This window comes from Crinia signifera, chromosome 2 (assembly GCF_055691185.1).
Source record: "Crinia signifera chromosome 2, ASM5569118v1, whole genome shotgun sequence".
In the NCBI taxonomy this organism is placed as follows: Eukaryota; Metazoa; Chordata; class Amphibia; order Anura; family Myobatrachidae; genus Crinia; species Crinia signifera.
The window spans coordinates 140,613,199-140,685,287 of NC_139218.1; the positions used below are offsets into that span (position 1 = coordinate 140,613,199).

The following is a 72,089-nucleotide window of genomic DNA, read 5'->3' on the forward strand; positions in this document are numbered from 1 at the left end:
GCTTTTTTGGCTTCCAAACTGTTAGTATTGTACCGGTTGGGCCAAAATAAGCGATTCTGAGCCCTGGATTTGACTTTACGTTTAAGTGTTTTGGATCGGGGAATGGCAAGTACTTTTTGTTTGGTGTTTAACAATTCTGCGGACACGGAGTAATTGTGAATATGGAAGCCCCTTCACTACCGCTGCAGGATGAAAACTGGTGGGGCTAAGCAACATATTACGGTCCGTGGGTTTGACAAAAAGAGAGGTGTGCAGCACACCATCAACCAATTTGATGCGAACATCGAGAAAATCGATGGTGGAAAAAGAAACTGTACTGGTTAATTTAATGGGGCTGTCACTCTCATTATGACAGGTGATAACCTGTGCTAACGCCTCAGGTGTGCCGCTCCACAACAGAAACATATCGTCTATGTAGCGTGCGTAGTAAAATACGCTACACGCAATGTTGGCATTGGCAAAAAATATGTCATACTCCACCCCCATCATGTAAGCATTAGCGCACGATGGGGCCACTGAGGACCCCATCGCACAGCCCACTAGCTGGAGGTAGTAGTGACCATCATAGAAAAAATAGTTCCTTGTGAGAACCATCTCTAACAATTGACAAAAAAATTCAACCGGCGGCCCTTTGTACAATGGGTTAGAGGAGATCAATCTGCGTGTTGCGGCAATACCTTCGACGTGTGGGATACAGGTGTACAATGAACTGACATCAATGCTACTAAGTACACAATCTTTGGGGACACTGGGCAATTTTTTGAAAGCCAATAAAAAAGAGGTGGTATCCTGCAAACTGAATGCCGACTTTTGGACAAGTGGCTGCAGGTAAGTGTCTAAGTAGGCAGAAATAACCTGAAAGATTGACCCCCTGATGCCGATCCGACTGTCACTTTTAAACGTGAGTTGGATCTGTATCTCAGCAACGCCTGCTCTGCTGGCATTATTACTGCCAAGGTGCTTAAATTGTTGACATGTGATTTTCCTAGGAAACCATTGCTATATACTTTACCTAAAGTACACAAAAATCTTGCTTGTCCCCCTGGCAGACCGATTATATCGGCCAGGGGGTCAATCTTTCAGGTTATTTCTGCCTACTTAGACACTTACCTGCAGCCACTTGTCCAAAAGTCGGCATTCAGTTTGCAGGATACCACCGCTTTTTTATTGGCTCTCAAAAAATTGCCCAGTGTCCCCAAAGATTGTGTACTTAGTAGCATTGATGTCAGTTCATTGTACACCTGCATCCCACACGTCGAAGGTATTGCCGCAACACGCAGATTGATCTCCTCTAGCCCATTGTACAAAGGGCCGCCGGTTGAATTTTTTGTCATTTGTTAGAGATGGTTCTCACAAGGAACTATTTTTTCTATGATGGTCACTACTACCTCCAGCTAGTGGGCTGTGCGATGGGGTCCTCAGTGGCCCCATCGTACGCTAATGCCTACATGATGGGGGTGGAGTATGACATATTTTTTGCCAATGCCAACATTGCGTGTAGCGTATTTTACTACGCACGCTACATAGACGATATGTTTCTGTTGTGGAGCGGCACACCTGAGGCGTTAGCACAGGTTATCACCTGTCATAATGAGAGTGACAGCCCCATTAAATTAACCAGTACAGTTTCTTTTTCCACCATCGATTTTCTCGATGTTCGCATCAAATTGGTTGATGGTGTGCTGCACACCTCTCTTTTTGTCAAACCCACGGACCGTAATATGTTGCTTAGCCCCACCAGTTTTCATCCTGCAGCGGTAGTGAAGGGGCTTCCATATTCACAATTACTCCGTGTCCGCAGAATTGTTAAACACCAAACAAAAAGTACTTGCCATTCCCCGATCCAAAACACTTAAACGTAAAGTCAAATCCAGGGCTCAGAATCGCTTATTTTGGCCCAACCGGTACAATACTAACAGTTTGGAAGCCAAAAAAGCAGTTAACCAATATTGGCCCATTGTGTCCGAGGATGCCGACCTGCCTGGTTTATTTAAGAAAAAACTAGTAACCAGTTATTCCCGTGGACGGAACCTACGTGACCATTTAGTCCACAGCGATGTCACCGGGTTTGACAAGAAACAGGCTGTGCAATTCTTTGGGGCTCCAAAGAAGGGTTGTGTGAAGTGTATTGGGTGTACCACCTGTGGCTATATGTCGACAGGTGATACTATTAAACATCCCACCAGCAACAAGCTCTTTAAGATCAATTTTAGGCTCACTTGCACGTCCACGTTCGTCATCTATGTTTTAATATGTCCCTGCGGCAAATACTATGTCGGCAAAACCGACTGCCAATTTAAAATCAGAATGGCGCAACATCGCCAAGCCATCAGAGCAGCCATATTAAAAGGTGACAGCGAACAGCCTGTTGCTCGCCATTATGCGCAGATGGGGCATTCCCCCACTGCGTTTAAGCATAAAATCATAGATCATGTCCCACCGCTACTACATGGTGGTAACAGATCTAAAATCCTGCTTCAGAGAGAATCAAGGTGGATTTTTCTGCTGAATACCCTGAGTCCGCACGGTCTCAATGAGACGCTAGGGGCGAAATGTAGTAGGGTGTGATTTTTTAGACATGTGCGATTTTTGGTCAAAAACGGCCGAAATCGCACATTTTCCGAAAATCGCACATTTAATAGGTTGAAAATCGCGGTAAAAAATCGCACTTTTTACCGCGAAATCGCACTTTTAGAAGTGCGATTTTTAGTCACATTTCAATTCGCATCCAGATGTTTTCCCATTATAAAGTATACAACTCGCAAATGTAATAGGGTGCGATTTTTGGTCAATGTTACCAAAAATCGCAAAAAAAATAGACCAGGTTCTGACAGGCGAATTTGACAGAACCATGCACAGATCATTGAGATCTGTGCATGGTTCTGTTAATAAAAATGTGTAAAAGTGTTTTTATAAAAAAAAAAACGGCGTGGGGTCCCCCCTCCTAAGCATAACCAGCCCCGGGCTCATTGAGCCGGACCTGGTTCCAAAAATACGGGGGGACAAAAAGCATAGGGGTCCCCCGTATTTCTGAAACCAGCCCCGGACTCTTGGACCGGTCCTGGTTCCAAAAATACGGGGGACAAAAAATCTGGGGGTCCCCCGTATTTTGAAACCAGCACCGGGCTCCAACAGCCCGCGGTGTCATGCCACAGCCGGGGGACACTTTTTATACAAGGTCCCCCGGCCAAAACATGAGCACCGTGGCTGGTCAGCCTTGGACGGGGTACCTGGAGGAGTGGGGACCCCCCCAATAAAGGGGTCCCCCCCCCCAGGCTTCACCCGTCCAGGGCTGAAGCCCGGGGCTGTCACCGGCGTCCGTGGCCAGTGGACGCCGGCCTGATAGGGTTAAATCCATCATACATATCATTACATTGCTTTTTACCGGCGAACTACAAGTGCCAGCAGACCTCCCCCGCATGCTGGGACTTGGAGAACCACAAGTCCCAGCATGCAGGGCATTAATGGGCCCGCTGGGACTTGTAGTCCACCTGTAAAAAGAATGTTTATAAAAAAAACACACACAGAGAAGTACAAGTTTATTACACACACACACCTCAATTTTACACCAGCATACTTACCATTCCTGGATCCAGCGCTGGTCTGGCTGCTTCACAGCCGGCTCCCCCCGCACTGACAGGCAGCGGGGAGAACCGGCTTTCTCCGTTGCCTGTCACCGGCTTTCTCCGTAGCTTCTGTAGCTCTGTCCGAGTGCTACAGAGGCTGAGAGCGCGATTGGCTGAGCTACAGTATGCGTCTCCATGGAGACGCATAGCTCAGCCAATCAGGACTGAGCTATGCGTCTCCATGGAGACGCATACTGTAGCTCAGCCAATCACGCTCTCAGCCTCTGTAGCACTCGGACAGAGCTACAGAAGCTACGGAGAAAGCCGGTGACAGGCAACGGAGAAAGCCGGTTCTCCCCGCTGCCTGTCAGTGCGGGGGGAGCCGGCTGTGAAGCAGCCAGACCAGCGCTGGATCCAGGAATGGTAAGTATGCTGGTGTAAAATTGAGGTGTGTGTGTGTAATAAACTTGTACTTCTCTGTGTGTGTTTTTTTTATAAACATTCTTTTTACAGGTGGACTACAAGTCCCAGCGGGCCCAATAATGCCCTGCATGCTGGGACTTGTGGTTCTCCAAGTCCCAGCATGCGGGGGAGGTCTGCTGGCACTTGTAGTTCGCCGGTAAAAAGCAATGTAATGATATGTATGATGGATTTAACCCTATCAGGCCGGCGTCCACTGGCCACGGACGCCGGTGACAGCCCCGGGCTTCAGCCCTGGACGGGTGAAGCCTGGGGGGGGGGACCCCTTTATTGGGGGGGTCCCCACTCCTCCAGGTACCCCGTCCAAGGCTGACCAGCCACGGTGCTCATGTTTTGGCCGGGGGACCTTGTATAAAAAGTGTCCCCCGGCTGTGGCATGACACCGCGGGCTGTTGGAGCCCGGTGCTGGTTTCAAAATACGGGGGACCCCCAGATTTTTTGTCCCCCGTATTTTTGGAACCAGGACCGGTCCAAGAGTCCGGGGCTGGTTTCAGAAATACGGGGGACCCCTATGCTTTTTGTCCCCCCGTATTTTTGGAACCAGGTCCGGCTCAATGAGCCCGGGGCTGGTTATGCTTAGGAGGGGGGACCCCACGCCGTTTTTTTTTTTACTTTGTTTTTTTTGCACAAAATCGCATTTATAAAAATGCGCACATTTTCATGACTGAAAATGCGCACATTTTCATGACTAAAAATCGCGGCAAATCGCATTTTTTTCCCGCTAATTCGCATCTCATTACATATGCGAATTCGCGGCAAAAAATGCGATTTTTAAAGGTGCGATTTGGTGCGATTTTTTTTAAGTCTAAAAATCGCACCCTATTACATTTCGCCCAAGGTCTTAATTGTTTTCTTTAAACATATTGTTCCCCCTACTGCAGTTTATTGGCAGTCATGTTTTTCTATGAGATATGCATATACATTGATGCTTTATTTACATTATCATGCAAACGTTGTTTCTGTCTTCTAGTTTGTTGTCTGTTGTAACCTTGGTGATGGGTGCACGTGGGTGACGTCATCATCATGAGCCGCCGCGCTCACGCTGCAGCACGGGCTCTCCAGACGCCGTGGTGATGGGACAAAGCACATAAATGGTGAGTGTGATGTTTTACTTTTGTGTAATGCCCTGAGGAAAATGCAGTAGCATTGAAACGTTGGCAATCAGGCTGAGGTGTCCTGTCGTTATTTCCCGAGTGCCGCCGGTATCTGTTGTCTATTGGGAGACACTGCCTGTGTAGTCCCGTGTCACGGAAGGCAACGGGAGCAGCAGAACCTGTATCAGTGAGTGCCAGAATCAATGGACTGTGTGTGTGTATATATATATATATATATATATATATATATATATATATATATATATATATATATATATATATATATATACATATATATATATACACTTGATTAAATTGCTCTGTAACCGTAAAATATTTACTAGTTCTTTATAAAGCAATTTCCAGGATTGCATTTGGGAGCAGCCCTATATTATATTATTTTATAGTGTCATTTACTTTTATTTTGTTGGAACAAAGTCTATACCTTCGCGCCTGATAGTTTTTGTTTAGTTTTATTTCAGGGCTGCCCACCCTCCCGGAATGGCCAGGAGGGTCCCGGAAATCGGGTCCCCCTCCCGGCCCCCTGGAAAGGGGGGCAACCCTCCTGCATTTCTCTTAATCTCCTGCGAACCTCCCCCCAGCAGGGGGGTCCGCGGGTCAATTGACGCGATCGCAGCATTTTAGCCCCGCCCCCGCAGTGCAATGCCTGATATACGGGCATTGCACTGCGGGGTTAAAATGGCGCAATCATGCTAGACACGCCCCCAACAGTGCAGCCCACCAGTGGCTCTGCCTCCGGACTTCATTTTTCCCCTCCCGGCGATGGCTCCGCCCCCTGCTACAGTGTGCTGGCTGCCCTCTCCCGGAGAGGGCAGCAAAAAAGTCGGCAACTATAATTTTATTTACGAAGAGACAGGTTGTAAAACCGGAAACACTTCTGAGTATGTTTACCAGATATAAAAGGGCCATGCTTTTACTAAAAAAAAAAAAAACTAGTACAATGTGTTTATGCCTTTTAAGTAGTTGGGCATAAACACACTCAGAGGTGTCGGGTTTGACAACGCGACTCTTCGTAGACCCCCTAATCTCAATTTATTCCTGTTGTAATGGTGCACTACAAGTCTATTACTTATGTAGCAGTGCACTACACACTCAGGCCCTTATTCTAGTTCACTCTTTCTGACAAAATCCTTATTAGATGGACAAAACCATGTGCACTGCAGGTGGAGCAGATGTTACTTCTGCAGATATAATTAGATTTGGGTGGGGTTTTACTTTAAAGTGAGATCTATATTGCAGTGTAAAATTAAAACAGCCAGTATTTACCCTGCACAGAAACAAAATAACTCCAACCCAAATCTAATTCTCTCTGCACATTTTACATCTGCCCCCCTGCAGTGCACATGGTTTTGTCCATCTAAGAAGGATTTTGTCAGAAAGAGTGAACTAGAATAACCCCCATAGTCTGCTCCTGTTGTATGCATTACAGATCCCAACCTGTTTCTGCTACCTTGTTAAAGTCGTCTAAACATTATATTCCTGCCTTCCCATTGAGCGCTAAACACAGCATTATCCTATATAAGAAAAAGGCAAACACTGCTCCTCACCTCTATGGGCGGAGAATGATTTAAGTGTTTTGCTTGCCAGTGTTCGGCGCCCAGACGTTAGTTCTGATAAACAACAGCAACTCTTTAACATAGATTTGTGAATGTTATTGCACACAATTTTATATAGGGTACTTCTCTATTTTTAAAATGGTTTAGGGTTCTGTATTTTTCACTTTTGAATATACCTTGCACCTCAATACTATCTGTAGTCAGAGCATGTGTCTGTCCCTGGAAGCCCATCATCACTGTGTCATATTAGTTGACAGCTGCAGGACACAACACCATAGCTAAACTTTCACCTGTCACTGACTTTTTTGAGAGACAGAAGCAGATGAAACCTCTCAGTAAAGGTGCGTACACACGTACAGATTTTCTGTCTGATAGATCTGCTGGGAACAATAACCTGAAATTGTATGGGCGCAACTGACAATCAAAAAATTGTTCCCAAACACTTGAAAACAGACAGTGATCAGTCAGACAAATTGTTTAATCGTTCTGATATAACAAATTTATCAAAGCATATCATTTTTTTTTCTGTTTTCCTGCATTTGGGTGGAAATTTTTGATTGTCATATGCTCCCATACATTTCCAGGTTTATGTTCCCACCAGATAGATCAGACAGAAAATCTGTACGTGTGTACGCACCTTACCTTTTATATTCTGCATTTTTCATTGAATCGGTTACTGCTGGCCAAAGGGCATGCAAACATCGGTACGCTAGTAATTGTCGCTGGTAATACAGAATTGAATATATGGATAGATGATGAGAGATTAATTTCAATATACAGTCCAAATTCAGATTGGTAAGAAATAGGGACTTAATCATATTTGTAATGTAAACCCAATGGTTTGCGTACAAATCTGATGGTTGTGGGGCAGCACAGGTGCAAGGCCCAATCTGCATAAGAGCAGGACGGGTCTTGCAATATTTCTTACAGACCTGTCTGATTTACATGCTGCAGCATTTGGGAGGTGGAGTGTAGTCAGCACCCAGCACCATTTCCCAAAACGGAGCCATGCTGCTCCTGTTTTAAAGGCATGACAGGTCAAGGGTCTGCGTTTGCCAAAGACTTACTGGACTCTTGTGGATCTCATTGACTGACAGCCTGAGTAAGCTTTAGCAGGTGAACAGTTGCGAAAGTTGCTATGATTATCCTGCACAATAAGAGGTGTCTATCTCCTACAGATGCCTCCTGCTGCATTTTAATAAATGTTCGTTTTTTTAAACCTACGGGCTGCAGGACTGCAGCTCCCCAAAGTAAAAGCCACCACTCTACTCAGCCTTAGTGAAGCCATATACAGTCCATGAGACTGCACTGACTGGCAGAGACTTCCTAGTTGAAGTCCTATATGCCAACCATCCACAGTAAGGCTGTCCCATTGAGAGGTGTTCCCTTCCTCTAGAACTGCCAGTATGGGCTGCTACAGGCAGGAGAGCTGGCTTTCTACAGAAAGCCAACCCCTCCCTTTCCAATCAATTTGTCTTCTATGGGCTGAAGCTGATGCGCAGTACCAATGCCGATACTGTGCACGCATTGATCCCGATGTGTGTCATCTGCATTATGCAGGCATTGGGACCATAAATGGCAGAGGGACATGGCAGCAGAGCAGCAGTGAATGGAAGTGGTGGGTGCCGATTCTAATTAGATGGAATTGCACAGCTGCTTTCTTGCAGTTCCATCCACACACAAACTAGGCCTATAGTTCAGATCTGTAAACAGGCCAGGGTCATAATTAAATTGCAACTTAGCAGTTCTAGAAACAAGCAGGTGAAGAAGAGAACATTTTAATACACAAACATCAATAAGTACATGGGGGGGTCTTGAAATGCACACCCTAATAATATTCATGTATCATGAGGTGCCATCAGGCTGGGAACTGTAGTTCTACAAACAAAGACATGTGGTGCCTGGGTGGGTCCCAGAAAATTTGAGGTCACCTTGACGCGGTTGGTGGGTTAGTATTTCTTGGCTAATAAATATTCCAAGAACCTCAATTTATTGCTCTATACGAGATAGCAGAGCTTAATATTATAGAGTGTGCATCAGACAAACCTCAATAAGGCCTGTTGCTTAGCCACCAGATAGACATTATAGACTAAAAATATACAGGCAACTACTACTGCAGACAATGAGACCAACGCTCAATAAAATATTGCAAGCTTTGCTCAGACCCTGAGAAAGCCAGGACAGGTTTAATACCCGCTCTGTTATCACTTGCCACCACAAGGGCGAATAGGTGTCAATGGATGGTTTAACTGAAACTGAAAATGGTCTTTGGTTATGTTTATTTCATTGTCTATTTACTGCTGATACAGGGATTAGCAACATTTTCATAACTAACCATTATGAGTACTGAAAGTTTCTTGGGGTCGCCCCCTTGTTTTAGAATTATTGCATGTTAAGATCCATAAGTCATAATATGTGAAACTTTAAATATACAATGAAATACGATAAATGTTCCAACAATGATGAGTGTGATCTTTTTTTCCCTTTACAAAAAGAAGCCTGCAATTAAATTTTTATAATGAGCCTCCCCCTTATTATACATACCTCCCAACTTCTCCCTCTGTTGAAGAGGGACACTCGCGCGGCGGGGCCGTGACTTATGCAAATTAGGTCACACCGGCCCACGCCCCTGGTTTTTCCCTCTACGTCCCTTAATAGACGCTGTGCGCATCTACTTCATTCAGGTTGGCAGGACTCCCAACTGCCCCCCCCTTGCCGTGGGACACTGGCGGCCCAGGGCGGTATGCAGGACCAGTCCCAAAAAACCGGGACGGTCACGCAAAAAACGGGCAGTTGGGAGGTATGTTATGGGAGCTGCCAAGCAAGAGTTTGATAGCACAGTTGTAGAGATTAATTGCCAGGTGTTCATTATTGTTACTAGAAATTGTATGTATGTACTAAGTAATAAAGCTGGGGAGTTGGAAGCATTTCCAGTGAAGCCTCAAGTAGCAAATATAGGGAAACTATGTTCTATAAGAAAAAGGTGAAGCAAGTGACCCACATGCAATAAGTTGTCCAGCATTCTGTTCCAGGGCAGGACCATGCTTAGGAGGTCAGGAAAAAAAAAAAAAGAATAAAACATGAATAAAATTATGCTAAATTGTAAACTGAATTAAACACAACATAATTGAATCTGCATTCAGAGCAGTTTCCCGGATATGCATGTTACACATACTTGCCTGCTTTTGAAAACTAGTTTCATGGATATTAGTCGTAGGTAGTAACATCTTGCATAGCACCCCATTGAGGTGCTCCACCCAAAGGGGGTTTCTAGTTCCATATATGGAGAGACCTAAACACAAGAGGAATCTTTTAAAATGACATATACAAATGTAGATAAGCCCCAAAGCAGTAGTAGTAAGAGCTAATATTAGGGTTGCCACCTCTCCTGGTTTTCTGGGATTCTCCCATTTTTGGTGGTAACCTTCAAGGTGGCTTTCCAGTCACCCGGAATCCAGGTATCTGAAAAAGCCTCCAGCCCACCATTGCCGCCTCTACCCCGCCACCACGGTAAGCGTACGTGCTTGTGAGATGATGATGTCATCATCTATTGAGTATTGCCCCGCCGCCCGCTGCCCTCCGCCCCTTGCTCCCCCCAGCTGGTACTGGTGAAAAGGGAGACGCTGTATCTGGGTAGCCGGCGCCCATGAACAGGAGATCTGGTAGCCGGTGCCCATGAACAGGAGACCCCGCAGCCAGTGATCTGGCACAGTGAGTGATTCATACCTGCACAATGCATCAGCCTGGGCTGCCCCTTCCACATTGGATGCTGTTTCAGGTCACATACATGCTGCGACAAACTGGGCAGCTAAGGAGGTGAGCCTGGTGGATTGTCACGCTCTTCTCCCTGGTAATGATAAGTGTGATGCCTAGTGTGCTGTGCTCTGCTTGGTTCTGAGTTGTATAGCTATAGTGTCTGCGCTGTACTGCAGGGGCTACTGCCCAGAACATGTATGGGGTGGCATCTCCACACTCCGCTCCTCATTCACCCTCTTACACTTACCCCTCTCCCCACATCCCTCCTTCTCATCCACCCACACCATCTCTCTCGATACGGTTAGTGGCAAATATTAAGTACAACAGGCATGTATCACAGAGGGACCGCAGCAGGAATCTCCCATCCCTGCTGCAATCCCTCCTGTCCTGTTTGCAGCTGTATCCCCCATGCTGCCAGGTTTTCCAATATCTTATTCTGGATATTGGGTCCCTGGGCTACCCCCGGTACTTGTGTAGCTTAGTGGGCTATTCTGCATAGGGAAATCACATCGCATGGGCCATTGTAAGTGTTGTGCGATGCGATTTTCCTATGAAATGTATTCAGTGCTCTTTTATTTATATTGTATAGGGTGTACAATGCCATTAGGTATACAATAATGAGGTTTCAGGCACACCCCCCCCCCCACCCGAAGCGTGGCGGAACGCGTCCTATGACCTTTTCATACCCCTACTATCCACGTAGGCGTTGAGTTGATTTTATATAGTGTGGTGAGCCACCAAGTCCCCAAGCCACCAAATCCGCTGCGCTCGCAAAATCAACTCCACGCCGACGTGGAAAGTAGGGGTATGAAAAGGTCGGAGGACGCGTTCCACTACGCTCGCCACGCGAGGGGGGGGTTGCCTAAAACCTCATTGTGTCATACAATGATATAATTGTATAGGTAATGTAATGGCATTGTACACCCTATATATGCGGGAGGTGCGATGCGATCCCCCGGGGAGAGCAGTGAATAAATTACATAGGAAAATAGGATCACATCACACGCCCGTTACAATGGCCCAGCGATGCGATGCGATTTCCTTATGGTGCCGTGCGACTTGGGCGCCGTGATAATACACAAGTACCCTACCTCCATCTCAGAATAGCCAATGTAGTCTATGGGCTACACACCGCACTGCCGGGTGGAATGGCTGCAGTGTGGTGTGATTAGCAGGTAGCCAGGGGGCTGCGCTGACTGCAAATACGCAGGCCCCCTGCCACCCAACAATTCATCAATGATGACATGAATATAATAAATTTAACAATAGGAATTTTAATACATGTCTGTATTAGACACCACTCCCACTTTTGAATAGGCCACACCCACTTTTCCAGAGCAAGCATGCGCCAAAATCCCAACTATTTCTCCCTCTATGGGTGTCCATGACCTTTATCCCCCCCCCCCCCCCCCCCCCCCAATGTAACAGCTACATTATGTGGCCTACTGTAGGTGAAATGAGGGAGATTGCTAAACTAATCAGGGAGAGAGGGAGATTTCTGCTATTTCAGGGAGTCTTCTGCAGAATGCAGGAGGGTAGACAACTATGATGTTACAGGGTTAGCTTATCAAACTGTTCTAACCTGAGATTACAAAAAGTATCACTGTGTGTACCTACAATATAATTGTGGATAAGTGTTTATGGGTATTAGGGCTTGCTGGGAGATCTATATAATAGTTATGATTAGAACTGAGGATCCCTACTTTGTCAGTCTCTGCAATAATAAAAAAGTGATCTGTGTTTCTACACAAAATGTATTTAGTTGGATACTAAAGAATAAGGGGAAAATGTACTAAGATGGGAGTTCTTCGCGAGGGGTGGCGTTACGCGTCCTCCGACCTTTTCATACCCCCACTATCCACGTCGGCGTGGAGTTGATTTTATATAGTGTGGCTAACGCAGCGAGCCACCGAGCCCGAAGCGTGGCGAGCGGACGCATAATACGTCTAAAGTAATGCGCGTGCGCTCGACACGCTTCGGGCTCGGTGGCTCGCCACACTATATCACATCAACTCCACGCCGACGTGGATAGTGGGGGTATGAAAAGGTCGGAGGACGCGTACCGCCGCCCCTCGTGGGAGCGCTGCGCTCGTCACGCTTCGGGTTCACATTGATTGTGGCGTGGTGTTAACAATTGGGGGGCATACAATGAAAAATGGGGTCTGGGGGGCATTTAACATTGGTTCCAATGTAAAAAAATCGGGTCAATCGCATCGCATGCAATTTGGTTGCATGCGATGGACCCGATTTTGCAACCCGATTACATACAATTAAAATCGGTGGCGCCATGCTAGGAAACAAGTACCCTTACCTGTCCCCCGGCGTCCACTGCAGGCCTCCAGCACTGTTTCCGGCATCTCTAGCGGTCCCAGGAGTGCATTGCGCGCCGCTGACATCACCGGCGCACGCACACACTTGTGCAATGCACTCCTGGGACCACTGGAGACGAGGGAGAGGATGCTGAAGGCCTGTCGTGGACGCCGGGGGACTTGGCAAGTATAAAAAAAGGGTTAGGGGGGGGGTCAAAAAATAAAAAAATTCGAATTATTCCCAAAAAAAAAAAACACGTTTTTTGGAATAATTTTGATAAGGGATGCCTGGATACGGGATACTCAACCTGTATTAACTACTAAATAATGTCCTGTCCTGGCTTTCTCAGGGTCTGAGCAAAGCTTGCAATATTTTATTGAGCGTTGGTCTCAATGCCTGCAGTAGTAGTTGCCAGCGGCGTAACTACATTTTGGGCGCCCCCCCGCCGTGAAAGGGAGGGCGCCCAGCCACTCACCCGCCCCGCCGCACCAACCCCCGCAGTCTTACCTAGGTTCAGTACGCACTGGTCCCGGCTCCCTTCTTATGCTATGAGGACCACCACAAAATGTCCGCCCCCATACAGCAGACAGTTTCAGAGAACTGTGTGCTATATGGGGGTGGCCATTTTGTGGTGGTCCTCAGCAGAAGAAGGGAGCCGGGACCAGCGCGTACTGAACACAGGTAAAGACACGGGATGGGGGGGTTTGCGGGGGTTGGTGCGGCGGGGTTTAACTATAGCACTGCAGCCCCCGGCGCCCGCACATGCATAGCGCCCCCCCGCGGTCGCGGGGGCTGCGGTGCTATAGTTACGCTACTGGTAGTTGCCCATATATTTTTAGCCTATAATGTCTATCTGGTGGCTATAAAACAGAAGAACCTGATAAACCAGATAATTAAATAACCACTTTACTCTTCAAAGTAAATGCTCAACCAAGGCAAATGAAAAAGAAGTATTTTCATTAAGAAGTTCAATGCCTATGATAACTACTGTATATACACACACAGGATATATTAAAGTTCCAAATGTGCCCTGGAGTACTTGTTCAAATTATTTATGGTCAATGTTATAGGCAAAATTCAGTAGTTGTGGCTTCCAATTATACAATATGTGGATAAATGGAAGTGAATCATATTCCTCACCATATTACAGGACCTACGGGTGACAGAAGCACAACCAGTGCTTTTTTTCATCAGGAATTCAGGGGCGTAAATCAGACCTGATCGCACGTCCGTGAATTTGAAGCAGCCAGTGTTCAGATAGACACCGCCCTTTGATATACCCCCTTGCAAATTTTGTTAGTTGTGTGAATAGATGTGCAGGGCTGCAAATCTATTCGCAGCCATGAGAAGATGTTCAAAACCCTTCATAAGCCACTCGCCATCAAATGATTTTTACAATGGGCACCAGTCATTGAAGGCTCAGAGTAACTAGAGATATATTGTATATTTTATTTTTAATTAGCTCCACCCCAGAGGATTTGAACCCAATGTAATTTTTATTTTATGAAAGTCTCTGTAACAAACCTTTGGCCTAAGGGTGCCGTGAAAAAAATAGTCTGATGCTCTAGGGTGCTGTGATTCAATAAAGTTTGGAAACCACTGGCCTAAAGAATTATATACTACAAAAACTATAGGCATAGAGGGTAATAACATCCTCTTTCAATGTGATGAACACACTTGATCTATTGAGGTTCCTGAAATGACTTACAAAGACATACTGTAGGTACAGCATGTTACCTATGTCTTAGTTATAAATAGTTGATGTGGGGGATAATGCATTTTTCAGTATTCATCCATATAGGTTCATAAAACTTTACTTTCCAGCCCTAGCCGTGTCCCTCTTTTTAGGACTATAGCTCATGTTTAGTCCTGTAATCAGTTATTTTGTCACTAACTTGAAAGTAATGACTAGAGACAGGATTATATGCATTTGCATATTTGCATATGCATTTGCATATTTTGCCCATTCTCACTGGTTATTGCATATTTTACCTAAAATCTAGTGATGGTGCATATTTCAGGCCCGCCCCCTTTCCACCCGTGAGTCATAGCACTGCTTTGCCCTGCTGCTGCTGGCCAGGTAGTGGTAGAGTGTGCAGGCTGGGGCAATATGTGCGCAGAGTGGGGAACCTTGGATGGACGCTGTCTGACACTGCTCTAGGCTGCCAATCCATGTTGATAAAAGTCAGTCAGGGCAGATGCCATTACGAAGCTCCTGACCTTTGCCTGCCCCTGGCCTGTGACTTTACACCAAGAGACAGACTTCTGCAGCATAAGAGGAGGGCAGAAGGGTTGTGACATCACGCGGCGCGGAGAAAATGCTGTGTCACAGTGAGTTTGTGGCGCAGGGAGGGAGCCTTCCACTGCACCGCCCTCATACGCTATGCTGACATTTGATCCATCGGCGCTGGAGATGAGGGTCTGTGCAGTTTATGCAAGAAGAGCTTTGGACGCTGCAGTTTGCTGTAGCAGCCAGCATACTGACATCTGCAGATGCTGTGAGCCTATTTTTGAGGTTTATTTACATCTAATTGTAAGTTAAAAATTACTTTTTTTATTATTTAATGTAGCATATTTTAACACTTTTCATGCATATTTTAAGTATTCTTCATGCATATTTGCATGCATATTTCAAGCTTTTTTTGTTGCATATAATCCTGTCTCTAGTAATGACTGTCACGCATCTGTGAGCATTTGTTTCTGATAGGGGCAGACAAATTGCTTTATGTCTGAAGAACCTATTATTATTTTTTTTTAAGTGTATTAAGTGTTGTTTTCTAGTTCTAACCATTTCATCTTATAATGCTGAAATGTGCCACAAATAAGCCATGTTCTCCTTTGTTTCTTAGAAACACCCTTTTGCCAAATAGTAGTTATTCAGTTCTTGGAAGTTTCTTCAACATGTATAGGTTGCCACTCAAAGCTTTTGTTTGTGTCAAGGTCAGCATGCTTCAGGCTACCACTTTACCTTTCCCAATCCGAGTCAACATGGAAGTATGAAAGTCTCCCAACCCCCCCCCCCCCCCCCCAAAAAAACAACAACTCATGTCGACCTTTTGTCAGTGAATACCTAGACCAGTGGTCAGGGAACTCTGTCCTCATTCCCCCACGCAGTGCATGTTTTGAAGGTCTCTTCACAGAATCACAAGTGAAATAATTAACTCCACCTGCAGACGCAAAAATATGTGTCTGAGCAATTGGTACACCTGTGCACCTGCTGGGTTATCAGCAAAACATGCACTGTGTGGAGTAATGAGGACCGAGTTCTCTGACCACTGACCTAGACACTGTATACCAGGTCTTGACAATTTTTTAAATCTAGGAGTCAGGGTGAAAGTGTAGGAGCCAGACTCTAGGAGTCAGGGTGAAAGTGTAGGAGCCAGACAAACAAAATCTCTGTCTGTGCCTCTCGCAGGTTTTCATACATATAAAGCAGGGAAAGCTGCCCCTACACAGTAACATCAGCCATCTTGTGTGCTGCTCCTACACATATTCATCTATATCAAATATCAAACTGAACCAAGGGATTGAAATATATGCATATGAATCCTAATTGCATAATATATGTCACTCACTGCCCACATTATCGCCTTGGCTAACTAGAATTGTATTACTGTTAAGGTGCCCATACAAGATAAAATTAATGTATACAATATATCATTGCATCGCATAGGTTTTGCAATGCAATGAGATGAGATCTAGTGCCAAATATATGTGCAGCACATACTTTTTGAGCTCTGCGATGATATGTGTGATGGGAGCACGCATCTCATCGCACCCAACAATTGTACCATGTATGGGCACCTTCCGTCTACATTACTGATCACTTAAAATTATTTTGAACAGTCACTCACACAGTGACAGACTCAGACTGTGCCAGTGTCACTCACAGTGTGGCAGAGTTTCCTTGATGTCTGCCTTCTTCTGTCAGTCTTTTTCCATCAGAGTCATCATCTGAGACTCAGGTCAGTGGCTTTGCGATAACACAGGTGGAGGTTTGGGCAAATGCTATCTGTTATCTTTCAATGTTGGCAGCACCGGACACTGGGCTGCGGCCGAAGCAGCCAGACCGGTGGGCTACCTTGCAATTCCGGCAGACAGCCTAGTTGCTCTTCGGGCCTGGGTGCTGTGCAGGCTTGCCTGCAGTGCTGTGCTGCTCTGACCTCATTTTAGCAACCTCAGTGGGAAACTGGGTCATGTGGTGCAGGAGGATGGCACATCATGACACATCCCCTCCCAGCATGCATCGTGGCAGAGTCAGGGCCGGCTCTACCACTAGGCAGCTTTAGGCAGCTGCCTAGGGCGCTGGGATCAATACAAATCAATAACTCAAGGATGTCTATGAGGATACTTGTTGTCCTGAATGCAGGGGGTGGCTGTGGAACTTCTGAGACCTTTATACTTTCCCTTGAGTCATACTTCCTACATTGCTGTAGGGGGGGGGGGGGATTGGAGGACCACATGATATAAAAAAAAAAAACATTTGGGGGGGGGGGGGGGGGGGAGGAGAGAGTAAGTTGAAGTTTTGCTTAGGGTGCGGAGAAGCCTTACACCGGCCCTGGGCAGAGTACCAGTCCTGCATCTGATCCGGAAATGGGTCAGACGAGAATGATCTAAAGCTGCCAGCGCAGTATACTCTGACCAGGCCACTAATTTTAGTGAAAGATCTTGGTGTTGGGATCTGGTCGAGCCTTGCTGTATGCTCACTCACTGTATAAATGCATTTCCATGTTCTACTACTGCTCTTCCATTGAAGAATGTCTACCTTTTGTACCTTGCAAAAACTCTTGATATATTTGAAGTTTCTATCACATCTCAGAAGACTGAAGATAAATCAAATGATCAAAATACAGTCAGAGTTTTAGCCTATTTATACTGAAAACCGCATTTTTGCCCCAACCTTCACCTTCCTCACCATCTCTATGCTCTCTGATAAACTACTTCTTACCTACAATCTACTTTACCACCACATGTATGGCAGAAATAATTTTGAAAGTTAAGGCCCATACACACAGGGCAATTTTTGACTGTTTTCTAAGCAATCTGTCTAGATCGCTTAGTAATTGAGCACAAATCGCTCTGTGTGTACACTACTTAGCGATGACAATGCACAGTTATATCTTTAGTACATGCATTCAAAATCTAGATAGATCACCTAGAACGTACTTAAAGAATACTGGTTAGCACAGATCGCTCAGCACACATCCCTGTGTGTGTGTGATCTAGTCCAGGGGTATTTGCCTACCCTCAGGGCCAGCGCCACCACTAGGCAGCTTTAGGCATCTGCCTGGGGCGCCGGCCACTGGAGGGCGGCAGGAGAGAGCAGGATAGACGGAGGTGGGGAACTCCCCCCCCCCCTTTGGAGCCACTCGGCCGCCGCTTCTCCCCCCCTTGGAGTGACAGCGGTTGGAGGGAGGATGGAGATGATCAACTACCCGCTCCCCCCTGCAACTCACCCACCCGTGGAGCCTGGAGTGACGCAGCAGGAGGGAGCCGAATTCAGGTGAGCAAACCCCCCCTGTGGAGCCGCTGCCGCATCTCCCCCCCCCCCCCCCCCTGGAGTGACGCACCCGGGACCCCGGCAACCCCCACCCCCCTTGGAGTGCCCCCCCCCGTGGAGCGGCAGCCGAATCCCCCCCGGGCGTGTGAGCGCTGGAGTGCCCCACCTGCCTGGGGCGCTCCAGTGCCTTGCACCGGCCCTGCCTACCCTAGATCACTCAGCGCACATCGCTAAGCACAAGTCACCGCATGTGTATGGGGCACTATTATACAAGTACAATATATCAGCTGGGTTTCAAATATTTTCACAAAAAAATATTTATTCATTGGGAACATAATGTATACATATTTCTGAGAACATTTGATTTGACTTGAATAAAGTGCACAGTAAAAAAAAAAAAAAAAAAAAAAAAAAAGGTCAACACTATGTTTTGTTCTTGGCAAATATAAAACAATATCACAACTCCGATACTGTAGCATCTCCTAGTTCGCAGAGGCACTACCCCAGTTATAATACCAATTTGTTTCTATGGAACCGCAAGCAATAACAAAACAAGTTTAACTAGATAACCTGCAAAGCATTAGCAAGCACATTTCAATGGAGACTGAATCCCCCCCCACCTCAGACAAAAGAAAGGTTAGAAGTCACCCATACACTGTACGTATTGTACTGCCGATGCGATGTGTGCTCCCGCACACATCACATTGTACAGTCCAAAAAGTATGTACTGCAACTACTTTTTGAACTAGATCTCATCGTATCGACTTCAAAACGCAGGCTGCTTTAGCACATTGGAAGCGTTTTGCACTAGATGCGATTTGATCTAGTTCAAAACCCATGGTCTGCATTGCATAGTGTACGGGCAGCAATACACTTCTGTCTGTCAAGCTAACCAGCCTCTCCAGGTTACTGTAAAAGTAGATTATGCTCCACTTGTTAGTTTCCTACCTTTGTGGTCCAAAGGACACATGTAACATACTCCATTATTATCCCATCAGTATTACAATGTGGATAGGTTTCCTGCTGCTCAAAATTATTCCACGTTCCCATGGCTTCGAGTAACATTTGTGTTTTGTTTGTTAAAATTAAAATGACATTAACAGAGAAGTAAAAAATTGCTAAGAATATATAGGTCACTTATAAAAAAAATATATATGCTCCCGTCTCCATTGACGTTTCTGTTCCGTAGAACCATTATCAAGACTGGTCACTAAAGACAAAGGTTCACAAACCTCAATAGTGCAGGCTGGTAACCAAAACGTCTACAGACAGCACTTTGACTAACTTGCCGATGTGACTATTAAAGGAACTTAAATGGCAAGTACCCTCGTTTCCATGTCTTTAATGGAATATTGTTTCTTTATATATGCGATTCCCTAACAGTACACTGGAGGAGTACCTTGATATTTGATCTTTTGATGCGAGTACAAAATAATACAGAGGAAATACATGCAATATGAAATACTGGTAATATACACTTATTTTTTGATCAATTTAACATGGTAAATACAATAATCTTTCACCTAATTCTAGTATAATGTACATTCATCCAACAGATAAGATGGTACACAGTGATGAATTTTCCCAGTATCATTGCTAAACTAACTATACACACAAACACACCATAATATATACATTGTCTGCTATACCTCCCTTTAGAAAACGCAATGACTAGGTCTGACAAATCACAGCATAGTTTAATCTGCAGGTATATAGTATGCTTATGGAGGAGCTGCCAAATTATGGCATATAAACCCTCTAAGCAAATTATAAAAATTGTTTTTATCTTTAAGGAAAGAGCTTGCACCCAAATATTAATAAAAAAAAAAAATAGCCAGCAAGGAAATCACAAAGATAAAGTGGAAATGGCCCAGTCCAAGGCACAAGTACTTTGATAATAATGTATGAGCGAGTTAACATAGGTCTCCTACATCAGAACCATTGTCCTTAAATATAATGAACATTGTGATCTCATCAGTTTTTTAGGACAACAACTTTTAGCAGCAACCCGATCCAGGCACAGAAATGTCTTTAAGGTTAATGTAATCCCCCTGTGGTGGCACAGAGGAGCGCCCATATTCTCTGGTCTCCATCATCCTCTCGATGATCACTCTGCAAGAAATAAATGTCAGTACTACATTGTAATTTTTATGTAAAACACTGTAAGTAACAGTAGCCACAGCTCAGTGTGTCATGCACAAAGAAATGAACACGAGTGATCTTCTCCTGCGTTCACTGTGAGGAGCACTGAAAAATAACAGTAAACAAGAAGACGATTTCTAATCTAGATCGGTTTAGCTTTTGCAGCTTTGTGTATCTGGTGTTGCTTTTTCATACACGTTACTGTATTTCCCAAACTTTCTCAGTTCCCTGCACCCTTAGGGGCAGATTCAATTAGCTTGAGAAACCACCATAACATGTCCCAGTGGTTTCCACACATTAACTGTAGTAAGTAGGTTTTGCTCACAACCTATGAAGCAGAGAACAGAATCTATCCACTGTAATGTATGGAAAAACAAAACAAAAAAAAAATCAAACCATGAGCTTATGGCAGAACATGGCTAAAAGAATCTGTTCTATAGGGCATGCCTAGCTAAACTGCATCTCTCCATCTTCTGTGACACGGGCATGCCCTGCCACGATATAGCATGCCCTTATAGCCAAATTGTGGCAATGCATGCCAGAGCTTGTAGTTTTACAACAGCTGGAGAGTCACTGGTTGGCCAGGCCTGCCTTAGGATCTTAACTTTTCTAAAGCATTCCTGGGCTTTAGGGATCGTTGATATAGAAAGGGGCACAAGGTGAGGTCTAAGGGCACAGGAGGGTCACATGGGGCATATTAAAAGGCCTGCCTGGAGGTCTGAGGTCATCTCTTGGGATAATGAATTGCGTATAAAAGGCATGTTTTCGCCACTGCTATAGCAATCTACTTTCCCATTTGTTCAACATGTGTCATGTCTTATTATATTGTACACTTGTCTTTAATAAAAATATCTAACTATGTAATAATATCACCAGTGTACACAATTTCACCATGCACCAATGCTAAATATGCAGAGTGCCTACATAAAACAGGTGCCAACATGAAATAGGAATTTTGCTTTAATACCTCACAGAAAACAGTGGATACCTAACGAAGTAAAGTTAGAGGTAAGACACTTAATGGTGACAGAATATCTGACATAAATGTGGGTGAAAATCTGGGATCCAGTGACCATCAAGCAGTATGGTTCAAAATAAAGACAGAGACTGACTCATCGCACACAAAAACAAAGGTGTTAGATTTTAGGAAGGCTGATTTTGTAGAGATGGGAAACTTTGTAAGAGATTCTTTGGCAGAGTGGAGGAACATGGAAGGAATGCAGGATAAGTGGGAAAAAATAAAAAGTGCAATTCTAAAAGCAACAGAACTTTGTGTCAAAAGAGTTAGGAAAAACACAAGAAAAAGAAAGCCATTGTGGTTTGCAAAAGAAGTAGCAAGTATTGTGAAAGCAAAAAAGTTGGCCTTTAAGAAATTTAAGCAGACGCAGAAGAATGAGGACAAAGAGGTGTATCTTGTTAGACAGAAGGAGGCTAAGAAGGTAATCAGATGTGCAAAAGCACAGGCTGAAGAGAAAATGGCCCAGTCAGTGGGTAAAGGGGGGAAAACTTTTTTTAGGTATATAAGTGAAAGGAGAAAAACAAAAAGTGGAATAATTAGACTGAAGACAGAGAGTGGAAGTTTTCTTGAGGGGGACAATGTAATAGCAGATAATATTAATAATTATTTCTGCTCAGTATTCACTGCTGAAAGAGAGGGGAAGGGGCCACAGTTAAGTTGCAAGTATAGTCAGAAAACTGAGGGAGAGACAAGTACATTTACAGAGGAGAAAGTCCTCACAGAACTCTCAAAACTGAAAGTGGATAAATCAATGGGGCCAGATGGGATACATCCAAGGATACTAAAAGAGCTTAAAGGGGAGCTGGTAAAACCAATAACAGAATTATTCAACCAGTCACTAGCTACTGGAGTAATCCCAGAGGACTGGAAAACAGCGAATGTAGTCCCACTGCACAAAAGTGGAAGCAAGGAAGAGGTAAGCAACTATCGACCAGTGAGCCTTACATCAGTAGTAGGGAAATTGATGGAAACACTCTTAAAACAAAGAGTTGTAGAATATCTCAAAACCAGCAATTTACAGGATCCAAAACAGCATGGGTTTACTGGGGGAAGATCATGTCAAACAAATCTTATTGACTTTTTTGACTGGGTGACTAAAGTAATAGATCAAGGTGGGGCTGTAGATGTAGCTTATCTAGACTTTAGTAAAGCTTTTGACACTGTCCCACATCGCAGACTGTTAAATAAACTTGAAAGCTTGGGATTGGATTCTAAGATAGTTGAATGGATAAGAGCGTGGTTGCAGGACAGAAAACAGAGAGTTGTAGTAAACGGAGTACAGTCAAAGGAGGGAAAGGAGTGGAGTACCCCAGGGATCTGTACTTGGACCGGTGCTTTTTAATATCTTTATTGGTGATATTGCAAATGGAATTGAGGGTAAAATGTGCCTTTTTGCAGATGACACAAAGGTAAAACAAATGATTGAGGATCTAGGCAGATTAGAGAAATGGTCAAGAGAATGGCAACTACAGTTTAATGCCCAAAAATGCAAAATCATGCACTTGGGTCTCAGAAATCCAAAGACTCAATATAGTATAAATGGCACTATAATGGAAACTACTGAGGAAGAGAGGGATCTAGGTGTCACTATTTCAGGGGACTTAAAAGCAGGTAGGCAATGTAACAAAGCAATGAAGAAGGCAAGTCAGATGCTTGGTTGCATAGGAAGAGGTATCAGCAGTAGAAAGAAAGAAGTAATAATGCCACTGTATAGGTCATTGGTACGACCTCACCTAGAGTATTGTGTTCAGTTCTGGAGGCCATATCTCCAGAAGGATATAAATACATTAGAGACTGTACAAAGAAGAGCAACTAAAATGGTGCATGGCCTACATCACAAAACGTACCAGGAAAGACTAAAAGATCTTAATATGTATACTTTAGAGCAGAGAAGGGAAAGGGGGGACATGATAGAAACTTTCAAATATATCAAGGGCTTTAACAAGGTACAGGTGGGAGACATTCTTCACAGGAAGAGGAGCAACAGAACACGAGGACATGCACTGAAACTAGAGGGAGGAAGATTCAGGGGAAATGCGAGGAAGAATTTTTTCACAGAAAGAGTAGTAGATAAGTGGAATAGCCTCCCAACAGAGGTGGTAGACGCAAATACAGTAGTACAATTTAAACATGCTTGGGATAAGCATATTGATATCCTTACAAAAAAATAAGGATCAAATATGGTTTGAGGTAACATGTTTAAAAAAAGGGGCAGACTAGATGGGCCAAGTGGTTCTTATCTGCTGTCAAATTCTATGTTTCTATGTTTCATGATACCTATGGAGAACTGATATGGACACTATTTCTCTTGGGATTCTGAAGTTATCAACCACGGCGATGCACCATTTTTAACATGTTTAATTTCCACTAAGCCGATCAGACAGCTAATGTATGGGGGTTACTTTGAACCCTTTTAAGTCCAATGTCTAGTCAGGTTCAACAGCCCTAGCACTTGTAGCAGATCCAAAGGCGAGCCACTTTAAAATAAGAACATTAACATCGTTCAACATTCAATGTAGAAGTTTTTTTTTAATAAAAAATAAAAAAAAATTAAATTTAAAAATCAGACAGTTTGACCTGCAAAAAAAAAAAATTTGGACTGCAAAAGGTGAAGCTATGTAGAATGATGGGCTGCACAGTCATCTTCACAATGGGCCTTATTTTGGTTCATTCTTTCTGACAAAATCCTTCTTAGATGGACAAAACCAAGTGCACTGCAGGGGGGGCAGATGTAACATGTGCAGAGAGAATTAGATTTGGGTGAGTAATTTTGTTTCTGTGCAGGGAAAATACTGACTGCTTTATTTTTACACTGCAATATAGATCTCACTTTGAAGTAAAACCCAACCCAAATCTAATTCTCTCTGCACATTTTACATCTGCCCCACCTGCAGTGCACATGGTTTTGCCCATCTAAGAAGGATTTTGTCAGAAAGAATGAACCAAAATAAGGCCCAATATGTGTAAGCTGCACAATTACCTCCTCTCTAAAAATATTGGCAGTGCACAATCTATCCTTCAAATATGCCACCTGATGGCCTCATCTCTTCATGTGCTCCGCAGTGGAGACGCACTGTTTATGAACTGCTACCTTAAACAATTTACAAATTCATAAATGTCTCCTTATGTATGAGACGGTGACATAGGTTATGTATATCTGGTACACATTAGGTCAGATCTCAGTGGTGTATAGCATCTATGTATTAGTATATGCAAATACTGAAAGCAGTTACAGACAAGGTAGTGCGCCTTATAAGTGTTTTTATTTTCTGAAGTAAATTTGTTTTTGTGCAAAAGTAGCAGGCATACCTCATTGATTCATTGATATTTTTATTTTCCTTAACGGAAGTCTCTGTCCATCCAATAAAGTTATTCTCCTTACTGAACTGATCGATCTGATCCTTGCTCACAGCCCATGGAGACAGATCACACTGAGACACAAAAAAACAGAGAAAGAAAAAAAAAAAAACAATAAATTTTTTTTTTTCATTAAAATTAATATTCTTTTGTTGTTGTTCGAAATGTACATATACTCTAAACTGTGAAACACTCTATAAGTTAAAAAGGCACTAACTCCGGGGCAGAGATTGTGGAGGGGGGGGTTGTGTTTGCTGGCTGTAATGCAAGTTATAAAAGTGTTTTGAAATAATAAATGAACAATAAACTAGTCCAAATATAAAAGTATATAAAAGATATAGGCAAAGTGGGAAATTAAAGAAGAGTGTCAAATGAAGAAACAGTTATCCACATAGCCCAGGCATCGTGCACAATGCCTATACTATATGTTTTCAGGAAAAGTGGTAAGCGTTATTTGCAAGATCTTCCAGTGCCTGATTGGAGAATGGAGGTGCTTCCACAAGAGCAAAGATGTCAAAGTTCTAAAGGTGCCCACTGTACAATTGCTGGGCGCAATGAGCTTGCAAATAGCGCTCCCATCACACATCTCATTGCATAGCTCAAAAAGTATGTGCTGCACATACTTTTTGTACTAGATCTCATCTCATTGCAAAACCTATGTGATGCGATCTAGTCCAAATTGTATACAATAATTGTACAGTGTATGGACACCTTAAGCCACTTCCTCAGCTCTCAGGCTAATATCTTATGAAGTTAGCTATTCTGAAAAATCTAAAACAAAATAGTTCACAGACAAAGTGTTCTATAGGCTATGGCTTGGTGAGCTATTAGAATGAAAAGGGAACATTACACACGTGAGGTAATGTTATTATTATAATTTTATTTATAAGGCGCCACAAGTGTTTTGCAGCGCCGTACAAAGGAACAGTACAGGGAGACAAAACTTGGCATAACATTGAATAAATAACAAAAATAGAGTACAAATGAAGAGCGCCACAGTTCAATACGCATTACAATGTTACTACTTACTGAACCCCCCTCGTAGTAGTATAGGGATTTCCTTTTCCCTGCTGTCGTTAATAGTCGTTCAACTTAAATAACAGGGCATGCATGACCAAATTCAGTGGTTTGTTGCTCTACAAATGAAATACTGCTGAGCCCTGTATTTTAGCATACATAAGTTAGTATATGAAGGGGAAAGGGGAATGAAAGGTCACTGGTGCACTAGTTACACACTAAGGCCCTTATTCTGTTTCGTGCGGTACGGCCCGCGTGCGGCCGTACCGCCGATGTTTTTACTCTGCACATGCGCAGAGGTCAATCTGCGCATGTGCAGCCCCCTTCGCCGCAGACGTATTTCGTCCGCCGCAAAGGGGGCGTATAGGGGCGTGAGAGGCTTCATGCCCTCATTTCCCTATGTGTACGCCCCGCGTTTCATGGGCGTTCCCATGCAAACGCGGGGCGTATGCATGGTAATGAGGGCATGACGCAACTCATGGGGGCGGAAAGCTGACGTCGCCGGATGTCAGCTTTCAGCCCCCATACAAGCTACCACACGGACGATTGTCCGTGTGGTCTCAGCTTGCGGGAGCTGCCGGGGCGTGCGGACCTGCCTTCGATGGTCGACGACCATCGAATGCAGGGGGCAGCTCCCACCATGGTGGAGGCGTACGCCTCCACCATTTTTATGCGGATCGCCAGCCGTCCGTGTACGGACGGCCGTGGCGATCCGTAGGGTGGGCGTGGATTGGTTTGTGCGGCCGGAGCCCCGTGTGCGGCTCTGGCCGCACCAACCAGAATAAGGGCCTAATATATGTGTGAAATTGTAAGGAGATATTATATTCCACAGTAATAGTAATTATGGACAAATCCGTCCCTTAACAATACCTCTTGTGGAGGTGCTCCCCTGAGAGTAAATAAACATGCAAAAGTAGGAAAGAAAAAAGTACTCTCTCTTTGTGGGGGCACAACTTTTTAGTATAATTAAAACTTAACTTTTAATAGTATCTAATTATTGCAGAATAAAATGGACATACATGACAAAAAGATAACACAAACACACAAGGAGCATCTGATGTGCTCAAAAAAGGACCCACCTTGTGGGTAACCTGTAAGGTACACACGATCTTGAAGTAGCGATAATATCTTAGTATGCTTGGAAGAATAGGAGTGTCACACAGTAACAATGATTAATCTAGTCACGATTGCTTGTTAATGTGTACGTAAATCCTAGCAATTCTGTCTACCATACAATCTTGTATAGTGAATGAACGTAAATACCCACTAATATTGATATGTTACCAGTATTGTATTATTTGGAAACAAACACAATTCTGAAATTGATAGTGGTCATTATCATCAGCAGGTCTTATCTTCAACTGTTTACCAGATAGCAGATTCACACAGTAAATTACTTGGTCCGTGTATCAAATGAAAAATAGTTTCAAAAAGATTCAACCAGTAACCATTGCTTTGAACAGAAATCTGTCACGCTATGTCTAGCACAGGTAGACTGAATAATACAAATGATTCAAAACAGTAACCACTGCCTTGTACAGGAATCTCTTGACACACTATATCTAGCACAGGTAGGCTGAATAAAGCAAACTCCTATACTTCAAGGTTATAGCTGGGAAACATTTAAAATTAGAATCAAGATAAACAACCGGAGACCCTCGTGTATCAAAGAGAAAAGTGGTGCTAAAGTAGTAGCTCCCTCTGGGATAGGTCTGTCCTCAACAATTGGATCAGACTTGTTACCGTGACCGTATTTGAATCCCTTGGGAGTGGAGTAGAAGCTGGTAATATCTACTTTCCCGTTTGTGACCTGTTTTCATTACCCTGTTAGTCAGAAGACCATTGCAGGATTCATGCTGGTCCTCCTGGGATGAGTATATACCATATAGAATAAGTGCAAGATAGTCAGTGGTTGTCACTGTCCCCTTATCCGCACTGCTGCTACTCACTTGCCAGTAGCAGAGGTGAGGAGTGAGCGACGGGGCAGGGGGTGCAGTGACGCCCAAGAAGGATTGTACCAATTAGTTGTATAGGTGTGTGCCTATGTAGAGGCTACAATACACTATAGGGGTTTCCTTGTCACGGGTACGCTGCTGTCTCCCACTTACCTAGGCATTGGTGGGAGGTGAGCGATACCACTGTGACATGTGATACCCAGGGTTTAGCGGGAGAAGGTTCTGAAAACACGGCTTTAATAAGCGGTGTTCCAGGAGAGGAAAAAATATATAGTGAGGGCTCGGTTGCTACCTGACCAGAGGCTGTCTATCACGGGATTCCTCCTCCTGTAGCCTCCGTGTGACGGGCGTTCGATGTGCTCGCACTATGGCTCTAGAACCCCAGGGTGTATTCACTGGGTATGTGGTCTCTGGTGGCTCAGCCGGGTAAAGTCAGCGTCTGTCACATTCTCCTCCGGCTCCAGCGTGAGCCGCGTGTCGGGCAGTACCCCGGCTTGCAGTCAGTCAGTTCCTCCTCGTCACTGATCAGCTGTTAGGTGCAGCGGTGACGTGGGAGAGGGGGCGGTACGGGATTCCCCAGCCTGCACAGACGGCCGTTTCGCTATGGCGCTTCGTCAGTGTGACCCTGGGGTTCTAGAGCCATAGAGTCATTCACTATACAAGATTGTATGGTAGACAGAATTGCTAGGATTTACGTACACATTAACAAGCAATCGTGACTAGATTAATCATTGTTACTGTGTGACACTCCTATTCTTCCAAGCATACTAAGATATTATCGCTACTTCAAGATCGTGTGTACCTTACAGGTTACCCACAAGGTGGGTCCTTTTTTGAGCACATCAGATGCTCCTTGTGTGTTTGTGTTATCTTTTTGTCATGTATGTCCATTTTATTCTGCAATAATTAGATACTATTAAAAGTTAAGTTTTAATTATACTAAAAAGTTGTGCCCCCACAAAGAGAGAGTACTTTTTTCTTTCCTACTTTAGCATACATAAGTTGTAAGATGCAAATGAACACTACAATTATTATTGTAGTCTAACCGCAGACAATCTCCAGGTTAGAAAAGTTCACAAACATTGGGGCAGATGTATTAAGCCTGGTGAAGTAATAAAGTGGAGAGTGATAACACAGCAGCCAATCAGCTCCTTAATGAGAACACAGCCTGTAACTTGACAGGAGGTGATCGTCTGGCGCGTTATCACTTCACCAGGCTTAGTACATCTGCTTCATTGTTCCCAAATACCTAAAGGGGTGGACACAGGGTTCGATTACGGCTAATGGGTGATTTTGACTAAGCCGATTTTGGCTACATGCACACAGGGCCGGTGTAAGGCTTCTCAGCACCCTAGGCAAAACTTCAATCGACTTCCCCCACCCCCCAATACCTACTTTCCAGCCCCTTAAGGCATACCTGCCTAACATTCAAGAACAGCAGGGAGGCTCCCAAAAATTGGGTGGTCCTCCAAGCCCCCCAGGAAGGTGGGAAAGTCCCCTGCTTTCTCTGGAGGCCTCCCGCACCCACAACAGATTACAAGGAGGAGGGGGCAGCAAAGTACTGAAGTATGTCTCAAGGTAGAGTATGGAGGTGAGGTCTTAGAAGTTCCACACCCGCCACCTGCATTAAGTACAGTACATCAAGGATCCTTAATTTTTTGATAGGCAGACTAGATGGCGTCCCCCAGATCCTGGCGCCCTAGGCAGTTGCCTAACGGTAGAGACGGCCCTGCATGCACACAAGTGATTTTGACTAAGTGCAATTTGGACGTAGGCCAAATACACTGTGGGGGTGATTTTGATGGTCTTGCTAAGAGGCGAAAAAATTAACTGCTTAGCGAGCCATGTAAACGCCACCCACACGAATGCTCGCCCCCCACCACCGTCTCCCCTCACAGCCAATGCCAGCGCTGCAGCAGTAATCATTCGATAGTCGACGACCAGCGCATGATTTCTCCTGCCTTCTCAAATAAAAGTCAGTCTGAACGCCCGAGTTCCCCAAGGAAGACAGGGCGGGCGGCTGATGTCCGCACCCACCCCGCATACTCATGTGAACGCCCAGCATTTTGATGGCGACGCCCATAAAATGCTGGATGTTCCCATGGCTCAGCGCCGCCACTTACCCTCCGTCCCCTCTGGTGAGTGATCAAATGTCCATGGCCATTTGCAGTCAGGGTTTGCACATGCGCATACCCCGACCATCAGGGCATGGGCTGAATTCGGATCACGAGTGATCCAGAATCTGCCCCTGTGTAGGGCTTAGTCAAATTTGCCTTGTCTGCACAGTCTGTTTTGCCAGTCGTTAGAGATGCTGCAGGGCGGCAAATCGCTATCACGCGCAGGGGAAAAAGGGTTAGACCGCAGCTAACTCGCTAGACAATCTTGACTATATAGTTAAAATTGTCTGCCAAATCTCACCAGGTTTACACAGCTTTTACCCCATTAACACCAGAAGCAAAATTACCAGGTTAAAGATTTCACCCCGGGAATTTGCTGAAAAATCCTGTTTTTTCTTTAGTGTAAAAGGGTCAATCTGGGTCTTAAATCGGGATTTAAATCCTGGATTGACCCTCTCACACCAAAGAAAAACCGGGGTTTTCCAGCAACTTCCCCAGAATTTAGGACAGACTGCACACTAGGGCGGAGTGAAAAAACTGAAATTGAGAAATTCAAAATCGGCTAGTGTGGGAAAGTTGTGACTTGACCTGAATAAGAAACGTGCAAAAGCATTTTGATCTGAGTCAACATCTTCTGTTCTGGCAAGAGGCCTAAAGTTTCAAAGTGACTGACTGGCGGGAGAAAAAATCCCTAATAATTGACCGATTTTCATGGTCACAATTGTGAATATTGTGTGTTTTCTCCTGAACGTGTTTATAATAGAAGAAGCACAAATACTCTAAATGGAATTTCATTGACACTGTGTGAAATATAACACTGCATAATAGCCCTTAATCAGACCTGATCGCAGTACAAATTTGTTCTCAAAATGGGCAAAACAAATGCTGCATTGCAGGTGGGGCAGATGTAACGTGCTGAGAGAGTTCAATTTGGGTGGGGTGTGTTGAAACTGAAATCTAAATTGCAGCAGGTATTTACCCTGCACAGAAACAAAATAACTCAACACAAATCTAAAGGTGGCCATACATCTACAGATCGATTGTCAGATCTGGCTGGTTGGAACAAATACCTGGTAATATCTGAATGACAGTTTTTGGCAGTTTTCCAGCATTTCAAAGCAAAGTGCTCTCATCCATTACCAGTATTTTGTTCCAAACAGACAGATCGGACAATAAATCTGTAGATGTATGGCCACATTAACTCCCTCTGCACATGTTACATCTGCCCCACCTGCAGCTGCATTACAGCATATAATTATGCCAAAGATAAGCCAATATATTAACAGTTAAATACATTATGCTGTAATAAGTATTGCTGATCAATCCTGCCTAGCAGGGCTGTCTTTTTGTATGGGCTTAATGGGCACTTGCCCAGGGGCCCCAGGCGTATAAGGGCTGTATGTTGATAGCTGAGGATCCCCTTTTTCCAGGGATACCAAAATTTTGAAAATCGGCCCTGGGGAACTGCAGATATCCAACTTCAAAGCAGCAGTCCACATCCGACCTGTTAATTACAATTTCCAGTCATATTTCTCAGGTTCTCTCTGACACTAGCGGCTTGTCTCTATCATGCCCAGAACCAGAGATATCAGCCTTCAAGCAGCCGGTCCCTGCTCCAGCTCCAAACGTCTGGTGTAGTTTTATATTTTTGTCAATGGATTGCTCTGGCTCCTGATCTCTGATACCCAAGTTCCCAGCACCTCCTGAAAGTTGGGACTCTAGGTTTTTATACTAGGCTAAGAAATCTATTTCCAGATAATGGCGATATCTGCAGTCAAACAAGCTGCCCTTCCACCGGAAAATGACGAATATTAAGCCCACTCCATTATCCAACCGTCCCCTGTGTATAAAACACCCCCTACCTCCCTGGAAGTCATTTACAAGGGACCCTTCATACAGCTCAGTGCCCCCTTCCACACGTTAGTGTTCACCCTCCCACCACCTGTGCAGTAAAGGAGTAATTAGCAGAAGTTATTGCTCCAGGTCCTACATGTTGAATGGAAGATAGAGCACCCCCTGCCACCCATGGGACATCAAAGCTGCTGCTGATACCACCCCCCACCCCTAGGAGGGGAGAATGGGTAAGGGCCCCAGTGCATTGCTTTGCCCAGGTGCCCACACTGCTGTTAAGACGGCCCTGAACACAGTGATTGGCATATATGTACTGCTGGACACCACTCATAGAATGATTAACCTGTTATTTTTTGAATCAATGTTCTTGTTTTTTTCCCCCTAAACATTAGATGTATTTGTTTATTTACAGTTTCTTATATAGCTCAGCAGATTCCTTTATGCTTTACAATAGTAGACAGTGATAAAACAAACTGGGTAATGACAGACAGACTTGGGGGTTAGAGGGCCCTGCTGCAAGCTTACAATTTATTACATCATAATACACTTCAACGTATTTAACAGTTAATATATTGGCTTATCTTTGGCATAATTATATGCTGTAATGCAGCCCAATCATGTTCCCAGTATAGGGGATGCAACATTGTTTTTCTGTCAATAAACAGAAGTGATATGTAAAATGATACATTAGACAGTTTACACTTACTTGTAATACTTATTGTAACAGTTACTGTTTTTCAATAACAGCCTGCAACAGTTATTTCTTATTTATATACACAGGATTGTCTATCTTTGTATATGCACTGCAAAGAGAGCAGCATAAATCCAATTTCATGTATTTCAGTGACACTGTGTGAAATATAACACTGCATAATGGCCCTTAATCAGACCTGATCGCAGTACAAATTTGTTCTCAAAATGGGCAAAAAAATGCTGGACTGCAGGTGGGGCAGATGTAACATGTGCAGAGAGATTTAAGGTGGCCATACATCTACAGATTTATTGTCCGATCTGTCTGGTTGAAACAAAATCCTGGTAAAAGATGAGAGCAAATGACAGTTGACCATTTGCTTTGAAATGCTGAAAAACTGTCATTCAGATATTACCAGCTGTTTGTTCCAACCGGCCCAATCTGACAATCGATCTGTAGATGTATGGCCACCTTTAGATTTGTGTGAGTTATTTTGTTTCTGTGCAAGGTAAATACCGGCTGCATTATTTTTACACTGTAATTTAGATTTCAGTTTCAACACACCCCACCCAAATTTAACTCTCTCAGCACGTTACATCTGCCCCACCTGCAATGCAGCATTTGTTTTGCCCATTTTGAGAACAAATTTGTACTGGGATCAGGTCTGATTAAGGGCTATTATGCAGTGTTATATTTCACACAGTGTCACTGAAATTCCATTTAGAGTATTTGTGCTTCTTCTATTATAAACACGTTCAGGAGAAAACACACAATATTCACAATTGTGACCATGAAAATGGGTCAATTATTAGGGATTTTTTCTCCCACCAAAGTCATTCACTTTTCACTAGGACAAGCTCGTACTGTTTTTTACTATGCTAAAGTATATTAATGAACCACTTTAAGACATCCTGACATAATTATAACTAGATCGGAGCATCTTCATAGTTTTCGTCATTTACACCAAAAAAGTGAAACTTCAGGCCTCTTGCCAGAACAGAAGATGTTGACTCAGATCAAAATGCTTTTGCACGTTTCTTATTCAAGTCAAGTCACAACTTTTCCACACTAGCTGATTTTGAATTTCTCAATTTCAGTTTTTTCACTCCGCCCTACTGCACACCCACCCGGGTAATTGCCGGGCAGGTGTTATGAAAGGGGTATACATTAACATATAAACAGATCTTAAAGATACTACTAACGCAATAAGTCATTTCACCTTGTTTGCAAGTAGTATACAGGGCACAAGATCACCATTTGGCAATGTCACTTTACTGTCCAAGTCATTTTTCCACATCTGGCAGCTTCTGAAGGAGTCGGAATTGGTGAGATCAAACATTATTACACATGCAGAGGCCTGTTTATAATACAGCCTTGTCATAGAAGTGAATCTCTCCTGACCTGCGGATTACAAATATAGACAAAATGGCCTATGAAAAGCAAAGGTGCATACAAAGTCTTCATGTTGCACAAGCACAATACATTACATATAGCTACAACTATCACCATTATTCATTGCTAGTTTAGCATACCATGATAGAATTTGTACTGCTATCATTAATATAGTCTTCATTATAGCACCCTGCATCTCATTAAACCTGTGCAGTTTCTCTTCCCTGCCTGGGGTGTCGCTCTGCTGTGGAGCTTCTAGCACAGGTCTGGTCTGCATATTAGTACTGATACACAGACCACCCTGTGTAGGAGACCCACAGCAGAGAGTCTGAAACTGGTAGGACCCTGCATTTTTTACCGTTTCCAAAAACCGTTTTTTTTGGAAACGGTAAAATCACTCTGCACCTTTCAGACCCTACATATTACAGTTTTAAACGGTTTAAATAAATAAATAAATAATAATTAAAAAAAAAAAAAAAAACGGCAAAATACCGTTTTTTTTAGTGCGGTCTGAAAGGGGCATCCGTTGTAATGTGAGAGATCCATACATCCCTATTTTGCAGAGACGTCACTATTCTTATCAGAACTGGCAATTAAACATAAGACATTTTTAGTATTTATGCAAGAGCCAATATGAGTTTTAAATTACAGTAGGATTCATACATAATATAACGAAAATTATAATTTCAAAATTCTTCAAAAATAAACAGATTACAAAATAATAATTGTGCACATATATAAAGAAGTGATATGAGTGAATTATGGTGTTAATTCACCCAGCTGCGAATTCATGCGGCGGCTGCCTTTTGATATATTGCACATGTGTGTGGCCCATAGTACGAATGCGCAAGGCTGTCCTGCAATGAAATCCTGCTACTTTTTCTATTGGTTAGCTGTTGGCAAGGTTATGGACAGGAAGTCGGCGTCTCTGCGTAGAAACCGGATGTTTAGTGGAAGTGCTGAGAAAACCGCTAGGCGTGCCTAAGAAAATGTTGGGAATGTCCAGGAAAATGGTAGGGTGCCCAAGCGTTTTAGGGGAGGGTGTGTGACATCAGCTCCATGCGGTATATTACTGTTTTAACCACACTGTCAAGTAAGTCTCTGGCTACTCTGAGCCCACAATGATTTGTGCCCAGTGTAAAAAAAAAATTAAATAAAATCTGTCGATGGTGAGCCTGTTACGATGGGTTTAGGACATTTTCACTTGGATGCGATAAGATTTGTAGCCCTACACATGCGTTCCCACAGCGAGTTCGCACACATTAATACAGAAGGCAGGATTTCACTCTAGCGGGGCAGCGGTTTAACGGAACACAGCAAAGTTGTGGCCTTTCGATGAATTAGGCCCTAGATTCATACAGTGTGTACACACACACACACACAGCAATATAGCATACATCTAGCCTCCTTTTGAGTTAAACAGCCTTTTTAGTGGTGTGACTGGCATTTTTACGGTGACTTCTTCCAGTAAAACACACCTTATTTGCTCAACGAAGCAGGAACAGGACACACAAGCAACTTCTGCTGGTTAGAGTGGCCATTCTTCTGCATAACAGCTTCATGCCCCAAAACAGTTTGTCAAGATTCTAGTGGTAGAAAACTCTGGAATCTTCCATTAAATTGGTTCCTGCTGCCTCCTACAGTATGCAGAATTGTTCTTTACTATGTTACACAGGACTTGTCACTGCATCGACTGTATTTGATGGGCTTGCTTACTGACCACTTATGTCTTTGATGCGGTTCCCAGAGGGCAGAGTTATTCCATGGTTTATGGAAATGTCCTGTGATACGGGGCTTCTAGACTCAGGTGTGGAGATACACCACACAAAATTTGGTATTGCGATGTTACTGACCCCAGAGTGGGCGATATTTGGCATTATGCCTGAAGGTACTAGTTGTGTTCATTGTAGCACCCGCTATCTTTGAAAACCCATGCAGTTCCTGATCCCTGCCTGGGGTGTCGCTGTCTGTTGTGGTGTTTCGAGAACATGTCTGGTCTGCATATCAGTGCTGATATACAGACCACACTGTGCTAGAAGCACTACAACAGACAGCGACACCCCAGGCAGGGAAGAGGAACTGCATGGGTTTTCAAAGATAGCGGGTGCTAGAATGAACACTAGGTACTAGTGTGACACAGGGGGTCCGCAAACTGTTGATTATTGTATCCGCGGTTGCTAAGAAATGTATTTGACTGGTTTGGCTGCATCCCACAGCTCCTCCGTTCTCTTTTTTTCTAAATAAAGGACACCAGATTTTTTAAAATTAAGTGGTTAGGGCAGGGGTTCCCAATCTTTTTTTAATAACGGCACCCTAGAGTATAAGAATTTTTTTTTGCGGCACCCCCAGGGCAAAATTATTTTAATTAGATTGGATTTATATGCGATTCTTAGGGTCAGTTATAGGGAAAAGGTCAGGAATTGCTTCTGTTTGTACACATTTTATGATTGACAGCCACCAGTACTGGCTTTGCTTATAAATAATTAACCATTAATAATTTGAGTTGGTCCTGGACTACCAACCCAGGGCACCCCTGCATGTGTCCCGAGGCACCCCAGGGAGCCACGGCGCACAGTTTGGGAACCCCTGGGTTAGGGGCATCTTTGCTGAAAGATCCAATGAAAACTTCTTTAACATGTGGGAAAGTTACATTGATTCTCAACCCCATGCTATAAAGGCTCAGATATGGTGATGCTTCCAGAATACATTTTGGTATGAGACTTGTATGTGTATGCAAGATGCCCCGATTTCCATTGACACAATTCAGCATTAGTATCTTACGTTTTTATTTGGGAATGGCCATTATGGGAATATTGGTTTGGATGTGGATCTAGACCCGCCATGCTATGATATATGTATTTGTATCTTCTCTCTTTTATTTACTATGTCTTTTTGTTCAAAGACCTTTGCCCTATTATTGCATTGTTAGAATATACTTTGGTATTTTGATAATTATTTGTTCATATATTGTATTCTGTACACAAACTATTTGTATTTAAATTTTATTTTTATGCTTCAATAAAAAGTTTTTTGTTGTTTTGCTTTATAAAAAAATTCCAGTAGAAGAAATTATGACAGTTCAGAACCCTGCTGAGTTTAACTAAGAGGGAACAGCTGTGAGTCCTCTTTTTCTGAAAGTGGTTTTCATTTTAAAGTATTTTTTTCATCACAAATGAAAGTTAGACAACATTGGGTTGTATTCAACTGGATAGAACATTGTGGGATAATACAGTGCATGAGCTCTGTGCAGGGAAATCTTGCATAATGGGCGGAAATGTGCGCAGCTGCAGATCATTCTAGAGGTGCCCACAGACGCATCGATCCCGGCGTGCGTTCTGTGCTTAACTAGCACACATTGCATCGCATCGTATGCCTTGTGCATGCGATGCGATAGAAAGCTAGTACAAAAAGTATGTGCAGCACATACTTTTTGTACTGTGCGATGAGGTGCCGCGGGAGCGCGCACCCCATCGCATAGCATCGCCGGGATCGGTGCGTGTGTGGGCACCTTAGGTTCCAGAAGCACCTAACACTAAATTGAATACACGCTAAAGTTTAGATAAAATGTTGTATTTGTTTGGCAAAGGTCACCTTGCAGGTTTGGTAAAGTGGGTTAGGGTTACAGTAGGTTTGGGATGAGGCTAGGTTTGATCTTACTAAAGCTGAATACATACTGGAGCGATCCACTTGGAAAGGAAATATCCGCAAGATAGTGGGTATCTGCGTGCTACAGTAGTTCTTAGCAATACTGTATCTTCTAGTCAGAAGAGCTGCATGGCCAACCAGACTATAGTGCATTGTTCTATTTTGCACCGCAGTAAGGATATGTCGGACAGGTATCCACTCTAATGTGTACCCAGCTTTTCTCATAGATTATTACGGTACTTATATGTTAGTTGGGCGCCCACTAATCTATTTGCTTAGATTTCCGCTACGCTCACCACTTTTCGGGCTCGGTGCGCTCACCACACTATATAAAATCAACTCCATGCCGACATGGATAGTGGGGGTATGAGCGTACTAACTATAGTGGGCGCCCGACTAAAATATAAGTACCATTATTACTTTTGGAAGTATTTAAAAGCAGGATTGTTTTTTTTTTTATACAAGTAAACCCAGGGCTTCCAGTATGTATGATAATGGGAAGCCCAATACATATCCTAGTGGTGCAGTCTCACTGGATATAAATAAACCAGTGATGCACAGGGGGGAATTTACTAAGATGGGATGTTGCTATGGGCAACCAATCAGATACTTTTATCATTTAGAACAGTGATTTTCAACCTTTTTACCTTGCGGCACACTAAATAAGATTTTAAAATTGCCAAGGCACACCATGAGATCCCCACAGGGCAAAACACATTGGCCCCCACAGGTAAAAAACAAACCTATTGCCCCCCCATATAAAAAACAATCACACTGGTCCCCACAGGTAACACAAATAAAATACATTGGCCCTTTAAATGAAAAGAAGAGACCAGTAAATAACATTTGAACTGGTGTTGGCTGTAAACTGGTTTGGGCATCTCCAGATCTGGGGGAACACTTGAGAACAGCTCAAGGCACACTAGTGTGCCACGGCACAGTGGTTGAAAAACACTGATCTAGAAGGTGCTAAAGGAATAAGAAGTGGATTCTGATTGGTTGCCCATAGCTACATCCCATGTGAAATAGATCTCCTGTCTTCGTAAATTTCCCTCACATTGGCTAGAGATTTGGGCACAGTCTGGAATGCAGTGTCTAAATGCGGGCAGAGCTACAGTAGGGTTAGCTGTGGATGGCGCAGACAGCAGCACTGCAGCCCCCAAGCACGAAAATATGCAGGTAGGATGAGGGAAGCAGTAGGCATCTATTTAAAAGGCAAAAATAAAACGTTTTGTTTATAGCAAAAACAAATATCTTCATTGCAGAAAAGGGAGACTACAAATTTCAGGAACAAAACATGCCAGAATTAGATTGGGCTTTCTTATTGCACTCTGGGGATCTAATTCAGTCAGATACAATGTTCACATCCACAACAGATACAATGTCAATGATCAAATCCCATATAAAATCACCCAACGCATGCATTCCACAGTGTCTGGGTGCAGAGTTGCATCGTACCTGCAACAGAATAGGCATTCCTGGGTGTGTCCAAATGGATGCAACAAAGATTTTCCATCTAATGGGTGTGTTCTGTGGGTGTCCAAGGAATAGTTGCTGCTTCAGACACATACATTATATATATATATATATATATATATATATATATATATATATATATATATATATATATATATATATATATATATATATATATATATACATACATACATACATACATACATACATACATACACACACACACACACACACATACATACACACATTTTTTTTTTTTTTTTTTACTGTAGGACGAGCACAAATAAATAAAGGGTGATAAAAGCAGCTCTTACAAGCATGCATGACATCTCATCTGTCCCCATTCCAGCCACATCAAAGCCATCCAGGAAGAGGTCTCTTCACTGTGCCCGTACCAAGATCAACTAAATAATCGGAGCCAGTGATAGGCCCAAATAGGTCTCAGGATCATGGGATTATATTAAACCATGTCCAAGGAGGACTAAGGCGGTCTTCAGCTATTCTAGACTGGCAATCATGGTTACCCTATGGGTTATTCTGGTGATAACAACTGAAGGCGTGTGTTGTAATGTTCCAAGGTTGTATTGTACAATACATGCTTAGATGTGCCATCTTAGCATCAAAGTACATTATCCAAAGAAACATTTACAATGTTACAAAATATGAGCCGCATCCAGCTGAGTTTGTCCATACCTTATGTTTTACAGGGTTTATCGGTTATCTTAGCTCATAGACATAATCAGGAAACAAGACCATAGGATTTGATCACTATAGTTTCAGCTGCTATACTGTTGGGATAGTGGCACAATAATGGAGCAGCAGAGATGTTCTAACCATGCTACCCACACCCCTGTTATACCTACCCTATCCAGTGTCTAATGGTAGCATAGAGGTCATGATGAGGGAATTTATTCTCCCCTTCTACCTTGGGTAAACCTTGGTCCTGGGGTCAATCACTACTTTGCATGTCAGTTACTTCAGCCAACAACTTAGCAAATTACTCATAGCAATAATCATACACACAATGGTACTATAAAATATGAGATAAAGCAGTAGTCTCCAACCTTAATTGAGCGTGAGTTTTGCAAGACAAAATAAACCTCCCGAAGAGCTAATAAAATTGCCCAATACCCCTGATACTATGCCACACACTATAATGCCCCTGACACATTATGCCACAGACCACAATGCCTATGATACTACGTTGCACAGCATAATGCCCCCAACACACTACGTTGCACACTATAATGGCCCTGACTCAGAGGCGTAATTACTACCTTCTGGGCCCCATAGCAACATTTTTAAAGGGCCCCCCACCACAGGAGGAGAGGGGGACAGGTGTGTGTGTGTGTGTGAGTGTGAGAGGAGGGAGATAGAGAGAGATTATATGGAAGGGGCCGAGGTGTAAAGGGGAGGTTGTAGCAGAATAGAGGGAGAAAAAGAGGAGAGACATGGTGGGGAGGGAGTAAATGAGAGGAGGTGGAGAGAGACAGACAAACAAACAGACAGACAAACAAACAGACAGACAGACAGAGACAGAGAGAGTCAGAGACAGAGAGAGTCAGAGACAGAGAGAGTCAGAGACAGAGAGAGTCAGAGACAGAGAGAGTCAGAGACAGTCAGAGAGAGAGAGACAGAGAGAGAGAGAGAGACAGAGAGAGTCAGAGAGAGAGTCAGAGAGAGAGAGAGTCAGAGAGAGAGTCAGAGAGAGAGACAGACATACAGAGAGAGAGAGACAGAGACAGACAGACAGTCAGAGACAGAGAGAGAGATTAAGAGAGAGAGTCAGAGAGTCAGAGACAGACAGAGAGAGAGAGACAGAGACATACAGACAGACAGACAGAGAGAGAGACAGACAGAGAGAGAGAGAGCAGGGAAGAAAATTAGGAGGGGGCACCTGCATCGCTTTTTTTTTTTCTCCTATTCACATCCTCTCCCCTCCGACCCACAGTTAACCCTGTCCCCCCCTTACCAGTTTAACTCATGCTGTCAGTACCGAGTCTTCCTGCACTGACAGCTCCGTGTCTCCTGTTTCCCAGGGCCAGGCATGCAGCACAGACAGCGTGTTTCACGCCGGGGCTGGTCACTAGATAGTGACGTCAGTCCCCGGCAGCATCAAAGAAGGGAGAGGGGGGAAGGCTGCAACAGCCAGACCACCACATTCCCCTTCATTATGTAGCGTGGGAGGGGGCAGAGGCACCACCAACACTGCCAAGCGAGCGGCACTAATAAGGAAAAAGGGTGCAGGGGCCTGGGCCCCATAGCAGCTGCATCCCCTGCACCCTCCATAGTTACGCCACTGCCCTGACTATTCTGCCACATACCACAATTCCCCTGACACCTAATGCATACCTCCCAACTTTGCCAGCGGACAAAAAGGAACTCCTGAACATGCCCAAAATTTTGGGGGGCACCGTTTTTTGTTGATGAGGGGGCATGGCCAGTGCTGTGCAAGCTGCTGGTCATGTCCCCAGCCCCTCTGCCTTCAACAGTAAGGCTTATAATAAAAATGTAAGTCACCTGCTTATTGCCAGGGGTCAATGATTGTTGTCAAGAGATAATGCTTGCTACCAGGGGTTAATGCTCATTGCCAAGGGGTCACTGCTTGCACACCTCAGTCATATTTCCCTCCACCCAGAAGGACAGATGCTAGAAGTCATATTTGACTTCTAGTGTCTGACAGGGTGCACAGCACTGCACCGTTACCCAGAATTCCCGGGAGTGCTCCGAAGCAAGGAGTGTGGGCCGGCAGGAGAAAGGCAGAAGAGTGCAGGGAAATGTGGCGGCAATGGGCAAACGGACATAGAACATAGAGCATTGGCCGAGCCACTCAGATGGCTCCGACAATCTACCGATAAGCTCACGAGCGAACGCTGCAAACCCTCTTCTTGCAACTATTACAATTGGGTTTGGCATGCCAGATCAATAGTGATGACATGGATCCAAGAATGCATGTGCTGCCATGCCAACAAAGGCAGCATGCTACTAACAGGTTACCCAGATTGGTCATTACAACTGTAAAGATTGCTGGCAAAACATAGATTGGGTGCAACTTACCTGCAATATCCCACAGCTGGAGTCTGACCACCTCTGTATCTGACCACTGCACAACCTTCAAAGCGAAATCCACTGCAGAATGAATTGTACATGTAAATAGACATTGACATAAAGATTGAGACATTACTATAATAACATAATTGAGTTCATCTAAGGCGTCATTAAATAATTTTGAAGTAGAGCAAAGCAGCTTGGAAAGATCACGGCCGCACCGAATGAATTAGAGGGGAAACCTCAGCACATTATACAGAAAAGTCTGAATAACCCACGAGGAAAAATAAAAGGAAGTAACTACTATGACACAAAAAATGGAAAGCATCTCATGATCACATTCATAACTATTGCGGTTTGTGAAATGAACACAATACTGTGCTATATGCATTATGGAATAAAATGTATACTTCTATGAAAGACAGGGGACTATCACTTGTAAATATAATAGTCATACAAATGTTAGTAGAAGGTCTGGCACTTTTGCCACAATACACTTTTGAAAAATCCCATTTGAGTGCCGCCTCTTCCAATATATATATATATATATATATATATATATATATATATATATATATATATATATATATATATATATATATATATATATATATATATATATATATATATATATATACACACACACACACACACACACACATATACATACTTGAAATCAGAAGCCAGCACATTCAAATGAACTCATGTGAAAAAAAGTCTTTTATATTCCAAAAGAATAAACATCTGGACAATCCATGCATTTCAACAGCCAAATGGTGCAATCAAGTGTAGAGCAATATCCATTATACAATACTTGAATCGCACATCATGGATGTCCAAGGTAGCTTATTCATGCCCGACGGCCGTTTCGGTGGTATCTCACCGTCGTCAGGAGCAGCTGAGATTTTTCAAGGAGCTTTATCAGCAAACTTAATCGCTATCAACGATGTTGAGGAGGACAAACAGCTGCTCCAGTCACCATGGGGTTTGTCCTCCTCAACATCGTTGATAACGATTACCTTTGCTGATAAAGCTCCTTGAAAAAGGTCCATGTAGGACCGAAACGTCGGGGCTACCTGTGGTAAAACCTGCTTGACTGACTGAAAAAGGAATGAAAAATAAAAAATTATTATTTGGATTTTTTACATATTTCTCTGGACTTGTTATTAGGCGAGTGCCTGACATTCCACAACCTTATAGGTGTGGATACTCCCTGGACTATAATTGGACGCACGTTCATCATGTGTATCCTTTGTCTAGCACCCCGTGTTATTAAAATTCAGTGTGAGTGTGGTCTACACACGGAACTATATATATATATATATATATATATATATATATATATATATATATATATATATATATATATATATATATATATATATATATATATATATATATATATATATATATATATATATATCTCTCATCTCTAACAATCTTGAAAAAACACTTTATTGACCTGTATAACCCCTAAAACAAGAAAGATATATTTATTATACAGGTTGAGTATCCCTTATCCAAAATGCTCGGGACCAGGAGAATTTTGGATAACTTATTATTCCTTATTTCAGAATATTTTAATATTTCAATGATATATTTTGAAATATCTTGCATTTATGCTGTATAAACAAATAAACCACATGAAATAAACACAAATATATTTTATTTGTTCCTTAAACAAAGGTTTGAAAACATGAAACAAAGTTTGTGTACTATTTCAGGTACTGAATTTGAATGCCAAGCAATCCTTTTCTTGCACATATATAGTGCCAGTTACATATCATATCCTCAGTAATGCTGTTACAAATGTCCCCAGTTATGGGCCCCATACATCAGCAATCACAATTTATGGATTTCCAGATATAGGGATTTTTTGGCCAGATAAATGGATTTTACAATCTATCTGACTTTGCGCACACATTACAGATTTATTTCAGTGATCGGCAGATTTTTCCATCTAAAGATTGCATCTTCATATCTGGAAATTGCCCACTCGATTGCTGTTCATAATGTAAATAGATGAAGACGACGAATTGGGAATGCCCACACATATAAAAAAGATCTGCAGATAATACCAGATTATTAAACATGTTTAAAAACCTGATTAAGCAATCGATTGGCGATTTTGATTGGGATTGCCAAAAGGGGGAGCCCACACATCTAAAATTAATTGTGGCAATCATCTCCATATCTGAAAATTGTCACAATTAATTGCTGATGTATGGGGCCCTTAAGTTTTTAGATTTTTTTTTTTTCACTTTCTGGAATGTATGGTTTTCAGAATAATTCGGAAAACGGATATTCGGATAAGGGATACTCAACCTGTATACATAAATAATGGGCCCCATACATCAGCAATCACAATTTATGGATTTTCAGATATTGGGATATTTTGGCCAGATAAATGGATTTTCAGATCTATCCGACTTTGCCCACACATTACAGATTTTTTCAGTGATCGGCAGATTTTTCCATCTAAAGATTGCATCTTCATATCTGGAAATTGCCCCAATCGATTGTCATTTCAGCTGTTCATAATGTAAATAGATGAAGAAAACGAATTGGGAATGCCCACACATCTAAAAAAGATCTGCAGATAATACCAGATTATTAAACATGTTTAAAAACCTGATTAAGCAATCGATTGGCGATTCTGATTGGGATTGCCAAAAGGGGGAGCCCACACATCTAAAATTAATTGTGGCAATCATCTCTATATCTGAAAATTGTCACAATTAATTGCTGATGTATGGGGCCCTTAAGTTGAAAATACGTATATCAATTATCTTCTGACTCCTCCTCTGGCGAATAAACATTAATATATGAAACTCCATCTATAATCCGTAATCAGTAAGACACAAAGATACCATGTATCTGACAATATAATATTTCACATATTAGACAGTTTTTCTTTTAAGAATACGTAATAAATGTTACATTTCAAAACATAAAAGATTTTCTATTTGACTTCTGTGCACCAGCAAGAAGACAATCTTTCCTCTTTATTTGCATTACTCTGTCTTTGGCTGCACCTCCATAGAGTATAGCAAATCTAATTTGGGACACAGTCTCATTTGGAGCCCATACAGATGCCATAAGCATTAACCAGTGCAGATTTTCCAGTTCCCCTTTCCCCTTCTAAGAAATACAAGAGTAGTTGGCTAATGTCAAACAATGGTTTTCTTATTTTTCCTTCCACTGGATATACAGTTATCAGCAGAGTGCAGTTGTGATGTTTGGATGTGCAGATCACTTATAATAACAGTATTCAAAAAGGCAACCAATTGAAAAAGTCGCCTTCTGATACATACATTTTTCCATTTCTCCTCACAGAGGGCCTGATTTTTCGTGGTTGCATAGGGGAGCGATGTTTTGTGACTGCACATAGTCAGTTATACACATATAACTGTCAGCCGTTGTGTGTGAGTGGCCACAGCAAATCGATTATCCGCCGGGTGCTCGCACACCACAGTGCAGGTGTGGTGTTGTGGGCACCATGGATTCATCCATGGGAACGCCCAGCATTTCATAGGCATTCCCATGAAAACACTGGGCATTCTCATGGCAATTCCCCGATGACGGGCAGCTGACGTCAACTGTCCACACAGGCATTCTCAGATGTAATACACCAAAAACGTTTTTTTAGATTTGCGAGTGCTTGAAGAATCATTCGATGGTCGGCAACCATTGAATGATTTTGTTCCCGCAAGTCATCCATTCGCATGCCTGTGGGTAACTGTGCCGTGTGAGGGGGCGGGTGGCGACTTGTGGACTCGCAAGGCAGCAAATTCCGCAGCCTTGCGCGTCAACCAGAATAAGGGCCAGAATCACAAGTGAAATAATTAGCTCCACCTGTGGAACTTTTAAAAATGTCCAGTTTAGAGAGAAGAAAGACTCTTTTTGTTGGGGCACTCTTAGCTTATAAAATATTTAGTTGGAAATGAGATTATGGTAAGTAGTGTGGTCTGCTGGACTATATACACATAAGGACGGGCATGGATGAAATCAGAAAGTACTGGTAGTTACATATGGTGATAGGAATAGGTCCCTGTATTAGTGGTATTTTTAAGACTTAGCTTTTAATAGTTTCAATAAAAAAATAGCCGGATCAACCCATCAACGTCACTTTCAGTACATGCCAAGCGGTGACTTCCGGTCACACCACGTGCAGGCGGCCGTACAGGAAGTGCTGAACCTTAATTTCCGGAATATAGGTATATAAGCCCTCATAACTCCACACTCACACCACCTCGAAACATGTTGGAGGAGATGAGATAAGAATACCCCTGGCATTCTATAGAGGCAGAGGACTTCCCTTTTTTCAGCAAACAAGAAACACTCGGGTTATTCCATCTGCATTGTATGCTTTAATGACTCCACCACCTCAATATATGGTACGGGGAATTATCCCTTTTTTATGGTTTTCATTTTCAAATAAACTTATGTTATTGCACCATGGAAGTCTTGTGATTTCCCCCTATACGCAGTTTGAAGAATACGAAATGAGTATGATGAGTTTGATCCCACCCACTTTTGTGTAAGCATAATTGTGAGCATCAATTTCATCATTCACCTGGAGTGGTGAAGGCTTCTTTCATTTCTCTGTTGTGACGGATAAAAAGATACCTTTACACGTGCATATAAGCAGAACCACATGTAAGCTTTGTGTAAGCACACCCTGCATAATATCATCACTAGGAGGTGTCTGGATATATAGAGGATAAAAGATACCTTGATAGGTTTACCCACACATTTGTTCATGTAAGATAAATGTGAGTGTCCCTCTCCCCATAAATATTTTCATGTACTTTGGATGGTTCACTAAAGAAACCCCACTGATCACATCTATTTTTTTTATCTTCCTTTCACAAATTTGGAGTTTAACGCCATGATCCAATGAGCCACGGTATGAAGACCCTCTGATAGAAACGGAATTAAAAATTTTGGAACACTCAGCTCGAGACACAATCTTCCTCCTTGTTGTTCTACATTTTATATATTCTATGAACCAAATCTTTACTACCTACACCTGTGCACCTATCTCTACCATTTCCCTCTTTCCCTAAAACTTAAAATACTTTTAAAAATGTGTCAGTGAGTAATGAGTGTGCCTGCTGGGTAACCTACAAAATGTGAACTGTTGGGGGTACTTGAGGACAGAGGTTGAGAACCACTGAGCTAGACCACTGTCAAGAGCCTACACTGGTCATGAGGAACTCTCCTCTGTAGGGAACTGCCAGTGTTGAAACTTCCCCAGCTTCACCCTGCACTGTCAGTCTGACATCGGAGCGCCAGGGAGATACCCATAGCTGCACAGGTTTTTCCTTTATTTTCTTAAAGATACAGGAGTTACGGTACTTATGTAGTATCTGGGCTGCCGATTTTGTGATTGTATGCCTTACCTTAAGGCATACAATCAGATGTGATGCGATGCGATTTTGCATAGGATTCAATGTTAAGAAGGTCCTGTTCATTTCCCCACTATCCAAGTGGGCATAGAGTTGATTTTATATAGCGTGGCGAGCCCCGCGAGGGGACGCATATTTCTTAAAAAGTATTCTGTGTCTGCTCGCCACGCTTCGGGCTCGGTGGCTCACTACAGGTTTATATCCAACTCCATGCCCACTTGGATAGTGGGGAAAGGAAAAGGACCCCTTTTTCCCATTGAATTCTATGTTAAAATGGACTCAGACCATTTTAACATTGAATCCTATGGAAAAATCTTGACCATCGCATCGCATATGATTTGGTCGTATGCGATGCGATGCGATCCGATCTGATTTCTAAATCGGACGCCCAGATACTACATAAGTACCGGAGTTACATCATAGACCACTTGCAAGTCGCCCACATTGTGTATCATACATAATTGGAAACCGCACACGTACACCTTTCCCATATGACTTTTAAAAATGGATCCTCCAAAATGCAAATATGCCCTTCTCACTGATCAGCACCCTGCACCTAGAGTGAACACTTTGTTATGTTTTATATAATAGTATGGGGAGTGCCCCAATAAGACAGTTCTTTCTGTCTTCCCTATACTGGGTATCCAAACACTGCAAATTTTCCTGCAAATTTCTACGGAGTGCAAGGTGAATATCTGTAATGGTAGTTAGTTACTAAGAGCAGGAGAAAAATTAGAAAGCAGCCACCTTGGCCCTCACCAATAATTGAATAACCTCCTTAAAATATATGCATATTCATCTTCGTGGACCAGTGTTGTATTTAAAACTGTTACTATACATATAAGACCTTTTTTGTTTTTAACTTTTTAAAAATTAACAAAATACACTACATAGAATACATACATTTACAAGCCACTAAAGTCACTTTGACAAAACAGTATTATTGAAATCAATGTACTACGAAAATAATATTCAAATGCTAACTTTTTTTATGTAATCTTTAAATTCATAATTAATCAGTGTAGTGCAGGGGTTCCCAAAATTTTTCAAATCATGGTGCCCTAGAGACAATTAGAATTGTTTTCAAGGCAACCTTAATCAAAAGTATTTTTTATTGAGAATTTTTTTATTTTTTATTAAATCAAGTAATTTATTTTTATATATGTCATGCTTAGGTTCACTTACGTGGTGAGGGACAGGATTCACTTCAGCTCTCCACATAAATTGTAACCCACAAGCACTGGTGACAAGGACCATAAATAATTGGAGTTGATCCTGGATCACAGTGGCGTAACTACTGTTAGGCAGCCCCAGCTGCCGCTTGGGGGAGCAAGCCACAGTGGGGTCTGTGTGGGCGCCGGCACCCGCTCGACGCACTGATATGCTGCTGCCTGTCGCTGCCCACTGGCTGAGCAACAGAGGCTAGTCAACCACTGCGCGGTGCGGCCATGGCAGAGATGACAAATCCCTCCACTGATTCAATTGACTGTACACAGAGCTGACTATTGGCTACTGCAGTGGTTCCCAAACTGTTTTGAATCACGGCACCCTAGAGCATCAAAACATTTTCAAGGCACACCTAGGCCAAATGCTTTTCATCGATAAAATTCAGAAAAAAATATTACATTTAGTGCATTGAGTCACAGTGTCACAGTTATGTGGTGAGGGACAGGATTTGCTTCTGTTTGTGCACATATATTATGATTGGCAGCCAGCAGCACTGGTTTTTCCTGTTACATTGACCATTCATAATATGAATTGATCCTGGTTCACCAACCCAAGGCACCCCTGCAAGTGTCCGGAGGCACCCCAGGGTGCCTAGGCACACAGTTTGGGAACCACTGGGCTACTGTGTACAGGATGAGCGGGCGGATGGACGTGCTAGGGCGGCCTGGGATGCGTCGGAGCCAAGGGAAGCAGCAGTGTCTGCTGGTCTCTCTTCCTCTCTCCTGCTTCAGCTTCTCCGTTATGCGTGTTACGTCATCACGCCACACGCTAGGGAAACACGCTGGAGAGGAGTCCGGGGGGGGGGGGGGGGGTCACAATTTTTTTGGGCAGGGGGGAGCAAAATTTATAGTTACGCCACTGCTGGATCACCAACCTAACGCACCCCTGCGTGCCATGGCACAGTTTGGAAACCACTGGTGTAGTGGTACTGGGAATTGGTCTCTGTGGTTTCCTGTTTCTACTTAAAAAGTTGCCCAGATATACATTAGTTATCTATTTTGGCGATGAAAGAATGTAGTACTGGTTGGGAATAAAACAACACAATTGGAGTGTGTACAATGAAATGGAAGTCCTATTCATCCCACTAAGAAAAAAACAAACAAACAAAAAAACACAGAGAGGACATCATGTCCATGAGCCAGTGGGCATGGAAAGACTAGAAATAAGGGTTTCCATTTTCATATCAATTCACAGAATTTTAAAATGTAGTTAGTACCAAGGAATTTGATCTACAGTATGTTGTCAGGTCTGTGGAGATTTCCAGGCAAAAATGTTTACATAACACTTTTTATCTTTTATAAAACACAGAATATAACCATAGTTTTCATACCCAATAAACACATACTGTACTAAATGCTGGTCTAGAATGGTACTGAAGTGCTTTACTCAAGATTGGGAAATTAGATTAAAATACTTATATCACTCCTCACAATAACTGATTTATTCCACTGTAACAATTTGGCAAATACTTTACAAATATTCATAATATTAAATAAACAACATCAACAACATGTTTTTTTTTTTTATTATTACATTCTCTGTGTAGGGAACGCCTTATATGATCGCTTTATAAATAATGTAGTAAATCATTATCACTTAAGCATTATCAGAGCTGCAGGCAGTCCTTGTAACAAAGCAGATGCATCTCCAGACAATTCAGTGGTGCACATCTCATTCACGACTGGGCATAATACGGTGGTAGCACCTTTGCATTAGCCACGGACATTATACCTATCTATACAGGCTTTAACATAATAGCTGAAAAACCGTCAATTTGCAAACAACATATATATATATAGACACACTGTTGGCATGCCCACCTATTGGTGGGATACTCACCTCCCATTGTCATCTTGTACTCCTTGCCAAAGACGTCATTGACATACCTGTTCAACAGAGAACTTTTACCAACAGAGGAGTCACCCACAACAAGCACTTTAAACAAGTGATCAAAGCTCCCCATGGTGATGCAGCAGCAGCAGCCGGTCACTGGGCAGCAGCAGCAGTCAGCATCGCTGCCCCCAGCTGGGAGTCAGTATGTATCCTCCTGCAGCAGGAGGGAGCTCCAACTATTGCTCCAGACCTCCGCCTTACTCCCACCTTCCCCCGTCCTTTAGCCCCACCTATCCTCTCGCCTCCTGTCAGAAAGTTCTCAGTCATGTGAGTGTTATTACATCTCACATTTACTCATCACCTCTCCCTCCCTCCCTATTAGCACACACTCAGCCTACATCTCCCATAGAGCAGCACGGCGCTTCTTCCTGCGCACTGCTGCACTATGGGAGATGTAGTCCCAATAGGGGTGCACTGCAAGTGCAACGTAACGTTTCGAATCCTGAGACCCGCTGCAGCTGGCTGCATACCTCTGCAGCTGCTTTGTGTTGTGGAAGAGCCGGCAGTGTTGAAGAGCCGGCAAGGTTGAAGAGCTGAGGGCTGCAGTGCTGTAGTAAATGCTAATAAAAACGTAGAATGCATACAGTAAATAGTACTGTGCACACATAGCAGTGAAAAAAATCGGGACTATGTAAAAAGCGGACCGGATTAAACTCCGGACCGCCGGACAGGACATCAAAATCTGCAGTCCGGAGCTTGTAGGGTCCGGTCCGGGGGTGTCCTGTCCGGGGGTGTCTTGTCCGGGGGGGATGCCTGTGATAGCTATCACTAGGGACATGGGGGAGTGGAGATTACAGCCTCCCCGTGTGGTCCGGACCGTCCGGTTTTTGCTACATGCCCGGACCATACAGGGAGGCTTTATTCTACCCCTCCTCCTCTACCTGGTAACAGGTGTCACAGGCAGAACCCCCAGACAGGACACCCCCGGACAGGAAACCCCCCCGGACCGGACGATACAAGCTCCAAAATGCAGTTTGATGTCTGGTCCGGCGGTCCGGGGTTTTGTCCTGGTCCGGTTTTTACCCATACCAGATTCATTTTATAGTGATTCACCTAAAAAATATAATATTCCCAAACCATAGCTACAGTTAGTTTTCAGCTACAGTCTGTTCCATGATGGCAACATATTTTGTATAACTGCCTAATGTCCCCCATTGTACATGTATGTCAGGTTTAGAAGACTCTACCCTGAAATTGTCCACATTTGTCAGGATTAGCTGCTGCCTGCAACCGCACAATAAAATGTATATTCTCTGCTTCCTGGCATGTATTGCAGAGGAGTGCTTAAAAGCATCCCTGTCAGTTAACAGCAATAAACACACAAATTATGACTTTTTCTAGTTTTTAAAATAATACTATTAGTTATCCAAAATGTCCTAAAAGGGTTTTGTGTTTCTTTCAAATTGCAAATGCAAGAAAATGAATTAAACGCTTTGACATTAATGATTAATATGATGCATAGGTGCCGATTCTGTGGGTGCTTGAGGGCCTGAGCACCCACGGAAATTGATGAGCACCCACCTGCTAAGAAGCGGCCCTCTCGCCCGTGTCCCACTGCACTCCCCCTCCCTCGTCGCTGGCACAGGTGTGGGCATTTATGTACCTGCACTGTGGGGGCATTTATGTATTTGGCACTGTGGGGGCATTTATGTATTTGGCACTGTGGGAGGGATTTTTGTACCTGCACTGTGCGGGCATTTATGTATTTGGCACTGTGGGGGCATTTATGTATTTGGCACTGTTGCCATAATTTGAATATTGGAGACAACTGTGCTGCGTAATATAAATCAGTATTATTTTTGGCCACGCCCCTTTCCCATAAAGCCACTCCCCTATATTTTTGGCTTGACCACCCACCAGCAAAAACATAAATCGGCACTATATGATGATGTATGGATATTTGGTGCTCAGGAAATCAAGATATGATTGGATGTCATACAAAATGGAATTTAGTGTTAGAAATTAGAACAGTGGGGGACATTTACTAAGATGTATATTCTACTTCACATGTGATGTTGCTATGGGCAACCAATCAGAATCTACTTCTTATATTATTTAGCACCCTCTAGATTCTAGAGGGTGCTAAATAATATAAGAAGTAGATTCTGATTGGTTGCCCATAGCAACATCACATCTGAAGTAGAATACACATCTTAGTAAATTTTCATTGTCTTTATATAGACTATCCAGGTTACAATGAAAAAATTAAAAACCCCATCATTGCAAACTCAACAGCATATATATGACACCATTGAAGAGCACATTGCAAAATAATGACAATACTTTCAACTACTTATTCTCATGACTATTAAGCATAAAGGTATCCATATGCTGTGAAGCAATGTATATAGGGGGTTATTCTAGTTCATTCTTTCTGACAAAATCCTTCTTAGATGGACAAAACCATGTGCACTGCGGGTGGGGCAGATGTAACTTGTGCAGAGAGAATTAGATTTGTGTGGGGTTTTTCTTCAAAGTGAGATCTATATTGCAGTGTAAAATAAAGCAGCCAGTATTTTCCCTGCACAGAAACAAAATAACTCACCCAAATCTAATTCTATCTGCACATGTTACATCTGCCCCCCCTGCAGTGGGCAGATGTAATCACAGACCTGGCCTGTATTCAATTACCCCCGATCGTTGATCAGGAAAATTGTCTCACCAGTGGGTTATTCAATTAGCCCCAATAAGCTGCGGCTTCTAATAGATTTTGTTTGACCTGCCACTGGCGGGCGACGCAAAATGAACTCTGGAGAAATATACAGTTTTTTATACTTCAGAATTCTTATTTTTACTGATCCATTTATATACAATGTATATGTATATGTGTCGAATAAATTGTATTATATTTTATTTAACAAATTGTTTCATATATTGTTTACCAGTCAAACCACAAGCGCTGTATACCATTTATTTCTGGCATTTTTAGCATGTTTTAGCATGTTAATAAGGGCGAAATGTTGCCAAGGCAACAAACCAGGCGCTTGGTGTATTGCAGCAATCCTTCAAATTAAAAGATCAAAGAAGAAAAAGTAGCGCTACTACACCAATTGACATTCACAATTTATAAATTTAATAACACATAACAACAAATTTGTCAGCTCAGGGGTTTGTTGTGTTCCCGGCTGTGACCGTGGTGGACCAGTGGAGGGCGCTGTGTAGCGGAATACAGGGGGTTTGATGATTGACATACACGAGGGGACTGGAGCACAGCGAACCAGAGTGTTGGCGGGGACCAGGAACAGGGGCACGGAGTCTAACCTGCCAGCGGTGTTCACCAGGGAGCCCCGCAAGGAACTTTGGACTTAGCTACGTCTGACAGGCAGGTCACGGCCCCCTGCCCTGGTCCTCTGGACGCAGGCTGGGACTCGGGAGGCTGAACCCTGGAACGGCCTTGGGAGACCAGGGTGACTGGGGGGCAGTCTGGGAACTGCGGGAGTGACGACTTGGGATGTCGACGGGAAGGTAGACAGGTGTATTGGTTGGATAGGACAATGGTGGACTAGTCACTATGGAGCACGATAGCCGGTAGTCAACCCAGGTGTTGACGGGGACTTGTCAACAGGATCAGGACAGGATGGTATAAGTCTCTGATGGTGGTAGCTGGCTTAGGAGCCAGAGAGGTGCTCAGCAGGGCACCTGATACTCGACTGCAGGGAAGGTATTGCAGGAGTCTTCTGGAGATGGAAAGAACCAGGTAAATAATAGCAGCTGGAGAAACGCTGGAGATAAGGACACATGTGAGCCTGGATATCCTGGAGCCTTGGGAACTTCCTCTGAACACAGGAGAACTCTGGAGCAGATAAAGCAATTGTTCAAGGCGAGGAATGAAGGCACAGGGCCTGAGTTATATCCCCCTTGCCGGATTGTGATTGGCTGCCAGGCGCAGCACCAATCAACGCTGGGGAAAGACAGACACACCTGCTCACTGTGCAGGTGTGTGTGGGTCAGGGGTCAGACTGCTGGTCAGCTGGATTGGTCAACCTGGTCAGGTGAGCAGAGGTGTCATGGCGGCGTCCATGCCGTCCGGAGCCGGCATGTCAACATGTCGGCGACAAGGGACATCGCCGGTCACCCGCGGCCCACAGGGGACATCGCGCCAAGCTCTAGTACCGACCAAGGACCTTAACCGCATCGCAGACCATCGGGAAGGTAACGAACGTGGTCTCAGATAGGGGTGTTTACTGGGGTTTGTGACAAAATTAAAATGACACCTCAAAATTGATAAAGCAAGGATCCGTTCCTATGCCTGACGCCAATAAATATCCACATTTAGCTCCAATGAATCAATTTTTCTGAATGAGTGAAATAATGGATGAGTTTGCCAGGAGATATTATTCCATTTAGGATGCATTTATAAAAATAAAAAAAACCTTCCATGCACCTCTCTGGTGCAATGCATACCTTCCTTCAGCTGCATCACACTGAGTGACTCATTGAAGTCTGGGCATGCTCACTGCAGAGGATTTGCTTCTGCTGGGCTGCACAGGCAGCAGCCCATGGAAGCACTGTAGCTCTGTGATGTGCACAGAATGGCTTCCTGCTGGAAAGCTATTGCTGTCATCGCTCCATGTACTGGCAGCCCAACTGGGGGAGGAGTTTTCAGTCCTCTGTATGATGGGCAGTAGCAGCTTCCAATAGGAATACTACATACTGAATTTCTCCCCACATGAGAGGAAGTCACACATGGAGCCTGATGTTGTGACTCCTGACAGGAAAGACATGTGATCATGTGACACATTAGTACTGGGAGATACACAGACAGCCATCAGAGAGCTCCAGAAGTAGATCCCTTACTCCACCTCCCGCCCGCGGGTAGAATGCACACCTCCCTCTTGCACGACCGCGTGCACCCATGAATCCGCACACCCAATAATGCACACACACCGGAGCTCTGATGCTGGCTGTCTGTTTTTCACTGGAAACCACCTGGTTTTCACTGGACTGCAGCCCAAGCAGGAACCGCCACTGATGTCAGCAGAAGTCTCTCCAGAGATTGGTGAAAGTGATAAAGTCCAGAGGTGGTGGTCCAGGGTGATTGAGTGAGTGGAAAGGTGGTCGATTTGGGTGGCTGGTCCAGATCTAAGATAAGGTGTAATGAAGTGCTGGAAACAAATGTCCAAAGACAGCTTCTGACGCGTTTCCCTGCATCCAAGTGCAGCTTTGTCTATTTTGCTATTTTATAAATATACCGGTTGTTTTATACTTCAGAATTCTTAATTTTACTGATCCCTTTATGCACAGTTTATAATTATGTATATGTGTTGAATAAATTGTATTATATTTTATTTACCAAATTGTTTCATATATTATTTACCAGTCAAACCACAAGCGCTGTATACCATTTTTAGCAGGCTGCCAAAACCGCTCCACTTCACAATAGAATTATTGATCTAAAACAGTTTCCAGCCAAGGGAACGTGATAGAAGTAAACTTTTGCTGAGATTTGAAACAAAATGGATGCACTCTTCTACCAGGAAACGGTCATTGGGTCACCAGCATGTTGGTCGACAGTCATTAGATTGACATGCAGGAAGGTCAACATGACTGTAGATTGACATGGGTTAGGTCGACAGGGTCATTAGGTCGACACTGGGTAGGTCGACAGTCAAAGGTCGACAAGGGGTTTTTCACATTCTTTTGGAGCTGACATGTGCTGACAGGTGGTATTTCATGCCCTACCATCCACTACATTGTGGTGGGGGAATAAAATAGTGTGCCAAGCGTAGCAAGGCACCGTGCCCAAAGCATGGCGAGCAGAGCGAGGGGGGGGTCAAGGGGGACATGTGTGACGGCCCCATAAATCTGAAGGGCCCCAGAGCCCGGCCAGGGACCATCTGTGTTACCCCCACGGGTCAATGGGGGAAGCCCTACCTCCGGACCTCAACATGGAGGTTGGCAGGAGGGGGCACACACAGCCTCTGCTGCTGTCTGCTGTACTCGGAGGCAGGGAGGAGGTGAATGGAGGCGGCATCCATTCACCTCGCGCATGGGGGCTCGGGGGGGGGGTGGACGGGGGCAGCCCAGCAGCTTACTTTGGTGCTGGGCTTGCCCCCAGCACAGCAATCGGCGTTCCCCATGCTTGGAGATGATGTCTCCGTCTACACTGCGGGTAGGCACCACAGTCTAAATTGTTCAAATCCCGGATCTGACCTGGCTTGGATCCGTGTTTGCCAATTGGCGGGCAGTGAGTCAGTCGTCTTGACTCATTGTCTCCTACTGCAAAAAGTGGTTCAAACCTGTGGAAATCGATGGGCCGTGTGAGTATGCACCTAGCGATTTATGGGCCAGCGATTTTTACATCATACATTGGCAAAATTCCCAGTGTTTATGTACCTTAAGTGGGCAAGTCTGGTGGCTGTTCTCACTTACCACATTGCATGTCCAATCTTTCAGTGATCATGGAAGTGACATAAGCACTGACAATTTAGAAGTAGGAAGCCCATTGCTTGCTTTATGGAACTGGACAGTGGACACCATGATCTACAACATGATCTACTCCCGTGTCACCACAGTTGGGATGAACTTCCTTACTGATTATTTTGCATTGATATACTGTAGTTAGTATAGAGCAGTGCTTTCAAACTCGGTGTGTAGGTCCTGTCATACAGCTGGGTGGGCATTTTAATGTGCTGTAGAACTGTAATGTCAGACAAAGCAGATAATGTATGGCTGGTCAGTGTAACACCTGTTTGCATGTTTTGGTGGGTATGAAACCTTGAAACATCACCAGCAATTTAACACTCCAAATTGCTACATAATAAATCAAGTGATCTGAATGAATTGTTGCCTATGTGCAGCGATTTCAAACCTGCCCAGATAATTTGAAGCATGATAAATTTGCACCAATATATTTAATTTGTAAAATAAACTAAATGGCAAATAGATTAAAAGAACTCATAAAAGCTTGTAGGCCCCTCTGTATGAGGATGGCAGTAAATGAAGTGGGACAACTGTAAGAATGACAAATGTAAAAGCACAGTGGTGCATGCAGGGGGATTTTCTGAGTACCCATAAACCCTGTGAAGTACACTACAGTAGTAGCCCTTACACACAGAATGCCACACTGTAGTGGAATTTATTTGTGTGTATTGTGTAATTTGTGAGGGAGAAATAAGAGCAGGTGTTAGGAGCAGTGAGGCAGATGTAGGGAGCAGTGAACATGGGGGTAGAGTGGGATAAGGCAGGTGTAGGGAGCAGTAAACATGGGGGTAGAGTGGGATAAGGCAGGTGTAGGGAGCAGTGAAATTGAGTAGGGGGCAGTGAGGTTGGGTGTAGGCGGGAGCAGTAAGAGTGAGTAAGTTTAGGAAGCAGTAAGGCTGGTTTCACACACTCCGGCTCCTGCCGGACGGTGAAATCCCGCACGGCCAGGGAGCCGTGCCGCACACATTAGTTGTGAATGGACACTATTGTGTCCATTCACACGGGACGGCCACGACCCGGCCGCACGGCTGCAGCCGGATCCCACCACTGGAAGGGACGGCTGCCGGGCTGTGGCCATCCCTTCCATGTTAAACTAGTGTGTGCGGCACGGCTCCCTGGCCGTGCGGGATTTCACCGTCCGGCAGCAGCCGGAGTGTGTGAAACCGCCCTAAGGGTGGGTGTAGAGTGCAGCGAGTGCAGGGAGCAGTGAGAGTGAGTGTAGGGACCAGTGAAGATGGGAGTATGGATTACTGAATGTACTGAGCAGATAGGGTAAGTGTAGGAGTAATGAAAGGAGGGTGGGCGTAGGGAGCAGAAAGGAAGCAGAAGCCAAAAACAATGAAGGAAACTAACCCTAGCCCTCTCTCCAGCCAACTGGTTACTTCCTCCCATTCCTGCAGCCAAGATTTTGGCCATTGTGATCCTTAACTCTGGAATTCTCCACCTCCCTACAAAACATTAAGTGGTCTCTCAAGACCACTTCTTCATTAAATCTAACAATCGCTCAACCTAATCTGCTGTTTTTGCTCACTTCTACCCCTTCTGTGTCATTCCTGTCTGTCTGTCTGCCCCTGCCCTTTAGAATGTATGCTCTCCAGAGCAGGGCCCTCTCTACTCATGTGCTTTTCTTACAATATATATCTTTTTTTTTTTTCCAATATGTGTTTTATTGAAAACTTTGCACATTAAACACATTGCGTTCAATACAGGCTGAAACATTTTTAGGCATCACAGTGAGAGTTGTAATAGTTCGGTTGTACAAATCATTGGTTTGAAAGTTTCAGCTAAAACTCTAGCCATATAAATACAACATGTCCAATGATAGCAGTAATCCCAAAAATTTAACGTAGCCAAAAAGAGAATGCAGTTGGGGGCTTGAACAAAGAAGGAGGGACAGTCAACCTATGCTACATGTATGTTTCCGTCCAGCGGTTGGCTTGTCGGCCGGGTGTGTGCAAGGTAGCATACATTGTCTGTTAGCTATACTCTAAATAATCGTGTGTCAAAATGCAACAAAATTAGGGCTTATATCTAACCGTTTTTTTTTTTATTTTTATTTTTAAACTAGTAACAATAATCATCTACTACTACTAAAAAAACAAAAACCCATTGCCTACCCGTTTCCAGAAGCCGTCGATCCATCCACAGAGTATCCATCTAGTCAAGGTTAGGTGAAGGTATAGGGAAATTCAGGGTGATCAGTCAAGGGGAATAGGGTTGTGGTTAGCAAGGAGTTGGTGAGAGTACCATGTAGTGTGTTGAAAACAGTTATGTATTGCTGTTTTAGTGTGGGGGGGAAGAGTTTGTATGTATTTTTCCCAGCATTGGAAAAGGGAGGGTGTTAATTTTTCTTTATGTAAGGTCGTTTCTAGCCAGTCCATAGTAAACAGAAATAAGAGTCTAGTGGTTGCCATGTGGACAGTAGGTGCGAGGTCATGTATCCATTGTTGTAGTATAGCCTTTCTGCCCACTGCAGAAAGGATAACTACAAGTTTTTTACTATATTTTGGGATCTGGGGTTGGTCGGTCAGGCATCCAAAGAGTGCCCAGGAGATAGTGCAGCTAAAGGATATGTTCAGGGTTGTGGCGCTGTATTGACATAGGTCATTCCAAAATTTCTGTATGTGGTGGCATTCCCAGAAGCAGTGTAGGATGTCTGCATTGTCTGTGGAGCATTTGGGGCATTTTGTCCCTTCTGCAATACCCATCAAATGTCTTTTTTTAGGTGAGAGGTATGCTCTATGGAGCATTTTGTATGCCATTTCTTGGTAAGAACTTGCTGGGATGAGTTTTAGGTTAATGCTGAAGGATTTCATGAGGGTCTCGGGAGAAAGAGAGGGGATTTGGGTTGTCCATTTGGTTATCTCTAGTAGTTCCGTCTCTGGGTCGATTTCAGTACGTATCCGTGAGTATATGACAGAGGTGGAGTAGGATGTGGTGCGGTGTAAGGAGTCTAGAGAATTTGTAAAGTCCTGGTTCCGCAGCACGGGCAGGACAGATCGTAGATAATGGGATGCCTGGAAGTATGCAAATTTGTGTTGGGGTTGTAGATTATATTTCTCTGAGGCCTCCGCGAATGTCAGTGGCTTGTTAGAGATATTTAGCAAGTCTCGTAGGGTCCTAATGCCCGCGGTTCTCCACTCTACGAAAGGTGTCACCGCCAGCCCTTTTTGGAAATCTAAGTTGCCTACTAGGGGGAGGAATAATGTATGGTGATGTTGGAGTTTTAATGTTTTCCTGGACTTCTGCCAAGCCCGTACAGTTGTAGTCAGCAATAGATTGTCTTGTGTTCGGGAGTGTAAGGTAGAGGGTTTGGCGTGTAGCAGGTAGGTGAGGGAAAGAGGAGTACATAGTTGCGACTCTAGCGTTACGTCCGTGTATATGTTGGATGTCGTGATCCAGTCTATCGCGAAGCGCAGAAGGCAGGCCAAATTGTATTGTTCGATATTGGGTAGGTTAGTTCCTCCTCTATTAACTGTTTGTGTCATTTTCTTGTAGCTAATTCTCGGCCGTTTTTTGTTCCAAATGAAATGGGAGATGGCTGCGTTTAGTGTTGTGAGGTCCGATTTGGTTATCAGAAGGGGGGTCATTTGTAGGACATAGAGGAGTTTGGGGAAGCTAGCCATCTTGACCAGATTACAACGACCCAACAAGTTCAACGGCAATTCTTGCCAGAGGTTAAGTTCAGTTTGTATTTTGCGTATGATAGGGGTGATATTATGGGAATATAGGTCCCGGGCATGCGGTGTGAGGGCTATGCCTAGAAAGGTGATGTGATTTGTAGCCCATTTGAAGGGAAAAGGGGTGGTCTGGCAGGACCTTGCTCGCCCGAACATGGCTAGTGCTTCCGATTTTTCAAAGTTGATCGAGAAGCCGGCAAAGATTGAGAACCTGTTGATGGCTGAGACTAGCTGGGGAACGTCTCGGTTTGGATTGGACATAAAAATCAGTAAGTCGTCCGCAAAAGCTATAATTCGTAGCTCTCTGTTGCCTATAGTTATCCCAGAGTAGCCTCGCAGTTGTGTGATGTGTCTGATGAACGGGTCTATTGCTAGGTTAAAAAGTAGCGGGGATAGGGGGCATCCTTGACGTGTCCCTCTCTTCAGACAGAAGGGTGAGGATAGCATGTTGTTAACCAACACTTGTGCTGTGGGGCTGTTGTAAAGGGCAGAGATGAGCTTGCAAAAAGTTTCCCCAAAGCCTTGATGCCGGAGTATTCTAGTTAGGTGGGGCCAAGCAATTTTGTCAAAGGCTTTTTCTGCGTCTAGATTGATTAAGATGTTAGTTTGCATCTGTTGGGAGTAGGTATGTGTGATCGCAGCTATGGCTGCGCGGATTCCTTGTACTGACTGCCTGCCTTTAAGAAATCCTAGCTGAGCTGGTGAGATCAGGCGAGCCAGGGGGTCTTGTAGTCTATTGGCCATAAGTTTAGTTAGAATTTTAAGGTCTTGGTTCAGGAGTGATATTGGGCGATAGGAACTTGTGAGCGAGGGGTCTTTCCCTGGTTTAGCTATTACTATGATTCTTGCTTCATTGAACCTAATTGGGGCTGCTCCAGAGGATAGGATGTGATTGTATAGTTTAGTCAATGTGGGGGCTATTTCACTATTGAGCATTTTGTAAAATTCCGGGCCAAAGCCGTCTGGGCCAGGGCTCTTGCCATTGGGTAGCGATTTAATGGTTGCTATAATTTCTGCCTCAGTGATGGGGCTATCTAGAAGATCTCTTTCTTCCGGTGTTAGTGTTGGTAGATTGGCTTCATTTAAGAAAGAGGTTACTTCCGCTTCGTTGTCTGGGTCAGCTGTGTATAAGGTTTTGTAGTAATGCATAAATTTTTCACATAGATCAGTAGGGTTGGTAATAATTCTATCTGGGCTATTGATGGCGCTAACCCATGTCTTGGGCTGTGAGCCTTTGGCGAGGCTCGCCAGCAGTCTACCAGATTTATTACCCCAACGGTGATATTTGTTTCTTTGATAATTGTGTTGGGTTTGAGCCTGCTCCGTGAGATAGGTGTCATAGATTTTTTTTGCAGTGAGGTAAGCCTCTCTATGGGTGGGGTCATCGTGTAGTTTGTAGGCTCTATAGGCTGATGTGAGCTCGGAGCTTAGACTATGAAGTTGGGCTGAGAATTTTTTGCGTTTAGAGTGAATGTATGACATTATGTGTCCTCTAAGGACCGCTTTCGAGGCCCCCCAGAACAACGAAGGGTCATCTTCGTGTATTGCGTTATCTGTCGCATAATTGCGCCAGTGCTGTTTTAAATGTAGAAGGAAGTCTTCGGAGTGTATGAGATAGGCAGGGAATCTCCAGTTCTTTGAAAATTGTTGTGGCATCGTAAGGTGAAGGGTTAAGGATATGGGTGCGTGATCAGAGATAATGATATCTTTGATAGAAGTGTGGGTGACCTTGGGGAGCATATGCTGGGAGGTAAATATGTAGTCTATTCGTGAGTGAGTTGAATGCGGGTGTGAGAAGAAGGAATATTCTCTATGTAGTGGGTGGTGTATTCTCCAGGGGTCTACAAGATTTAGTTGGGAGCAGAGGGGGGGAAGAGTGTTGCTGTCTGTGCCAGTAGCATGTGAGCTTACCTTGGATCTGTCTATGGATGGATCGACGACTAAGTTGAAGTCTCCTCCCAGGATCAGATTCTTGTTTTCCCAGGACAGGATCTTCTGTAGGAGTGCTGCATAGAAAGTTTTGTTAGAAGTGTTTGGGGCATATATGTTAACCAACAAGTAGTCTACATTGTCTATAGTTGCTTCTAATAAGATATATCTTCCCTCTGGGTCTATGAATTACTTCTTACATGTATACTGTAGGTTTTTCCTAAATATTATGGCTACGCCTCTGGTTTTATTAGTGTAGGGGGCGGATATGCATTCCCCAAACCAGGGGGCTTTTAGAGTGTTTCTAGGGTCTGCGGTCCAATGTGTTTCCTGAAGGAATAAGATATGGGGTTTTAGACGGTTAAGGTGGGAGAGCACTTTCTTTCGCTTTACTGGGGTATTAAGTCCCTCTACATTCCAGGAAATTATATTATATGATAGTAATGGGGTGTTCCCTATAGAGTCCTGATGGGGATTGTTATGGTCCGTTATATTAACCTATGCCAGTGGATAACATCATAATACGGGTGGGAAGGTTATTAAAGCAGGGCCTCTCTCCGTCCCAGCGAGCAGAGAGAGAGCACCCCGAGGTGAATCTAGGCTTCAGAGCTAGGCAGGCAATCATAACATTAACAAATACAATTACAAACAGGAAAGAGAGTAAAAAAGGGAAGGAAGAGAAAAAAAGAAAAAATGTACTCAAGGTACATTGTGTGAACATTCACGGTGTGCCGAAGCACATTCACAGTGTGGCCCACTGTGCAGGGCTAGACAGTGACAAGTAGCAGTGCCTCAAGCTAGTTCAGGTGTCAGGGCGGGAAAGGTGAGCTTGTGCAGCAGCTGGGTCTTCGAAGAAGATCGGTTTTCCATTCTCGAAGATTCGCAGGCGGGCAGAGTATAACAAGGAAAACTTGGTCTTGTTTTTAAATAGCTGTTTGCAGATAGGGGTGAATTCTTTACGTTTGGCTGCAACCTGGTTGGAGAAGTCCTGAAATATAAGTAAACGTTCTCCTTTGTAAGATAGGTTAGCTGTCCTGCGATAGTGATCTAAAAGCGCTGATTTATCTGCGTAGTTCAGGATTTTCATGATGACGGGGCGTGGACGTCCAGAGGTATTTTTTCGGTCCGGGCCGATACGATGCGCCCGTTCGATGGCCAGGGGTACGCCCTTCAGATTCATAGCTAGTTGTTCCGGGATCCAGTTGGAGAGGAGGTCAAGTAATTCATGGCCTTTTATCGACTCTGGGATGCCGATCACTCGCAGGTTATTTCTTCGACTACGATTTTCGAGATCATCAAGTTTGTCGGTGAGGCTGGTGATGTCCGCGTGTTGAGTCTCGATTGTTTCTTGAGCTGTGTGTAGATCGTCTTCTAGGTTAGAGACTCTTTGTTCTAGCTCATCTATGCGGCTAGAGTGTTGGGTTAACTGTGCTAGTGTGGAGTCTATGGCCTCTTTGATGCCGGCCAGCTTTTCATCTAACAGGGGGCCCAGCACCGCGGCGATGTCTGTGGGTTTCATTTTCGGTGGGCGGGTGGTAGATGTAGACTTGTGTCTACGTCTGGACCCAGAGCGAGTCGAGGATTCTCCTGAGTCTGAGGAGTTGCCTTCCTGAGTGTTGTCTCGTGTAGATGAGCCAGTGGGGGTCATGGATGAAGGGACCAGGAATCTTTTCATGAGAATGAAATGAGCCTTGAAATCGAGTGTGTGCTATGAGGCACAGCGTTACATGGATTATAGGTGGGCCACGACTGTGAGAGTCAGTCCATTAATTACATAATTAGACAAAAGCTGTCGCTTCCTTTCCTATCTGTCAGAATAGTTTTGCAGCAGGTAGTGAGTTGAGAGCAACAGTGTAGCAGTGTATAACAGGGGTACAAGTCTCTTTCTCCGAGCCTGGAGGGGCACACTGTGTACCGTGCTGTAGGATAAGTAGTTTGGGGGGGCGAGTGCCGGTCAGCAAGTGTGCACAGGTGCTGTGAGATTTTATAGCAGTATTTACTGAGTTTGGTGGGGAGCAAGCAGGAAGTCCTTTTCCCCAGGTGTCTGTCTCAGATTGATATTTGTGGTAGGTGCAGCCCCACAAGCACCACCAGCTAAGTCAGGTTATTGTGGGGTTATTAGGGATGTGGGGGGGTCTGCCTGTGTTATTGCAGCAGGTCTCAGGGACACAGCAGTGTGGTCCAGGTGTTGGACTCCCTCTTCTGTGGGGTCTTCTCTGTAGGGGTGCAGCCAGTAAGATGGCTGTAGGAGCAGCTGAGGAGGTGTCCGGCTGCAGGTGTAGTGAGGGCAGCTGCGGAGGCAAGATGGCGGCCGAGGTTTATGTGCTCTTTGCAGGGAGAGGCATTTGTGGACAGGTACCAGCCCGGGTCTCCCTATCACTGGGGAGAGAGCCGGGTCCTTTGTGGTGGGTTGTGGGAGCGGGTGATGAGGCTGGCAGCCAGGTCTTTTTGCCGCCTTGCGGTGCGTGAGGGCAAAGGGGCTGGCGGGTTGGACTTTCTGGAGCCCTGCGGCTCCGTGCGGCGTGCCGAGGAGTGGGGTGGCGGGGTGCCGTGATTGGCTCTGGGAGTAACTCCCGGGCACTCACCCGCGCCTGTCCGGGCTTCTGTTTTTCTCAGGTGCTCCCCGGCGACGAGATCGAGCGCCCGTGGATCTTCCGCCTCCGAAATTGAGGCCGCGGCTTCCGTCGCCGGGCTAGGCCGCAACCTGCAGGAGTGTGTAAATACACTCCCCGGCTCCACAGCTTCGCCCGACGGCTATCGGAGTGCAGGAGGGAGGTAGGGGCGGCGGGTGACTGAGGTTGGGGAGGGTAAGGTTTTGTAAAGCAGGCTTTGTTGGTAGCGTGGAGCGGGAGCTCTTAGACTCGGCGTCCTCCCTGTTGGCCGGCTAGCCACGCCCCCTACAATATATATCTTAATAATTGCTTCAGTGTCCTGTCCCCTGATGGAATGGTCTTTATTTACCATGTACTTGACCTACCTTGCTTTGTACTGTAATTCATTATTTAATTGTTTTTTTTTACGCATTTATGTAATGTTAGGTGATGCGGAATAATAATAATAAAAATTGAACTGAGGGATTTCTATAGGATGTGATAACACAGATATTTATCTGATAAGATTAGATATGATAAATAACCCAAACCAAATTTATTTACTTTATTACCTTTAAATATAACGGCAACGCTGAAATGATTGCACACCCACACAACCTTATTATAAAATGTATGGCAATGCTTTACTTAAAGAATAGCTTCATTACAGGTATTTGCAAAATGCAGACTAACACAAGAAACATAAAATTGATTAGCTAATACTTAAACAGTAATTCTAAATCAAATCAAAATGGACACCTTTCAAGGACAGTGATCAGCCATGATTAAACCTCCTTCATAATTACCTCCAGCCCCCCGTGCTTGCGTGTTCTTCCTCAAATGCCTTTTTTTCCTCCCTCTATCACTCTGATATTTAAACCTTTATCACATTAATTAATTAATTACTCATAAGCATTGAGTCTTATTGGCAAGCTCTGCTTCAATCATGATGTCATAATTAACCCAACTTCAGTGGCCTTGTGGGTCTACACATGTGTGGCCTTGTTCCCATCTTATTCAGTTTGTGGAGACTAGCTTCCTGTCCTTGCTACATTATACTGTCAACATCACATTCTTAAGCTTCTAAAACCAAAAACAATATTCTATAAGAAATCACTTTTACAGCTCTGTTCTGAATGATCAGCCATTTTATAATATTTATGCAAGTCATGGTTCAACAAAATGGCTGCTGCTTCTAACATATTATAACTGTTTAGCGCAAAGGGAAGGCCTCATACGCAGTGAATAGTACAGTGTGCAACAAGCTAAAGTCATCTGCAGCAATAATAGCGGCAGTCAGGAAAACAGAATATAATAAAAGCATAGATTTATTGATTAGTTGATTTTCTGTATTATCAGTCCATCCTCAACTTTTTTCATATCTCCGAAAAAAAGTTCATATCTCTCGTACTGTGCATCATTTGTTTCTCTCTTAATACATCGGAAAACCTTCTTGAAGCATTTCACTAGTATACAGAAAAATCAATAATATTATCTTGGCAAAAACATCAAACTTCTTAAAGCATATACAACATTGACTTATGCGAACCAGTTATTGGGGTTCAACCAAATAAACCAACTGTAGGGAATCACATCACTCACACCTGTTCAATAAACTAAAAAATTTTTTCAACCCAAATAATTTAATTCAACTTTCCTTTTAACGTCACCATCAGTTTAGTATTTGTGATGCTTGTACCATATTTTAATTATATTCACAAATTCAAATACAATTTTATAAACTTGGGATAATGTAAATAAGTGTGTTTCTTTAATATACCATGTGTTACTTTCAAATCTTCATGTTGAATCACCACTGTATTAATTAGTAAAAGTAAAATTTTATGACAATAGATCTTGTTTGTAACCATTTAGAAACCTTATAATCCTTGTGGTAATGTCCATGGCTTATGAGACGGTATGTTTGAGAAAACATCATAAGAAACAATTCAATGAGTACCCCTTTTTTTTTTCTAGATGTTATACTAGCACACCCAACTCTGTCACATAACTACATGTTTTGTTGTACTCCAAAATATCTCCTGTTATTACACTCTTTACCAATTTTAAACCTAGGGAGAGTCAGTAACCTTATAAGATTCACTTGTGTAAATCCTACATAGACAATGAAGTGTTGTTTGATTTGACTGCAAATATAAGTAGCCATTAACCCAACATTACCGGAGTGATACCGTAGATGACAATATAACCAACAATCAGTTTACCTTATTGTTCTTTTTATCAGCTCATGATGAGCGTCTTAAAGAAGAAATGTCAGTTTGCATATAGATATTATATTTGCACCATTGTTACCATCCTTACTTAGAATGCCTCTTCTTTACTGATACCTTACTAGATGTATTCTATAACATATTGGCTATCAGTATTTTATTACCATTCTCTGATGCATACCGAAACCTGGGAGCATCAGTAGTATGATGTATATGTGTGTCTGTTATGATTATTACTATACTTGTGGGATTAAAATTAAAAGCAGAAGTAGAATACACCACCATGACTCTAGTAATACCTCTTTGATAACTATACACACTGTCCCTGCCAGCAACCAATCCCTGGTACCCCTCATTCACTATAAAAAAATGAAAACTTAAAAAAACAAAAAATGACTTCTTTAATTAGTTAGTGTATGGGAAACTTGGTCACTCATGGGGATCATTGTTTTACACCTTGTCCACAACCCGCAGGGACACCACTAAGGGTATCCCCCGATTCCGTGGACCTCTTCTTGCCCACAACCCGCAGGGACACCACTAAGGATGCCCCCCGATTCCGTGGATCTTGTCTTGGTCTGTGTGGGGGCCCTGGACAGGCCCATCATCAAATAAGTTTATTAAGTTAGAATCCCAGTCACAATATTTATCTGCATCAGTTTCTTTTTCTTTCAACTGATATCACCACCAGGTCGGAAACCTTCTTGCAGTGAGATGCATTAATTCAATCGGTTTGTTTCACAGGGACGGGTCTTGCCTTTGATCTACGAGACATTTAATTGTAAGAATTTTCTCACCATTGCATAGTCTCCAGGCTGGACCTTATAACAACATCCCTTCATAAGCTTGTTTGCTTTTCTGGCAAAGTATTTAGATGATGTGAGAATTAGAGTGACAAGTCTGCTGCTGGATGTTGAATAGGGATTGATGGTCTCCCAAAAAAATGTATATATCAATTAAAATAATGTTCTTATAAGGGGACAGGTTCAGTGGCTGCTGAGGAGTAGTGTGAATGTCATACAAAACCGAAGACAAAACTTCAAGTCAACTCATGGTAATTTCCACACCCACCCTAAATAATGTGTTCTCAATGTGCATTTGTTAACATGTTCAATTTTGACTAAAACCTTTTAGTGTGTGGTGAGTGCAACCAAATTTTCATACCCATATTTTGACTTATTCCTTAGAATACCTTTCCTGTCAAATATGTACCTCTATGATTTAATACCATATACCTTATGGGATAACATATCTGAACACAAATTTCTCAAAACATTTCTTTGCTGTAAAGGATGCTGTACATGGGACAGCTGGGATGTTCCTTATAATCAAGATAACATATCAGATACCATTTAAATATAATGACAATTTTAAATGCATGTAAATTCCCAAAAAACCAATTTTAACCTTAGGAATGGACCAGTGGTAGGAGAAATGTTTGATGGTTCTATAGGAATAATTTTCCTGAGTTCATTCTTCTGCAGATGCGTTTGGGCCTCTGCATAAGATGAAATCAACATATATGCCCTCTCTCTCCTTACATGGGTCATCCCATGGGCAGCTTCCGCATATGCCAGGAGGAGGGGTTTGGGGAGCTACTGGTCTGCCCCCACCATCTTTACATAGGCCATTAGCCTTTTGACTGTATCCATTCATCATCCATTGGCACATTCCTTTTAAATACACAACTCTTGATGTTTTATGAGATTCTGCTGGTCAATTGTAAAAACATTAAATTTTATAGTGGTGTGATTCACAACAGTGGCCATCTTATTTTTGTTACCAAGTGCAACAAGATCACTTTAGAACATGTGAGCTTGACACTTAACAACTACTGCCTTTGCAGGGAGTTGCACAGCCTCAATGAGCTCCTTTACTTGCTGTGATATTAGCGTATTATATCATAGCAAATTCACGATGGAAAATGAGGATCTCTAAATCCAATACTACCGCATATCCCGTATATGGCCATCCTGAGTCTCCTTGTTGGTGACAACTACAATCTTTGTAGATGGTAGTGGCGTGTCAGAGATATCAGGTCTAATTGGAGAAATTTTGCTTTAAATATTCCTCACAATCATGTTCTAAATCCTGCCTCTCATCCATCCTCTGGGACTCCCGGGTCCCACCAGGTAGCAGAGTAGCAGGATTTAGCGTACCACACCTGACAATAGTCAGGTCATGTGGCGCTGGGAGAAAAGTTCCCAACGAGAGAACCATGCACTGGAAATGTGTCTTGTCCGTGAGGAATTCAGTAGAAAAGATGTAGCATTAGAGACACATAGTGTGCGGTGTTCTGTAATTTCTATACAAAGGCTGCAGCAGCCGCCACAGTCCTTAAACATGTTGGTAAAGCAGATGCCACTCGGTCAAATGTGCAACTGTAGTACCTGATGGGTCTATGTGAACCCCCATGTATATGTGTTCAAACTCCCAAGGCCGCTGCTTGTTGTTCATTACAGTAAAGACAGGTATATGATAAATCTGATATATCCAGTGCTGTGGTTTCTGTCAGTGCGTGTATCAGAGCCTCAAATGAAGCAATTATGTCAGTATATTGTACTTTGTCAGCTCTGTGTCAATTAGATTTAGTAGTAGTAATAGAAAAGGTGTCAGTAAGAGAATCCTGTAAAGAATTTAAACACATCATTAGATCATAAACATATTGAATCAGCATTGTGGTAGCAATCATGCAACTCATTGTGGGACAGTGGGGCTGTCCATAAAACTTTGGCTTAATTAAGTCCACGTATATTGGACTGTGCTGTAAATAAATGTAGTAAGTCCTGACTATCTGCTTTAAGAACTATGCAGATCATAAATCAATGATTAGATGACTGTAATAATCACATTGGGCAGATAACCTGCAATAACAGAGTGTTGCAAATACTATGGGTATTAAATAGTATGCGTTGTTGTAAAATCTGGAAAAAAAACTATTTCTTGTGGTCCATAGATGTTTAGAAACTTGTGACATGATTAGTAATGAAAAACTCATCAAAATACTCTAACCCCGTGAGGGTCCTCATATCGGTTAGTGCCTTCTGACAGCAGTCTCTCATGGATTCCTGTTAATAATACACAATTTCTTCCAAACCACTCTGAGGAAAAAAATAATCATTAAATCATTACAAATATTTGAGATAATATCATGATTAGTTGTGCAGCAATTGTGACCTCCATTCCTTATTTGTGGGCTCATATGCATGACCAATGGATCTAGTAAAGTGGCAACATGCAATCAGATAAATCAGTAAGCATAAAAATGCAACTCAATATGCATCTTATAATAATCACTATAAAATCTGTATTTTTCAATAAGGGCTTTGATAAGGATTCTGCAGAGGTACCTGCAGACTCAATATTTTTTCTAAATAATTTCTAGTGGCTCAGTAGTAATAATAATAATAATAATAATAATAATAATATTATTTTTTTTTAAAAACACTTGCTTTTTCTGTGCAAAATGAAATGCATTAATTTGTAAATTAATCTTTTCTCTGGAATAGTCACACCTCTATTGGCTGGGATTTTTATTTAAATAAAACAAGCAAAAGCAATAGCATTATTAAGCTCAGACATCATATTAGCATTTGTCATTTGGAAAAAAAAAAAAAAAGGCAGTTTTTAAACAGATGTTGACAAAACAACATTATCACTTGAGGGAAGCAATGGGGAGGGGGCTGGAGGTCATCCTTGGGTATGGCTGATCACTGTCCCATACAGAACATTGCAATAACTTTAATCTATTCATTGTGCTTTTTCAAAAGGGTAAACAATATCTTCAATTCGAAAATCTTTCATGTCCTTGTTATGGAAAACAGTTCTGTGACACTCCTTGGATATTTCACATTATATAGGAATAAAACTTTACTCTCTTATCAATCTCATTAACCATTTCCTGCCTTTAATCTCCTACAGAGTTATTTCTGATGTTACTCTCACCTCATCACTGGAAAAAAACTTCTTCCCTTCTGCTTTTTCAAAAATAAACAAAAAATTTCAAAATTATTCTTTTTTTTCCCCATTTTTTTTTTCTCCCTAAGGCTCTAAAAGACATATCACCTCTCCTCACTTCTCACTGAACAGAATTAACCCCTCAGTGGGACAGTACAATCTTTCCAAACATATGTGGGTTAGTGGGATATACTATCTCAATTCTTGAAGCTTTCACCACCTGTCACCAGACCATTGCGCGTTCACTCTCATCAAATAATCATTACCTCACAGGTGCATCATCATCGCCAATTCCAACTAACTATGACCAGCATAGTATTTTCTATACCTTCTCACTTGCTCACACTAGTCACATACTCAGAGTACTTTCTGTGATCCCATACAAATGCTTAAAAAGGTGTTACCTCTTTCAAAGACAAAAATGTAAATAAAATAAATGAAAAATGTCCCCAAAAAACCTAACCTTGCGTTATATGTCACCCAAATGTTATCATACCTCCGCTGCGTTATATGTCACCCAAATGTTATCATACCTACGCATCCACATCCTGTCATTCCTTGTTACCAGTCTTCTGGGTCTCTACTGTCATTCTTTGTTACCAGTAGTCACGTGTCCCACCCCCACCCTGTCTTCTTTTATTATTTTTCCCCATATATTCTACCTTGTACGTAGGTGGCAGATACCCCCTGTGAATCTCGCTACCGGTCAGCACTCTTCACAGGAAAAAAATCAACTCATCAAATCAGAAAAAAAT

General features: G+C 43.3%; 1 protein-coding gene across 1 annotated transcript; it reads right to left on the reverse strand.

Moving 5' to 3' along the window:
* Positions 1-18,645: 18,645 nt before the first annotated feature.
* Positions 18,646-50,824, reverse strand: RAB29 (RAB29, member RAS oncogene family). Its single transcript, XM_083173021.1, has 5 exons — positions 50,470-50,824; positions 42,002-42,073; positions 33,651-33,832; positions 24,753-24,874; positions 18,646-20,395 (listed from the first exon to the last, which is right to left on the reverse strand). Exons 1-5 carry the CDS (start codon positions 50,591-50,593, stop codon positions 20,281-20,283), a joined length of 615 nt encoding a protein of 204 aa, XP_083029147.1. The 5' UTR covers positions 50,594-50,824; the 3' UTR covers positions 18,646-20,280.
* Between the last annotated feature and the right edge of the window lie 21,265 nt (positions 50,825-72,089).

Excerpts from the sequence above, each read along its gene's own strand:
- RAB29 (XM_083173021.1), bottom strand. The coding sequence starts at position 50,593 with ATGGGGAGCTTTGATCACTTGTTTAAAGTGCTTGTTGTGGGTGACTCC. Across the intron at positions 24,875-33,650 it reads GTATACTACTTGCAAACAAG|TGTGATCTGTCTCCATGGGC; the intron begins GTGAAATGACTT and ends TTTGTGTCTCAG. Across the intron at positions 20,396-24,752 it reads AATATCAATGAATCAATGAG|AGTGATCATCGAGAGGATGA; the intron begins GTATGCCTGCTA and ends TATTTCTTGCAG.